Source organism: Jatropha curcas, chromosome 3 (genome assembly GCF_041381405.1).
Source record: "Jatropha curcas cultivar XTBG-Jc1 chromosome 3, XTBG_Jcur_1.0, whole genome shotgun sequence".
In the NCBI taxonomy this organism is placed as follows: Eukaryota; Viridiplantae; Streptophyta; class Magnoliopsida; order Malpighiales; family Euphorbiaceae; genus Jatropha; species Jatropha curcas.
In genome coordinates, this window is record NC_143153.1 from 7826977 (window position 1) to 7899065 (window position 72089).

The 72089-nt window shown below is 34.8% G+C and overlaps 4 protein-coding genes across 4 annotated transcripts in view; 2 read left to right on the top strand and 2 right to left on the bottom strand.

Annotated features, from left to right (window-relative positions):
* The first annotated feature begins 11545 nt into the window (after window positions 1-11545).
* LOC149497462 (pentatricopeptide repeat-containing protein At5g10690-like) lies at window positions 11546-12022 on the top strand. The gene has a single exon (XM_089718914.1). It carries the CDS (start codon window positions 11546-11548, stop codon window positions 12020-12022), a length of 477 nt encoding a protein of 158 aa, XP_089575040.1.
* A 6934-nt stretch (window positions 12023-18956) lies between these two features.
* LOC105648177 (uncharacterized) lies at window positions 18957-19325 on the bottom strand. The gene has a single exon (XM_012234488.2). The coding sequence runs from the start codon at window positions 19323-19325 to the stop codon at window positions 18957-18959; it is 369 nt and encodes a 122-aa protein (XP_012089878.1).
* A 19236-nt stretch (window positions 19326-38561) lies between these two features.
* On the top strand, window positions 38562-47222 carry LOC105648160 (aconitate hydratase, cytoplasmic). Its single transcript, XM_012234462.4, has 20 exons — window positions 38562-39015; window positions 39515-39619; window positions 39835-39995; window positions 40073-40165; window positions 40593-40778; window positions 41010-41171; window positions 41778-41922; window positions 42003-42145; window positions 42239-42295; window positions 42398-42477; window positions 42611-42686; window positions 43763-43948; window positions 44118-44185; window positions 44277-44395; window positions 44616-44737; window positions 45013-45111; window positions 45205-45684; window positions 46135-46233; window positions 46372-46614; window positions 46994-47222. Exons 1-20 carry the CDS (start codon window positions 38712-38714, stop codon window positions 47060-47062), a joined length of 2997 nt encoding a protein of 998 aa, XP_012089852.1. The 5' UTR covers window positions 38562-38711; the 3' UTR covers window positions 47063-47222.
* A 24136-nt stretch (window positions 47223-71358) lies between these two features.
* LOC149497463 (uncharacterized) overlaps window positions 71359-72089 on the bottom strand; it is a 792-nt gene continuing 61 nt past the window's right edge. The window contains exon 1 of the mRNA XM_089719595.1: window positions 71359-72089. This exon is cut by the window's right edge and continues 61 nt beyond it. Within this exon, the coding sequence (XP_089575721.1) occupies window positions 71492-71929 (438 nt within the window). The 5' untranslated portion in view covers window positions 71930-72089 and the 3' untranslated portion in view covers window positions 71359-71491.

The window sequence follows — 72089 nt, forward strand, 5'->3', positions numbered from 1 at the left end:
GATGTTGTGACACTATCAATGTGCTATTGTATTACATTGTAGTTATGCAGTAAGCTCCATTGAGGTTCGGTAGAAACCATGTAGATAAGGCTATGTCGCGACATAGGATAGCAGATCTGCGCCCCATACAGTTTGAAACTCCGGCTACAGGCCGTTGAGTGGATATGATTAAACCGTGCGGTGCAAATCCGGTTAGGGGCACCAAAGCGGACAGTATCTCATTAGGTCATACAGTGGCATAGGCGAATCCGGTTCGGGGCCTATAGCCTACAGTATTCATACAGTTTATCTTATCACTTCGGTTTCACTATAACCTTATGGAGCCATACAGATATTGTAACTAATATTTAATGAATCATACAGTATGATACACAACAAGAAAGATCATTCAGATAAAATGAAAGTAAGATGATATGTGTGATTATCTATGCCTTATGTGTTTACATGGTTGTTACTTGGCTCTTTGTACTCATGTATGCATTTAATTGTTACTTGATATGTTGAGATATCCACTGGGCTTGTATAGCTCAGCGAGTTACCTGTTTAACTCGCAGGTTTTTGAGACTGGTCTAGAGAGCGTCAGCTTACAACTGCAGCAGTTCATCTGTAGAAGACTCAGTCTTCAGGGTAGCTTCTCATTTTGATGTGTATTTTTGTTTCTTCCTTCCATGGCATGTACAGGGCACACAGTTGGGCCCATTCCATTTTGTACACTCGTATCATGTTATATATATATTCAGTACAGTATTAATGTAAACAGCTTTTGTATTATATATATATATTCATTATGATAGCAGCATGCCAGATCATACATACAGTCATCCAGTTTTGTAACATCTCGACTCGGTTCATTCGGGTTAACGGGTGGACCGGGAAGGGGTGTTACAAATTTTGGTATCAGAGCCCTCGGTTTAATTTCCCCGGGCTTGACTGCATAAGTCAGTATATGTACATGCCATGACTACCCTGATGAACTAAGCAGTTGTTATTATTTTAGGAGGATGTCTCAGGAAGGTGAAAGTGAGTCACACGCCTCCAGAGCAGTGGAGGGTGAGGCTCCAGCAGCACCAGGTCAAGCTAGAACAGTGGAGGGTGAGGCTTCAAGAGCACTAGGTCAAGAGGTGCTGTTAAAACAACTTGCAGACACTTTTAGACAAATTGCAGGAGTGATGCCTCAAGCACCCGTAATAGTAGAAAGAGAGAGAAAGCCCCCACTGGAGAAGCTTAGAAAATATGGTGCAAAGGAATTTAAAGCTAGTAAAGATGATAGCCCAGAGCTTGCTGAGTATTGGTTAGATGGGACATCGAGAGTCCTAGAACAATTGCAGTGTACAGCAGAAGACAAGTTGGTTTGTGCCACTTCATTGCTGATAGAGGAGGCATATACATGGTGGACCACTGTCCAACAGAGAGTGACAGCAGATCAACGTACTTGGCAATTCTTCTTGGATGAATTCAAAAAGAAATTCATTACAGAGGCTTACCTAGATGCGAGAAGAAAGGAATTCTTATACCTGCGACAGAACAGAATGCCCGTAGCCGAATATGAAAGAGAATTCACTAGACTTAGCAGGTATGGTAAGCAGATAGTGTCTACAGAGGCCGAGAGGTGTAAGAAATTTCAAGAAGGCCTGAATGATGAGATCCAGATGGGAGTGGTAGCTTCCAGATTCAGAGAATTCTCAGCCTTGGTAGAGGCAGCTCAGGAGATAAAGCGAATTCAGGCTAATCAGCGTACTAGACGCCAGCGGTCTCAGCAAAGAAGAGATCAGACTCCGAGTACACCGAATACCTATCAGCCGGAAAGCAAGAGATTCAGAGGTGCTAGTAGTTCAGCTGGTTCTAGACCTTCTTTTAGCCAAGGCATAACTAGGGGTGTTCATGCACCAGCAGCATCAGTTGTGGCTAGTTCTGCCGGTGGTATTCGAGGTTCAGGCAGAGGAACTGGTAGAGGCACCGGTAGAGGTGCAGAGTCAGCCGGTTATCCGTATCCACCTTGTGAGCATTGTGGTAGACGACATGGTGGAGATTGTTGGTTGGTGACCGGTAAATGTTGGACATGCGGAGCATCAGACCATCAGAAGAAAGACTGTCCGAAGAAGGCAAGAGTTCCTACCCAGTTCATAGCAGGTAGAGGTAGAGGTGAGCCTTCCGGAGTGCAGAGACAGCAATCAGAGACTGTGGACAGACCCGATACTAGGGGTCCAGCCAGGGTTTATGCTATGCGAGCCAGAGAAGAGGAGGAAGCTCCAGATGTTATAGTTGGTGAGTTTTCTTTATTCGAACATGTAGTTTATGCTTTGATTGATCCTGGCTCATCTCATTCATACATTAGTGTACCTAAACCTTGGGTTAAAGGGTTAGCAGTTGCACATGTGAGTCAGGGTATGTGGGTTACTAATCCATTAGGAGATGTAGTAACAATTCACACAGTGGTCAAAGACTGTCCAATTGTTATTCATGGAAAGGCGTTTCCAGGAGATCTTATGGAGTTGCCATTTAGAGAATTTGATGTTATTCTGGGCATGGATTGGCTATCTAGACATAATGCTCTAGTTGATTGTGCAAAGAAAAGGGTGACATTATCTACACCAGCAGGGGAAGAGATTACAGTAGTCGGGAAGCGGCGAGAGTTTTTGAGTAATGTGATATCAGCCATGGCAGCAAAGAGATTAATTCAGAAGGGTTGTGAAGCATACTTGGTATGTGCGTTACAAATAGAGAAAGAAAAGTTGAAAGTGGAAGATATACCAACAGTATGTGATTATCCAGATGTGTTTCCAGATGAGTTACCAGGATTACCACCAAGAAGGGAAGTAGAGTTTACCATCGATGTCTATCCTGGAGCAGCACCAGTATCTATTGCACCTTATAGAATGGCACCAGCAGAGTTAAAAGAGTTAAAGATTCAGCTGCAGGAGTTATTGGATAAAAGCTTTATCAGACCCAGTGTATCACCTTGGGAGCACCGGTATTATTTGTTAAGAAGAAAGATGGATCATTCAGATTGTGCATTGATTACAGACAGCTGAATAAGCTGACGATCAAGAATAAGTATCCATTGCCTCGCATCGATGATTTGTTTGATCAGTTAAAAGGTGCAGGTATATTTTCTAAGATTGACCTCAGATCAGGATACCACCAGTTGCGGATAAAGGAAGAAGATATCTCCAAGACTACATTCAGGACCCGATATGGTCACTTTGAATTTTTAGTAATGCCATTCGGTCTCACAAATGCACCAGCGGTTTTCATGGATCTTATGAACCGCGTGTTTCATTCATACCTGGATCAGTTTGTGGTGGTGTTTATAGATGACATTTTGGTTTATTCCAGAGACAGGGCAGAACATGATAAGCATTTGCGAATTATACTTCAGACATTGAGAGATAAACAGCTGTATGCTAAGCTCAGTAAATGTGAGTTTTGGCTAGAAGAAGTTTCTTTCTTAGGACATGTGGTGTCATCAGAGGGTATCAGAGTGGATCCTAAGAAGATTGAAGCTATTGTTGATTGGAGACCACCCAGGAATGTCACAGAAGTTCGAAGTTTTCTGGGTTTAGCAGGTTATTACAGAAGGTTTGTAAAGGGATTCTCCATCATTGCATCACCTTTAACAAGATTATTGAAGAAAGAGGTTGTATTCCATTGGGATAATAGATGTCAGCAGAGTTTTGACACTTTGAAGAGAACGTTGACTGAAGCACCAGTGTTAACTCAGCCAGTGTCAGGTAAAGACTTTGAGATTTACAGTGATGCCTCTCATACTGGGTTAGGATGTGTGCTCATGCAAGATAGGAAAGTGGTGGCCTATGTATCCAGACAATTGAAGCCACATGAATTGAATTATCCAACCCATGATTTAGAACTAGCAGCCATTGTTCTAGCATTTAAAGTATGGCGGCATTATCTGTATGGTGAAAAGTGTTACATTTACACAGATCATCAGAGTTTAAAGTACTTACCAACACAGAAGGACTTGAATTCAAGACAACGGAAGTGGATGCAAATTCTGGCTAATTATGATTATGTCATTAATTACCATCCGGGCAAAGCTAATGTAGTAGCTGATGCCCTTAGCCGGAAATCCTTGTATGCTTTGAGCTTAATGAGAATCAGCATGGAGTTGCAACAGCAGGGAGTTATTCTAGCACAGATGCAAGTCCAGCCATCTTGGATTCAGGAAGTTGCAGAAGCACAAAGGAAAGATGCACAAATAGCGCTATGGGTTAAACAAGTACAGGAAGATCATGGTGGGAAATTCAGATTGGATAATAGTGGAGTCTTATTCTATGAAGACAGAGTTGTTGTTCCACAGACAGGTGAGATCAGACAAAAGATTTTGTATGAAGCTCATAACGGTCTATATACAATGCATCCAGGTAGTACCAAGATGTATCAAGATTTGAAGACAGGCTATTGGTGGCCGGGCATGAAGAGAGACATCGGAGATGTTGTAACAAGATGTTTAACATGTCAACAAGTAAAAGCAGAACATCAACTGCCATCCGGGTTACTTCATCCAATAACAGTGCCAACATGGAAATGAGATCAGATCACGATGGATTTTGTTACTGGCTTACCTCAGACACAGCGGAAGCATGATGCAGTATGGGTGATTGTGGACAGATTAACCAAGTCAGCTCACTTTCTATCAGTCAAGACGGACTATTCTCTCGACAAGTTAGCAGAAATTTATGTTGGTGAGATAGTTCGACTACATGGAGTTCCATCATCTATTATCTCTGATCGTGATCCAAGGTTTACATCGAAGTTCTGGGGTAAACTTCAAGAAGCATTAGGAACGAAACTGCATTTCAGCACTGCATTTCATCCGCAGACAGATGGTCAGTCAGAAAGAGTAATTCAAATCTTAGAAGACATGATGAGATCATGTGTTATAGAGTTTGAAGGCAGTTGGGACAAATATGTATCTCTCATGGAATTCGCCTATAACAACAGCTATCAATCGAGCATCAAGATGGCACCATATGAAGCATTGTATGGTAGAAGATGCAGGACACCTGTATGTTGGACAGAACTTAGTGAGAAGAAGATTTTGGGTCCATATTTGGTTAGAGACACAGAAGAGAAAGTAGAAATCATCAGAAGACGGCTGAAGGAAGCAAGTGATCGACAGAAATCCTATGCTGATTTAAAAAGAAAGGACATTGACTATTCGGTTGGGGACAAAGTATTTTTTAAGGTTTCACCATGGAAGAAGATCTTAAGGTTTGGACAAAAGGGTAAGCTAAGTCCTAGGTTCATTGGTCCATACGAGATTGTTGAACGCGTAGGACCATTAGCCTATCGCCTAGCATTACCTCCAACCTTAGATCGAATCCATAATGTATTTCATGTATCCATGTTAAGGAGATACAGATCAGATCCCTCACATGTATTATCAGCGGAAGAGATTGATATTCAGCCGGATCTCACTTATGAAGAAGAACCAGTTCAGATCCTAGCCAGAGAAACTAAAGAATTGCGGAACAAGAAAATAGCATTGGTGAAAGTTCTTTGGAGGAATCATAAGACAGAAGAAGCAACTTGGGAATCAGAAGACACCATGCGACAACAATATCCGCATCTGTTCACAACAGGTAAACTTCGGGACGAAGTTTTTATTTAGGAGGGGAGAATTGTAACATCCTAGTGCATTGAGTTGAGTCATTTCATAGAGGAAGGGTGAGTTGGGTTGAACCAAACCCGGTTGGGGTAGCGTGAGATGATAAGTGGACTTATTTGCATGAAAAAGTTTAGGCCTTGTTTGCAGCCAAACATACAGTGTGGGTATTAAGTTGTGTCTTTGTACACTTGAGGTACCAAGTAGATATGTTACACAGCCAAGTCATTTCATCTAGAGACTACCCGTTCTTATCAGCTCACTTTCCCATTTTCATATTCTCTTCTTACTTTCCCTCCCGTTTCCTTGCAAGTTTCATGCACGTTAAGCACTAAGTCACCTCCAAGTAAGTAGAATTCCTTGAAGTGTGATGTTATTTCCTATTTAATTTAGTTGTAGTGGAGATGAGTTATGAGAATTCTTGTGTATAGGAGAAGAAAGTTCCAAAGTTGCAGAAAAGAGAAGCTAAAACAGAGGTCAAGCCTTTTGACGTCAAGGTTTGATATCTCATGATGTCTACTATTTTCTTTGCATGTAAATTGTGTGGTGTGTTGCCAATGAGATGATATGTTGCTTGTTGTTGGGTGGAAGTACTGGAAATGATGTGAAAACAGGGGATGAATATATGAAGCGGAAACAGAGTTTGCTGGAAATGTTACCAGCAACTTCATCTTGATTTTGAACCCATATAATGATGGAATTAGGAATTGTCATAGAAGAGTTATTTGTTCCTTTCTGTGTTAGCTTTACATGGGCTTTTGAATCATTCAATTTGGAGTTAGCTATTGAGAGTTATGGCCAAAAGAATACAGACTGCACAGAATCACGTCGCGCGCTCGCGCATACTGGAAAGCAAGTCGCGCTCGCGATTTCCTATTGCGCGCTCGCGACTTGAGTCAGGTAGCTCTCTGACTCTCAATTACACAACTCGCGCTCGCAAGGATCACATGCGCGGTCGCGACTTTGGCCAGAAGCTCTCTGACTCTCAGTGTGCGCATCTCGCGCTCGCGAATCACACAAGCGCGCTCGCGACTTCATCTCGCGCTTGCGACTTGTGCTGCGCGGTCGCGACTTGAGCCAGAAAACCCTCTGACTCTCAAATGCATTTCTCGCGCTCGCAAGGTTTGAAGACGCGCTCGCGACTTCTCTCTGGGAAGCATCTCGCGCTCGCGACTTGGAATGTCGCGCTCGCGACTGATGCTTTGACACTCTTTTGCCTTTCATTTGCTATGTAATTACATTCCTTTGCTCAACATGCATGCATCCAATCATTGTAAAACAAAACATAACATAAGAACATGAATTAAAACAACATGTAAGCATTTATATGATGTGAAATCAAATAAACATGATGAGTTATGATGTTGTGACACTATCAATGTGCTATTGTATTACATTGTAGTTATGCAGTAAGCTCCATTGAGGTTCGGTAGAAACCATGTAGATAAGGCTATGTCGCGACATAGGATAGCAGATCTGCGCCCCATACAGTTTGAAACTCCGGCTACAGGCCGTTGAGTGGATATGATTAAACCGTGCGGTGCAAATCCGGTTAGGGGCACCAAAGCGGACAGTATCTCATTAGGTCATACAGTGGCATAGGCGAATCCGGTTCGGGGCCTATAGCCTACAGTATTCATACAGTTTATCTTATCACTTCGGTTTCACTATAACCTTATGGAGCCATACAGATATTGTAACTAATATTTAATGAATCATACAGTATGATACACAACAAGAAAGATCATTCAGATAAAATGAAAGTAAGATGATATGTGTGATTATCTATGCCTTATGTGTTTACATGGTTGTTACTTGGCTCTTTGTACTCATGTATGCATTTAATTGTTACTTGATATGTTGAGATATCCACTGGGCTTGTATAGCTCAGCGAGTTACCTGTTTAACTCGCAGGTTTTTGAGACTGGTCTAGAGAGCGTCAGCTTACAACTGCAGCAGTTCATCTGTAGAAGACTCAGTCTTCAGGGTAGCTTCTCATTTTGATGTGTATTTTTGTTTCTTCCTTCCATGGCATGTACAGGGCACACAGTTGGGCCCATTCCATTTTGTACACTCGTATCATGTTATATATATATTCAGTACAGTATTAATGTAAACAGCTTTTGTATTATATATATATATTCATTATGATAGCAGCATGCCAGATCATACATACAGTCATCCAGTTTTGTAACATCTCGACTCGGTTCATTCGGGTTAACGGGTGGACCGGGAAGGGGTGTTACAAATTTTGGTATCAGAGCCCTCGGTTTAATTTCCCCGGGCTTGACTGCATAAGTCAGTATATGTACATGCCATGACTACCCTGATGAACTAAGCAGTTGTTATTATTTTAGGAGGATGTCTCAGGAAGGTGAAAGTGAGTCACACGCCTCCAGAGCAGTGGAGGGTGAGGCTCCAGCAGCACCAGGTCAAGCTAGAACAGTGGAGGGTGAGGCTTCAAGAGCACTAGGTCAAGAGGTGCTGTTAAAACAACTTGCAGACACTTTTAGACAAATTGCAGGAGTGATGCCTCAAGCACCCGTAATAGTAGAATTAAAGAAGTCAATATATGGACTGAAGCAAGCTTCCCGTCAGTGGTATCTTAAGTTCAATAATACTATCACTTTATATGGTTTTATAGAAAACACTGTTGATCGGTGTATTTATATGAAGGTCAGTGGGAGCAAGCTCATTATGTTAGTCTTATATGTTGATGACATTCTTCTTGCTGCGAATGATGTTGGGTTGTTGCATGATGTAAAGGGTTTTCTCTCTAAGAACTTTGAAATGAAAGATATGGGAGAGGCATCTTTTGTGATTGGAATAGAAATATTCCGTGATAGATCACAAGGACTGTTAGGCTTGTCTCAAAGAGCTTAAATTGATAAGGTATTAGAGAGATTCAGAATGGAAAAATGCTCCGCAGGAATAGTTCCAATTCAAAAAGGAGATAGGTTCAACGAAATGCAATATCCTAAAAATGATTTGGAACGTAAAGAGATGAAGTCTATTCCATATGCGTCAGTGGTTGGGAGCTTAATGTATGTTCAGACATGTACTCGACCGGATATTAGTTTCGCCGTAGGAATGTTAGGGCGATATCAAAGTAATCCCGGGATGGACCATTGGAAAGCTGCAAAGAAAGTACTTAGGTATTTACAAGGCACTAAGGATCATATACTTACTGCTAGAAAGTCCAGCCATCTAGAACTGGTGGGATACTCGGATTCAGACTATGCCGGTTGTGTAGATTCAAGAAAGTCTACATTTGGCTACTTGTTTCTTCTAGCCGGAGGAGCAGTATCATGGAAAAGTGGAAAGCAGTCTGTCATTGCTACTTCCACTATGGAGGCTGAATTTGTGGCATGCTTTGAGGCCACTGTTCATGCATTGTGGTTGTGGAACTTTGTCTCAGGTCTAGGCATTGTCGACAGTATAGCTAGACCGTTGAGAATTTACTGTGATAATTCCGTAGCTGTCTTCTTCTCTAAGAATGATAGGTACTCTAAGGGTGCAAAGCACATGGATTTAAAGTACCTATCTGTGAAAGAAGAAGTGCAAAAACACAAAGTGTCAATTGAGCATATCGGTACTGATCTGATGATAGTGAATCCTCTAACTAAAGGCTTACCGCCCAAAATCTTCACTGGCCTTATTGATAGGATGGGCATTATAGATAAGTCCTTGTTAGCATGATGTTTAAACTTGTATATATATATATATATATATATATATATATATATATATATATATATATATATATATATATATATATATATACATATGGTTGTTTTGCTCGTATTATTGTGACACTTAGGAATTCAATTAAAGATGTGTTATGCTTATTTATGTGTTGTCCACATTATAGATGTATACAATAATGGTTTGAGTGAGATAATAATAACAGTTAATTGTAACAATATATTAATTATTGAATAGTTTCTCCATTAAAGTTTTATGAATTGAAGTGGTCTGTGATATATGAAAGGAATCATGTCGTTCAATGACTTGTGACCGCCATAATCCGATCATCTTAATTCAAATTAAGGTAAACATGATAGACTCAAGAAATGCACATGGGCCAAGTGGGAGATTGTTAGATTATTTTAATAATCTATATATGGCCCATGTGATTAAAGGGCTGGTTCTAATTAAGGTGGCCTAAGATGATGGTTATTGGGCTTAATGGATAAGAGCCAGTTAGGGTTTTAATACCCTTCCTCTGCTTTATAAAAGAAAAAGGAATCAACAGATTAAGGTTAACACAGAAACAAGAGAGTGTGACGGCTCCCTCAAACACATACGGAGATAGTTTGTTTGAGAGAGCTCATAAAAGAAACTCTCGCAGCCGTTGATTATTCTCTGACCATTAAGAGAGCACTTACGGACAAAAGGCTAGAGTGAAGAAACATAGATCTGGTGTTACGGTGAGAATCGAATTGTCCCAACGAGGTAACCTATAATATAGATCTGCCGTTATATATCAAGGTACGCTTCCGATTGTTGTATATTCCTGTCAAACAAATTCTATGAACAATAGATCTGGGCTATATTAAAGTTTATTCAACAATTTGTAATTCTAAATATTTTGTCTTATAAGTTAAAATTTTTAATTAATTTTCAACGCTGCAACCAAACGATAGAAAACAAGTTATTTAGAAAATATTATCCTCAAAATATATATTTGAGTCTTTTTTTTATTCTTCTATAATTAATCTTAAAAAAGGGATTAAAAAAAACAACAGAGAAATGGAATTGCAAAATAGATTGGATTGAGTACTTGTATACAATCATAATAAGAAGAAATCTCTCATATTCTGCAGCAAAAACCCCACCAACAGCAAACCAAACTGCATATTTATTTAGCAGAAATGTCTCCCGCATTATGCAGCAAAATATTTAAAGCTAAATTACCTAATTTTAGCACAAATGTTCTGTTTTCTACGCGTATTTTTCATGTCAACAAAAATAGTAAACTAATTAAAATTGCAACTTACTGAAACTTTGTTTTTAAGAAATTCAAGTCAAGAAAACTCAAATTAGTAACAATTAATCTCACTTTTTTTAATTTTTAGAATAAAACTGCATTCCAAATTCAAACCCAAGTGAAAGCCTAATAATAATTTTACAAGAAATAAGTAATATCCAAGAAAAGACCCAAAATAATTGGTTGTCATTTGCAGGGATTTTAAACAAAACCTCCATAAAAGAAGTTAATAATAATAATAATAATAATATTAACAACAACAACAACAAAAGAGGATAAAAATTGGTAATATTAAAGATTTGAGAAACAAACCTTCTTCAACAAAAAGAGGATTACTTCGGTTGGGGCGGAGGATTACATCGATTGGCCTCGCAAACGATTGAACTCTGAACCATAGTAAACAGGTGGAGGATTTCTTTGTTCGGTTTGGGGTTGGTGTTGGGTTGGGGCTAGGGCGGTTAAACAAAGAAAATAATTTTGTTTTTAAGTGTAAGGGGTGGCAAATTCTGGGTTTGGACCCTAACACAACAATGGTTTTTTTTTTCTTTATTTATTTAATTTTTTTTTTTTGCACAGAGAAGGGGAAATTTCTCTAACATGTGGCTTCGCCACTGGCAGTAGAGAACCTGCACACCTTGAAATCCTCCCAATACCTCATTAGAGCTTATTTGCTTTCAATATACCCTACCATGCTGCACAGATTTTTAATAAGATGAAGAGGTCGAATCACATGCCTAACTTGCTTACTTGTAATACTCTTCTTAATGCTTTGGTTAGATATCCTTCTAAGCATTTTGTTTATTTGTACGAAGTTATTTTAGTGAAGTGACTAAGCTAGGTGTTGAGGTTAATACCAATACTTCCAATATTTTGATTTACGGGTATTGCTTGGAGAACAAATTAGGAGAGGCAATTGGTTTTCAGGTAAAATGAAGAAGTTTGGTTGTTTGCCTAATACTTTCAATTACAATACAATTTTGGATGTTTTGTGCACGAAAGGAAAGTTGAATGAGGCTAGGGATTTATTGTTGGATATGAAAAATAAAGGGTTGATATCAAAAAATAGGAACATTTTTAATATTTTGGCTTGTGGATATTGTACGTTGAGGTGGTTAAAGGAAGCAGCTCAATTTATTGAATTAATATCACAAAATAATGCATTGCCGGATGTTTGGACTTATACTAGGTTGATTGTTGGGGTTATGTTAAGAACTGGGATTGATGAAGCGTTTAGGTTAAAAGATGAGATGGAGAATTCGAGGTTGTTGCCTGATGTTATTACTTGTAACACATTGATTAATAGGTGCTTTGAGTGTGGTAGTAGTTCAAAGGCATTTGGATTTATTCAAGAGATGGAGGGGAAATGGAGTGAAGCCAAATGCAGTTACACGCAAAATACTGGTTAAATGGTATGTGAAGAATGGAAAGATGGATGATGTTGGAAAAACCATTAGGAAGATGAAAGGTGGATTTTCATCTAATACTATACAATTTTGGAAGAGATGAGAGATAAATGCTTTAAATCATTTGTTGCAATAATACTTAATTTATAAAAAGTAGTGAAAAAAAACATCATCATTTCACTTAATTAGCCGTTTGAACCTTTTTTTTATTTTTATAAATACCTATTTTTTTCTTTTTACAAATGAACTATACAATTTACACAAGGTTCAAACGGCTAGTTTGAGCCTTTTAGGTGATATTTAATTTTTTTATTTTTGGTAAATAAATTTTATTCATTTTTAATCAATTATTTATTTATTTATTATAATTTACTAAATTATCCAAAAATATAATTATTTTTTTTCTGTTATAAGGGACAATTTGGGAAACTACATAAATGAAAAATATGTATAAATATGATGAGTTGATTTTTTTTTTTTTTTACAACCAATTATATTCTATCTCTCCTCTTCTTAATATTGCTTTATTTTCATACATCCAATTCTAAATTCCATTAATTTCATATTCCATTTATTCATTTTTTTTCCATAATTCCATTTAAAATTATGGTACACAATTCACAAAGCTCCAAGGGAAAGCGAGTTGCTCAAAGCGTGGAAGAAATTGATTCAAACGATCCATTGATTGATTTTTCACCGCAAGAAGCAATATCTCCTAATATTTTAATAGGTAAACCACTAAAATCAAATATTTTCAAGAAGCACTTTGCAAAAATTGTTCAAGATAATGGAGAAATCAATGAGGTTCGATGAATTATTGCAAAAAAGAATATGCATTCAAGCTTGGAGGAGGATATGACACTCTCAATAGGCATTTAAAATCACATCATCCAAGTGAGGTAGGAATGGATGTAACTCAAACTCAATTATCGTCATCAAGGTATGATGATCCTAACACTTCTCTATTTAAATATAATGATGAAACTAATAAAATTGAAATGGCTAAAATGGTTTGTATGGAACGATTATCTTTTTCATTTGGTGAAAAAATTGGATTTAATAACTATTGTAAAAAAGCATTAAATCCTTTAGCAAAAAAGATACCTAGGAATACACTTAAAAGGACTATTTTATCTATTTATTTAAAAGAAAAAGAAATTTTAAAAAATTTATTTGCAAATTTTAATGGTAAAATTGCCATTTGTTGTGATATTTGGTGTGATGCTTGGCAAACTCATTCTTATATGGGTGTTACATCTCATTGGATTGATAATGAATGGAAACTTGAAAAAAGAATTATTGCACTTAGAGTTTTTGATGACTCTCACACCGCGCATAATATTTTTACCATGTTAAATATTATTTTAGAAGAATATGGTTTGACTAAAAAAATTTTTACAATTGGTTTTGATAATGCCAGTGCAAATACGGCATCAATAAATGAATTAAAAACTCTTTGTCAACCTAAATTTGGTGAACAATTTTTTTCACAGTAGATGTGCATGTCATATTTTAAATTTATGTGTTCAAGATGCATTAACAACATTAAATGTATTTTTGCGTCCAATAAAAAATGCTTTAAATCATTTATGGACACATGGATATTTTAGAAAAGAATTTAAAAATTTTTGTCACTCTATGGGAAAAAAATATAAAAAATTTTCAAGAGATATTCCTACAAGGTGGAATTCAACTTATAAAATGTTAAATGAGTCTTATGAATATAAAGATATTCTTTCTTCATTTATGCAATTGCATGCATCACATTTTCAACTTTATCCAACCAATTAGACTATTGTAAAAAAATATTAGATATTTTTCAAATTTTTGAAAATTGTACGAGAATTTTTAGTGATGTTTATTATCCTACCTCCCATTTATTTCCATTTCATTGTTTGGCCATAAGTAGTGCCATAATTGAAAATGAAAATGATGATGATTTACAAGAATGTATATTCATGATGAAATTTAAATGGTTAAAATATTATACTGAAATTCCAGATTTAAATTTAGTTGCATTTTTTCTTTGTCCTAGATTTAAGTTAGTTGCATTACAAGAATTTTTTCGTCTTTATTATGGATCTTTTAATATTGAGGCAGATTATTTTTCTCTTACTAATAATATTTTAAGGTATATTCGTCAATTGTATGATGAATATTCTAAATTAGTATCTCCCCTTCCTCAAGTATCAGCTCCACAAACTACACAATCCGCTAAATTTCATTCTACACAATTTACCTTCATGCAAAATGTTTCAAAAAAACCAAAGGAGGGTCCACATTCATACACAGAAATTGAGACATATATTAGCAAAGATTTTGAGTTTTTAGGTGATGATGCGGATGAAGACCTAACAAAATTTGATATTTTGGGTTGGTGGAAAAAACATGCAAATCGCTTTCCAGTCTTAGCTTCAATTGCAAAAGATATTCTTGTTTGTCCAATTTCTACTGTTGCAGTGGAACAAGCTCTTAGTGCGGGTGGACAAATTTTAGATCCAGCACGGTCAAGATTATCGCCAAATAATGTGGAAATGCAAGAGTGTGTTGACGATTGGACTAGAGCGGCGTTGAGAACTCAAGACCAGCAAAATTCAAGCGATGATGATGATTCTGACTCATTAACGGGGACTAGTGGCACCGATAACTAAAATTAATTGTAATAATTGGGAGGTTATTTTCCAATGTAAGAAGAAAAAAAGAACTACGTGGGCTTTAATTTTCTCTAATTTTCAAGAGGATACGTAGGCAATTAAATTAAAAATTTTCAATTTTAATTTAATTCAAGCCCAAAATAAAAAAAATTATAATTTTCTATATTAGTGAGTTAGTAAATTTTGTAAATTTAATGTAATAATAGTTCTAAGTTAATAGAAGTTTTTGTTTTAACATTTTATAATAATTTATTTAGTTAATAAAATCTAAACATTTTAAAATTATTATTCAATTATGAATTCGGAATCAAAATTAAATTATTTTTTAAAAAATTTGTGTAATACCGGAACCGAATCGGAACCGTAATTCGAACCGTCGGTTCATCGGAGCCGTACTGAACCATGCCGGAACCGGAACCGGAGGTTCAAGGGTCGATTCCAGTTCAAAATTTTAACATCTCGAACTGGCGGTTCAATGAACCGAAACCGGCGGTTCATTGAACCGGCCATGCCTAGAGAAAAGGCATTTAAGAAAAATTAGTAATGTAGGGATTGAGTGGCTGAATTATTTATATGAAGATGAGATTTTTGTTAGGGTTTATGGGAAAGTTTCTAGTGGTTTTGCCATGGTTATAATTCAGTGGGTGAGCAATGAGCTATAGCTTACAGTTGCAGGGAGATAGAGGAAGACTCAAATACTGACTTTAATTGGAGAGGATCTGCAAGTAAAAGAAAAAAAGACAAACAAATTATTAGTTCTTCAAGGTAAAAACTTATAGATTGTTCTGTTGGCAGATTAAAAGGCAAAGCTAACTGTTTGCTCATTTCAAATCCAATATTCCAAAAAAAGAACTACTGAAAAATAAAGATAAGCAAATATTCAAAAAAAATAAAGATAAAATTTTTATTTAAATTTTAATAAAACAAGCATTCTTCCAAGATCTAAACAGAAAGAATTTAAATCAGGCGCAAAACAGATATATCCTACAACAAGTAGCACAATCTTTCCAAGTTCTCAAGTTTAAATCTTTAATTCTTTCATATCTTTCATCAATGTCTAACTTAAGCAAACAAGAAAATACAAATTGCTTCTAATTCCAATAATCAAATTGTGTTACATAATAATCTATAATCTGACGCATAAATGATTTTTCAATCAATTTATACTTAGTTGCTGAGTAAAAGCAATTTCCAGCTCTAATCGACCCAAAAACTAATTAAATCCCTAAAATTATTGTATCAAGTGTGTAACAAAATTAACCAGAAAGAATAACTTTAAGAGTTGCTTGTCTTCTGGTTATCTTGGGTTGCAAACCACCCTCATAGAACTTGAGAAGCTTAGGTTTAGGAGGTCACGCCTTGAATGGTTGTCAAGCAGTCAAGCTTGGATTCCATATCTACCAGCAAGAGCAACGGCTGCAACTGCAAGCACGGCCAAAAAGTGTGTGGCCTGATTTGAACATAATAATGATAATCATTTTGCTACTATTTTTGGAATTTTTTTAGGAATCTCTGTGCTTTTTTTTGGGGTTGAAATCAACCAGACCAAATCGATGCAAAACTAACGGTTGTAATCCTATTACAAAAAAAAAAAAAAAAAAAAAAAAAAAAAAAAAAAAAGAGAGGTGGGCAGGCATCTAGGCCCAAGTGCACAAGCATCAGGCCGAGCAGGCTCTCTACCTGCTTGCCTTCTTGGCTAACAAGCCTAGAAATTATTGCCATAAACCTCCTTTAGCAAGCAGGGGCTAATTTGACAAGTAAAAGTGTCTATTGAAGTGCTCTAGCATCCATGAGGATTGGAATATTAAACTTTTTAATTAAGGGTATTGAGTTCTTTCCACTCTGACCAACGCCCTTTGATTCTCACTTCTATTCCTAAAGAGGAACAACTAGGAACAACTATCACTTATCATTGCACATTAATTATTTTTTTTTACATATATTAATATTTAAACTTTTAAAAAAAATAAGAAGACACTTTCCTTTATAATGGTAAAAAAAGGTTGAACGGTATATTTTAGAAATAAAAAAATTATACCTTCTCAAAGTCTCAAATATACTTTTAAAATCTTCCATTTTTTGCATAATTTTTTTAAATTGAATTTTACAACTTTTTATTAAACTCTTTTCATTTTTTGATATACTGTTAGTCATTATTATCTTTATTTTTTTATTTAAGCTACAAAACTTTAAAAAAATGGAATCCAATGTCAAACAAGCACCACATAAACTAGATTAATTATAATTTTGGTGTTTGAATTATGTAAAATGTTCTATTTTGAGCTTTTACGATCGAATGTTTGAACTACTAAAATTTTTCAAGCAGTGGCTATGGCTTACGTGACATGGAAAAGTACGTTAAGTTGTCAATATGTAATTGGGTATTTTGGATTCCTGAAACCCAAAAACAAAGCTATGAGGGCAGGATCATCCACAGCCGTCGATTCTCGACTGCCACACCCATATTTCACTTTACTTCTTTTCCTCTTGCCATTGAGACGGCACTGCACTTATTTTCTGCGTTTTGATTTAAAGATTTTTCCCCGCCTCCGACTCTCTTCTGCTTATGAAAACACGTTTTCTCTTCCCTTTCTCTCTTCTACTTTTGACCGCCTACAAGTCACGAACACTTTGATTAAAAATTTTTAACGGTTTCAAATATCCAATTGCAGAAATTTTTCATTGAGACACCAAAATAGAACATTTTACATAGTTAAAACACCAAAATTATAATTAACCCAAAAAAAATCAATGTTGGAGGGCTTAATGGAAAAGGTGGGCAAAAGTTTAGGAGCCCGCTTGTGTTATTGAATCCAAAAATTTTGATTCATATAGAGGAATATTAGAGCCACAATAGTCTAGAGCAGAGTGAAAGAGGACTGGAAATAAACATCAAGGTCTGTGTCTTGTAGAAACCCTTCAAAATGTAGTAAGGTCAGGGGCACAAAATATCTGAATTAAACCTCTTTTGACTTCTCTAAACTTGCACATGTACCTGCCCTCTGTTGCTAAAAGAAAGCCTTTTTCATATGTCGTCATTCTAAAAGCACCAGAAATGAAGTTCCACTATTATGTAACAAGTACCTCATAAAATAAAATTATATGTATATGCATAAATGCATGTTTATTCTTTGAATCAAACCACCAGCAAATTTTGTTAGTGAGTTGGCTTTCTCATCCAAATGAAAGATAACTCTGTAAAGCACCTGAGAGATTGTAATTCACAGAATCTCACCTGCATCTGAAGTTCAAAGGTAAAAATCTTGCACGTATGACAAACTTGGCAACCCATGTAGCCTCTATGTAATCATAAAGAACAAGAACACTAAAGAGGTTGTCAGCATAAGTGAATTCCATAAAATTTTATAGAATTGATTTACAAGTGCATATTTTTTATATCTGGTATGAAAATCCATTTCAGAATATTATCTTATTAATTCCATAAAATAGTTATTCTTAAAACAAAACCTATCAATTTGATAAAAATGAACTCGATATTATTATGACTATATTTAGTTGACTTTGCAAATGGTTCCATGCTTAATAATCAGATATCAAACATTAGAATTCATGTACAAATGAAATGAATTCCTTATGCAGTTGATCCAAACACCATGGAAAATGACATTGATTTACAGTCTATTTGCAACAAATTGAAATCTTAAGACAGTTGCTTCAAACAATGTGTAATTTCCAGGACTTACTCACCAATAGCAATAACTCTAACTATACTAAAGGATAAAGCCAAACCATTCTCGATACAAGTCAAGTACTTCAGGCACCAAGAAGTAAGAATAAGTTTAAGAAGGTTAACAAAATTAAAAATGGAGTCATTATATGTTCCCCATCAATGAAGCATTCTTGTTTCCACAGCATAAATGACAACAGATCCATGTATTTACACCCTTATTTACGCCACAGAATATGCAAGACTATTACAATGATGATCAGAACAAGCAGAAATGGAATTTCCATAGAAACGGAGAATGGGAAAGACAAAATTAGTGTCTCTGAGAGTAAGATTTGTTACCCATTAAGAACTCAAACTAGCAATTATGTGATAATCATCTATTAAATCACTAAATCAGCACAGGCACATCGCATGGTTTGTGATCGGCAGGCATCATTAACAAACAAAATCAATCAATTAATCAATAACTCCAGACTAAAATGGAAAATTTATGAAAATTTATTATTGATTTCAGTTCTACCCTAAGATAATTTCCCATATAATAAGTACTCTTAACTACAAATAGAACATAATCAACATCTTAAAAAATCAATCAATGAGCAACAACAATGCTATCATTGTTTAACAAGTTAATAATTGGATCTGGCGAATCAGACTCCGAACTTGAAGGTCTCGAATTCAGAAACATCACCGATTTAGCAGCAACAAGCTTCTTCCGTTGAAGACATCTTGGGCCGAAGATCCTACCGGAAAAGCAAGGGAAGTCGTCCATCGTGTTAGTCTGAGATTGTAAGGTATTAGACGACGGAGAAGACGGCGGTGAGGATCGAAGGAGAGGAATTGATGTGACCGAGTGAGATCTGGCGCTGATTCGGGAGTCCCTGAGTTGCGCTAACGCGCCTGGCTTGAGGAATTTGAGATAGGGCTCGGTTGTAGGAAGAGAGCGAATTCTTCGCTTCATGGTTAGAGAGAATTTAGGGTTTGGAGAAAGAGATTAGGGTTTGGAGGAGGGATAGAGAATGGAGAGATTTGGGGAGTTTTTAATATATGGGGTTAGAGGCGGGAAATGGATTGGGAGGGAAAGGAAGTAAGAGCGCAGAGGATTTAAAAGAGAGTGAGGCGCGGAAGGAGTTTGGTTTTTTTTTTTTTTTTTTTGAGGCTATACATCACGTGACCTTTTTAATTTTTAGGGCTGCATATATGTGATAAACTGTAAATTAATGACTGGAATTCTTTTTACACTCCGTTTGGAAAAAGGATAAAAGAAGAACAGATAATAATGAGAGAAGAAAAATAATTTAGGAAAATAATGGAAATAATTTTTTTTGTTATTTTCTTCTTTTGTGCTTGGATGAAAATAAAATTTCATTATTATAAATTTATTGTTTTATTGATTTTATTTTGTACTATAGACTGTTCAATAATTTTAACTCTTCCTTTATGTTTAGCAATTTCTTTAAAATAATATTATCCCACCTACTCATCGTTGTTATTGATAAATACATCCACTATTTTCTAATGCTCACATACTAATATTTACAATTTCAAATATAAATCTAAATAAAAATTAAGTTAAAAAATAATTTACAAAATATATATATATATATATATATATATATATTTTTTTTTTTTTTTGAAAGGAAAGAATGAGTCTCAGCTCATATTATTCAAATCAGAGGATAAACATCAAATAAGAAAAGAGGACATACTTCTCATTATGCAAGATATAGAACTACCCGCCCTAACAATTGTATGAGCAACTTGGTTCGCTGACTTTCTAATAAAAGCCAAAGAAATAAATTGCAGCTCCCTTAAAAGAGCCATACAATCATTGACTATCAAAGCAAAATAAGACGAAAGGAACTGTGGAGCTCTCAAAGCATGAACGAGTATTTGACAATCCGTTTCTACACAAATAGGAAAATAAGGCAAAGATTTCAACCAACTTAATGCGTCTCTAAAGCACAAAGCTTCCCTTATTTGTGGATCAGAATAGCTAGGTTGAATAAGGAGTTTACCAGCATAAGAGGAACTGGTGCTGTCTCTAATAATCATCCCCATACCAAAGCGACTATTTGAAAGAATTGCCATGTCCACGTTACATTTATACTCCGCTAGTTTAGGAGCCTTCCTGCGCTGTTCATTCTCTAAAATCCCTATTGAGCGCGTAGCATATGCTGAACCATAGTGTCTAGCGAATTTCCACTCATGGAGCACTGTCCTAGCCCTACTCATTATAAACTGAACTTGATGAAATTTTTGATTCCATACCACGTCATTTTGGTGACTCCATAAGCTCCACATCAACATAAACACCTCCTCTCGATGGTCTGGATTCATAAATGTCAACACTGTTAGCCGCCTTTGTTGAAAACAAATAAAAAAAAATTAGCTCAATCCCACTTCGGGGAGATGAGCTTTTGAGGGTGTTTGAATTGGCTATAAAAGGAAGCAAATGTTTAAGTTTCAAAATATACCAAAAATACTTGAATGTGTTTTATATTAGGGATTTAGAGCAAGTCTCTTGGAGTCCCTTGGAGTATAAAATATTTGGGGTGTTTTGATGGTGTCGGGTAGAAAAATATTTTGTAATTGTGGTTGTAACAATTTACCGCATAGTGAATATTTTTCTTGATTGTCGTTTGGCAACGACAATGATTTTTCTCCATTTGGGGAGTTTTCCACGTTAAATTATCGTGTTCTCTTTAATTTTTCAGTCATTATTTTAATTTTCTCATTTGTTCCTGCTTGAAGCCTGTAACGTCCCATTTTTCTATTGAATCGAGTCGTTGCTTAGAGTCGAGTCGGGCTGCTCCAAAACCCGGTTCGAGCCATTAGAGTCTAGAGTGGGCTAGAATGAAATAAGGAGAAGAAGTGGACTTACTTGAAGGAAACAAAAAGATCAAAGTATAAGGATTAGGACTTGCTTGCACTAAAATATAAAGTTGAGGTATTAAGTTGTACCATTTTGACACTTGAGGTACCATTTGGTAATTTTCACATAAAAATCCATGATATTTTGGAGATGTACCCGTGAGTTCCATTCATTTTCATTTCTTCATCCTTATCTTCATCTTCTTCCTCTACTTTCCTCTTCCACTTTCCTTTCTCCATCACTTTTAATGGTAGTGAAGATTTTAATAGGATTCAAGCATTAATTCAACTTCTATTCTATCCAAGTAAGTAAACCTTCTTGAATTTCATACTTGAATCATTTGGTGATATTTTTAGAGTATTCATAAGAATTCTCATGTATAGGAGAGGTGAGCTCAAAGGTAGAAGAAAAAGGAAGCTAAAAGAAGAGCTTAAGCTTTTTGGAGTGAAGGTGTGCTATCTCTTTTAGTTTAATTCATTTCCTTACATGATAATTTGTGTGATGTGTTGAAAATGAGATGATATGTTGCTTAATGTTGAGTGAGAAGACTGAAAATGGTGAAAAAGCATGAGATGAAATGAATAAATGAAGTAGAGATTGAGTTCATGCTGAAACAGGTTTTGCTGGAAAATTTACCAGTAACTTCACCTTGATTTTGACCCTATTTAATGATGGAATTAGGAAGTGTCATAGAAGAGTTATTTGTTCCTCTATGTGTTAGCTTTACATGGGTTTTTGAATCACCCAAATCGGAGTTATATATTGAGAGATATGACCAAAAGAGTACAGACTGCGCAGGCTGGAAAACACGTCGCGCGCTCGCGAATTTCATTTGCGCGCTCGCGAATTGTGTCTGGAAACTCTCTGACTCTCATTTGCACTTCTCGCGCTCGCGACTTTGCATGGCGCGCTCACGAATTGTGTTCTGATGCTCTTTTGGACTTCATTTTCAATGCAATTGTATTCCTTTGCTCAACTTATATGCCTCCAATCATTTTAAAACAAAAAGACAACATTAGAACATGTATCAAAACAACATGCAAGCATGCGAATGATGTGAAATGAGGTAAACACTATGGTGTATGAAGTTATGAATGCTATGCAATTGTATTCCTTTTCTCAACTTGTATGTCTTCAATCATTTTAAAGCAAAAAGACAACATGAACACATGTATAAACACAAAATGCAAGCATGCAAATGGTGTGAAACTAACATGACACAAGTTGCCCGCTTGGCGAGGCTATTAGCATACAGGTAAGCAGTAAATTTTATGAAATGATGAAGCAGTTAATTTCATGACACAAGCATGCAAATTATGACACAGTTACTATGCATTTGTTTTATCTATTGACATACCATTAATATGCTCCATTGAGGTTAGGTAGAAACCATGTAGATAAGGCTATGTCGCGACATAGAATAGCAGATCTGCGCCCCATACAGTTTGGTACTCCGGCTACAGGCCGTTGAGTGGATATGATTATATAGGCCATAGCAGCCAAGCATACAGTTTCATCCAGTTTCATACAGTTTTTCTTATCACTTCGGTTTCACTATAACCTTATGGAGCCATACAGATATCTTGACATAACATTGCATGAATCATACAGTATACTAAACAGCAAGAAAGATTATCAAGGTAAAATGAAAGTATCATGATATGTGTGCTTACATTCCATATGTGAGTACATGTTTATTTCTATATATGTATGTGCTTATATGTTTCTTTATTCATAGTGATATTCACTGAGTTTAATCAAAGTTGCAGAATTCATACAGCATAAAGAACATCAGGTAAGATCATGAAAGTATAATGCTATATATGCTTACAAGTTTATTTATTGAATCTTTAAAGAGCCATACAGTCATGAGATGTTATTAATCATAACTTATATGATGTGACTAAAAGTGCATAAGTCATACAGCATAATGAATAGCAAGTAAGACAATGAACATATACTGTTATGTATTCTTACATGTTTATTGATCTCATCCATACAACACAATGAACAGCAGGTAAGATCATGCTAGTATCATAATGTGTGATTACAGGTTCATGTAAAGGAGTTATGAGATAATTAGAACTAAATTATTGATGTTTATGAATTAGAAGTTTATTCGTTGCTATAAAGAGACATTTATGTTGAAATTTACTGATTCTATGATGATCAATGCTTTATGAAATTTGTATTTTAAGTTAGTTGCCATCGCACTTTATTAAGTATGTGAATTATGAGCACCACTGAGTTTTATACTCAGCGCGTCGATTTTTATCACGCGTAGGTTGAAGATCGTGGTTGCTACTTGAAGACTTGAGGAGTACTTTCAAAGCAGAAGTGACTAATTTGGTCATAGTAGATTGAGAGTTGTATAATTAAGAATTTTGGCAGGTATTAAGATTTATGGCATGTATAATTATTACATTTGTTAGAGCTAATGTGATTGGAAATATAATGGAAGCATGTAATTATTGTGGTGTAAGTATTTGGAGGAAATGATTGAATATGAAATATGTTACTATAGTTGGTATGATTAGGTCATGAAGACTTGATATAGATCATGAATGCACTTAATTGCTGGATATTAAATGTTATTGAGGATTTATACAGTTATGACTATATATATAAAGTGTTGTTGTGTTATGATGATTAGTTGGAGATATTGGAAGTTTGGAGTTTAATTGGGAGTGTTTTATATTCATAGTTAGCATACAAGATGATATCAGCATGACAGGATATAAGTTCAACCAGATTGTAGCGTCTCGGCTCGGTTCATTCGGGTTAACGGGTGGACCGGGAAGGGATGTTACAAAGCCGATCCGAAGGGCGGGAAAATAGCGATTTTCCCAACAATTGGTATCAGAGCCTAGTTGTTAGGTGGAGCTTTTAATGTTAAAATAATTTCTTGCAATTTAAATTATAAGTATGCACCGTGGTTGCGGCTTAGTCTGATCTTCCACATCAGAAATACTGTTGTTAGAAATTATTTTATTTTAAAAGCAAGTGGAGTTTTGAAAGTCTTGAAGCAGGTGGAGCTTTGCTTTGGTGTGCTTGAGTACCGGTGGTGAAGGTCCTGACAATAATTATTGAAGTTATTCAGGTACAAAAGTTCTGATAATATACCGTGCATGTAACTTCTGTCTAGAAGGCCGGATTTTAAGTGGGACCACTTGTGGCCCCTCCGTCCAATTGAGATTTTAAGTGGAATGGTAATATTGTCTAGGAGATCATTGTGATCTTTCCTGTGTATTACAGAATCGGTTTACTTCATTAATTATTGGGTTCACTGTTATAAGTACAAGTAAGCATGTCGGCTATGAGATGTGAGATTGAGAAATTTGACGGGAGAATGAATTTTGCACTGTGGCAAGTGCAAGTCAAAGACGAGTTGATTCAGTCTGGACTGCATAAGGTTTTGAAGGGTAAACCAGTCAGCAGAAAGAATTCAGGAAAAGACAGTAGTAGTGGAGACTCAGAAAAATCCAAGATTAGCGATGAAGAATGGGAGGCGCTGGATATCAAAGTGACAAGTCAAATTCGCATGTGTCTAGCAAAAAATGTTCTTGCTAATGTGCTTGGATTGTCCACGACAAAGGAGTTGTGGAAGAAAATTGAAGAATTGTACCAGGAAAAAAAAATATCCAACAGGTTATATTTGAAGGAGCAATTTCATACGTTGAAAATGGCGGAAGGTACAAAGCTGTCAAATCACCTGAGTGTTCTTAACGGCATCGTCTTTGAATTGGAAACTCTTGGAGTGAAAACCGAAGATGAAGATAAAGCTCTCCGACTCATCCTATCACTTCCTTCGACATATGAGCATATGAAACCTGTTCTGAAATATTTTAGTAAGGAAGTGGTGTATGCGGATATGGTTAGTAAGCTCATTACTGAGGAGAGAAGACTGAATGAAATGAAAAATAAATCATATAAGGATTCAGCTTTATCTGTCGGTACCAGGAAAAAGAATAAAGCTCCGGAAAGAGGAAGGTTGTCTGCTGGGGTTGTGGTCAAACTGGACACGTGAAGAAGGATTGCCCGAACGGTGGAGCTGATTCGGCTAGAAGCTCTAATGTTGTTGCTGCCAATGTGATCTCCTGTGGCGAAGGAGATGATGTGATCTCTCTGCAATTGAGAGATGTGTGTCCTCATGGCATGATTGCTACCCGTTGAGATGCCATGGAAGAGGACAGATTATTGGTAGCTGGTCCACGAAAATGCGCACGACATTGGTTGACAGTTGATGCAAAGTGTGTGGTGGAAAAAAATATGTCGATGGCTAATGAACTCTCGGAAAAGTCAACAGGAGGGTTGCACCATAAACTATTAGCGGGATCCGACATGGCCAATGGAAAATTCTTGGAGTCGGTAAAGTGGTTCCAAGTGGCGATACTCTTTTATGGTGGAGTATGATAATTCTTGACGATAAGAATTATGATTGTCGGTAGCAGACAATGTTGTGTTTTTTTTAATTGTATTTTGTGGAGATTGTTAGCCGCCTTTGTTGAAAACAAATAAAAAAAAATTAGCTCAATCCCACATCGGGGAGATGAGCTTTTGAGGGTGTTTGAATTGGCTATAAAAGGAAGCCAATGTTTAGATTTCTAAATACACCAAAACACACCAAAAATACTTAAATGTGTTTTATATTAGGGATTTAGAGCAAGTCTCTTGGAGTTCCTTGGAGTATAAAATATTTGGGGTGTTTTGAGGGTGTCGGGTAAAAAAATATTTTGTAATTATGGTTGTAACAATTTGCCGCATGGTGAATATTTTTCTTGATTGTCGTTTGGCCACAGCCATGGTTTTTCTCCATTTGGGAAGTTTTCCACGTTAAATTATCGTGTTCTCTTTAATTTCTCAGTCATTATTTTATTTTCTCATTTGTTCCTACTTGAAGCCGATCCGAAGGGCGGGAAAATAGCAATTTTCCCAACAAACACATGATTTAAACAAGAAGATAAAGACAAAATAGGTGTCTAGCCTAATGATGAAAAGAGCCAACAAGATTTAGCAAAATAATAATCATAAAGAACATGATGGGCAGTTTCCACCTTTTTTTTTGCAAATTGGACAAGTATCATCAATCTCCACGCGGCGTTTACATAACCTCACTTTGTATGGGAGTGCTTCTTGAACGATCCTCTATATCAGAATTTTTACCTTCGATGGAACCTGGACTTGCCAAAACTGCTGCCATGGAAAGTCTTGGATTATAAAATCTACATTATCCATCTCAATGGCCACCTTATAGCCTTCCTTCACTATATTCTCTCCCTTTCTATTGAAGGACCAAACCCAATCATCAACAGTCTCCCCAAGATAATGGAATTTGCAGAATAAGTTCAACATCCCGCGTAGAGAAAAGAGAACGAATGAGTTGTGAATTTCATTGATGATTAATTATAAGGTCAGAAACCATTGTAGCCTGTGATTCTTCTATATTTTCTGATTGAATAAAAGGATCCATTTCGTCAAAAAGCCATAGATCATGCCATATATGAATTAAAGAACCTGATCCTACCTGATTTCTACACCCTTGAAGAAGAATGGGGCGGGAAGCACATATACTTCTCCATATTTGGCTGGGGTTAGTATTTACCTTAGCCAGGAAAAAATCACAATCTTTGAAGTATATTGCCTTTAAAATTTTAGTGGCTAAAGAGTCTGGAAACTTCAATATCCTCCATCCTTGCTTTGCTAAAAGGGTTAGATTGAACTGTCTCAAATCTCGATACCCTAGACCTCCATGAACTCTAGGAATGGCCATTCTTCTCCATTGAACCACCTGAAACCCCCATTATTTGTTGCATCATTGCTCAAAAAAACCTGTTCATGAGAGTTTCTATATTTTTACAAATATTAAATGAGAGAAGAAATAAAGACATCAAGAAATTAGGCATGGCTTAAGCTACTGTATGCAAAAGGATGTCTTTACTCGCTTTTGATAAGACTTTAGCCTTCCACCCCAGAATTCTCTTTGCGACCTTCTCAACCACATACTGAAAAATTTGTCGCTTGTATTTACAGATTAATAACAGCATGCCGAGATAATTCCCATGGTTTGACACTTCCTGAATACCTAAACAATGACAAAGCTCTTCCCGTATCTCAGCATTTGTATTTGGAGTAAACAACACTGCCGATTTAGAATAATTAATTTGCTAATGGGAGGCATTATCATACAAAGTCAGGCAATTCTTTAGCTGTGTAGCTTCATCAACGGTAGCTTAAGAAAACAAATAGTGAATTTTCCACAAAGAAGAGGTGAGAAATAAGAATAGCACCTCTAGCAACTTTGGCTCCATAGATACGACCTTGAGCTTGATACTTTGAGAGTAAAGCTAAGAGACCTTCTATGCATATTATGAATAGGTAAAGAGGGAGTGGGTCTCCTTGCCGTAAACTGCAAGAGGGAATCAAAGGGCCAAATTCATCCACGTCCCTTACAAAAAAATAAGCCACAGTAGAAACTATATTCATGATTTTTGACACTCATGCTTCCACGAGACCTATATGAATCATGATTGATCGTAAATAATTCCATTCAATTCAGTCATAGGCCTTACTCATGTCTTGTATTTTTAACTTTTTATAACTAAAATGACACGATCAAAGGCATTCTTACATTGATATTTATTTTTCTCTTATTCTCTTATAAGAAAAGTATAAGAGTTCCTTTTAAAATATAAAATTAAAGATTTATCTTGATCAATTAATGTCTTCAATTTTTAAGTATTTATTGAAATTACAATATCAAAATATTTTTTAAAATTTGATTGCTTGATATACAAAATTTTCATTTCATATTAATTAATTTTTGGATAACCATCATATTGCTTTTGCTAAAAAAATAAAAAATACATTATATCTAATTTATAAATGATAAATTTTTTGGTATTTAAATTTATCAATTTTTAAGGGTTGATAGAGATAAAACTAAGAAAATGCTCAAGAGATCAATTTATTACTCTTAATTTGGAAATCAGATGATCTATCTATGTTCTCCTATAATTATTTATAATACAACTCAAAGTGTAACTGACTACATTTATGGTAAGAATCTAACCTATAACAGCCAAGCAAGAATCTTGATCATTAATGGTCTTTTAATGACTTCGTTGACTGAAATACTTTATTTGAACTTATAAGGACGATGCTCAACTTTTGGTTAACTGCTCGGCTCGGTTACTCCGATTTGTTCAGCCATCTTAATATGCTCGGTACAAATCAATAATCTGTTCATATCAAATGTTCCTCCAAAAGTATACCGAATCATTTATGTTCGGTTATTTTAGTGTTCTTCAAATTATTCCCGAACGCTTTTTATTTTTGCTTTTCCACATAAGCCCTAAATGTCAGTTCATCATCAAGTCACGTCTTGTCTTTAATGGATGTGACCTTTGGCACTATTAATGCTCCTTGGTAACGGCGCGCCTCTTCCTTTCTACAAAACTTTAAAAAATATAAAAGACTTTGAATCGACAAATGAGTGTCAAAAAGCATTTGAAGAATTAAAAGATTTTCTTGCTTCCCCACAACTTCTTAGCCGACCCAGGGCAAGCAAAACCTTGTATTTATATCTTTCTATAGCAAAAGAAACAATAGCTTCGGTCCTAATCAGAGAAGAGGGCACAGAGCAATATCCAATCTATTATGTAAGTAAAGTATTAAGGGGAGATGAGGTAAGGTATTCTCACTTAGAAAAATTAGCATATGTTGTGTTAATCACTTCTATAAAATTAAGACACTACTTTCAAGCACACACAATTTATGTCCGGACTAACTATCCCTTGAAAAAAGTGTTACACAAAGTAGAAACTTCAGGGAGAATGGTAAGGTATATAAAATATTTTCATGAGTCTTTTTTTATTGGACAGGAAAAAAAATTTATTTTTTTACTTTTGGTTCATAATACATAAAAAAAGGGCTTCTATTAGACCTAAATGCATCGGGTCATTAATTTAAAAGGAAATATTTTGTATAATGAGAACAGTGCTATTAAATTCGAACCGAATGTTTACTTGATCAAAGGACTAAGTAGGTGGTTTACTGATTTAACAACAGGTCAAAAGTTAATCAACGGGTGATAAAAATATTAATAATATATATTAATTAAATAATTATAATTTAAAATAAGTATAAATAATTTTCAAATCTAATTACTAGAGGTTCATCTAACATAAAAAAAATTAAAGTTTTAAAATAGCAATACAAATAAGATTATAATTTATATATAATTAAGTGTAAATATTAAACTTCGAGTTTTTTTTTTTTTTGACTGGACAAGTTGAGTTTAATATTCATATCCAAACTAGCATTAATTAAACTTAACTCTTAATATTTCATGCATAGTTTAAATCCACTGGTTAAAATTTATTTCGTATATAGAGTTTGAATCATTCATAGTTTCACTATCATTTCTTTCATCTCCACCTTCATCAACAACTTCAAAAGTTTTCGTGTTTAGATTTGAAAGTTTTGACATTCATTAAAAAATAAGTAAGCATTGATCTCAATTTTTATATTATATACAATATTAATCATAGAAAAAGATTAAGCATGTAAATTGTAAGAGAGATTAACACTCTGCTTAGATAGAAGCATAATTAATGGAAGGGTATAGAGAGGTAAGGAGGAGGAAAGGTAATGAAAGTTATAATAAAATAATGTTGATGTTTGGAAATGGGTGAATTAATGGAAAAATAAAGAGAGATAATGTATATTCTTTGTGTTTGAGAAGAGGGGAAGAGAGAGATAAATAATTATAAGTAGTACAAAAATACTCATTATTATTAGATTAAAATTTTATGTATTGTTATTTTTTCATTTGTTTAGTAATTTATATAATAATTTTATAATTGCACTAACAAAATAATAGATAAAACAAGAGGAAATGAAATTAACCCTCGACTAAATCCAATGTAAGAAAATCGCATACATATTGAGACAAAACTACTTGGACGATACGATAGAGATAGAGGGTCAAGAGAGATGTTTGAGGTTTATATAAAAGAAACGTTAGAGGGTTTTATTTATTTGGTGAGTTAAGTTCAACTATAAGGGGTATAATAGAATTTTAATAAAAAACAAAGGATACAATATGAAACTAAAACATAAATTAATTTTATGTTCCTTATTTATCCTTATAAAATAACTTTGTAAAACATAAACTATGCTCCTTGCTCATATGAAATAACTTTGTAAAAGTTAATTATGGCCCTGCATCTTTATATTTTATTTGCGCGTGGGGCATAGTTATTACTGAAATGTGAAAGAGTAAGGTCATAATAAGTCTCCACAAACTTGAGGGTGTCACAAGGCAAATCGCACAAATTTCAAGGGCAAATGTATGCATTTGGCCAAAAATAAAAAATTCTTTAAAATCTGGCAAAGTCAATGCTAGTACTATTGTGATTGCTCGTTCCAATACTTCGAAAGCCTTGAGAAAAATGGTCTATCTATTAGAAGGAATTTTCAAAGCATTGTAATAAGTGCAGCTGCGATTATGCCATGTTGAGGAATAAATTTTTAGTAATAACTTTTGTCACGCCCGACTCTAATCACCAGAGGAATTGTCCATTTTGGATCAAGTCAAATCCCCATACAAGATTGGTAAGACCTGCACGGTTTTGTCTTATAGGTGAAATGGAAAACTTTCCAGGAGATCACCCATCTTAGGATTTCCATTAAGCGAGCACGCTTAACCCTGGTATTCTTCCAACTCTCTAGCCATTCCACTAAAAGACGCCTCTAATGATTAGTTTTCCTCTTTTTGATATATGATTTGATGCATTCCTGTGTCCCGCATTCCATTATCTTAGCTAGCCTACCATCTTAGAAGCTAGTCAGGAGCTTTGCTCTACCCGCCCTCTTAGGATCGCTTTGCCGGGTTGGGATGTCACAGGCCCACCAGCTTCCACGTGGTTCGTCCTCGAACCATACATCTACTGGAGGGGGTCCGGCTCTGATACCAATTGTCACGCCCGACTCTAATCATTAGAGGAATTGTCCGCTTTGAATTAAGCCAAATCCCCCATACAAGATTGGCAAGACCCACATGGTTTTGTCTCGTAGGTGAAATAGGAAACTTCCCAGGAGGTCACCTATCCTAGGATTTCCGTTAAGCGAGCACACTTAACCTTGGAGTTCTTCCAACTCTCCAGCCATCCCACCAAAAGGCGCCTCTAATGATTAGTTTCCCCATTTTCGATATATGATTCAATTCATTCATGTGTCTTGCATTCCACTACCCTAGTTAGTCTACCATCCTAGAAGCTAGCCAGGAGCTTTGCTCTACCCGCCCTCTTAGGATCACTTTGCGGGGTCGAGATGTCACAACTTTTGAGATATAAAAATCCACATAGGCATCTAATAATGGATGATGTGGCCAATTCAACATTGTTGTGATCTTATGCAATCTGTTTGTATATCCTTAGTTGCAATGATATGACTCAAATATATAATTTAGAATTGAGTAGAAGAGCACTTTGATTTCTTTAAAAAAAAAAAAAAAACAAATGGTGTTGAGTAAGGAGTTAAAACATTATTCTCAATTGTTGCGGGTGTTCAATCCAATTTTTGCTGAAAACCAAAATATCATAAAAAAAACACTAAAATAATTTTTCTAAATTATGGCCTAAATAACTTGTTAATTAGGCCTGAAATATGTGGAGGAAACATTGATAAGGCCGAACACCATAAACAAGGATTCAAAATGGTTAGGGTGTGTGTGAAAGATTGTTTTCTCGATATCTGGAGGGAACATATAACTTGGTGATGCCCATATCGTAAATCCAACTTTGTACTGTTCCTAATTCTTTTAAAAGCTCATCAATTACCAAAATTGAAAATTTATCTTTAACCGTTCTGGAATTTAATTCTAACAATTAACATAGAGCAACCAAGACCCATTTGCCTTAGGAACCAAGATTGTTAGAGATGAGAAAGGTAATTTACTGGGGTGAAAGGTTCATTGTTGTAACATGATTGGACATTGCTTTTCAATTTTATCCTTCTGTATATGTGGGTATCAATATGGTCGCACCACCGATCTTATATTTGGCTCCAACATGATTCGGTGATCACAGGGCCAATTAGGAGGAAAAGTTGTAAGTTCAAAGAAGAGAGAGGAGTATTTGGCTAACAATATCTATATATTAGTATTGGAATCTCCCTTTTCTGAAAGAAATCATTCGCATGTGAAAAAATAGGCTTTTTCCCAAAATGATGTTATGCAAAAAACTATTTTCGAAAACAGTATTTTGTGAAAAATATTTACAAGAATGGTGTTGTGTTGACATTTCAAAGCTTTTATTATAGTCATAGTGTAACAAATGCTCGTTACACTATGACTCTAACAAAAGCAATAAATTTTAATTTGTTTTAATGTTGTTCAACAGCTTTACAGACCAATATTCTCTCTCTTCTTTGCTTGTTGAATGTTATACTTTAAGTGAAACAATGTCACAATGTAGAAGGAATATATTCTTTGGCGAGGTTCCCATGCAAGAAGGAATATATTCTTTGGTGATTCCCACACAAGAAGGAATATATTCTTTGGCAAGATCCCACGCAAAGTTTCAATTGTTACACTTGCATTGTAACAATTCATAGGTGAGATTCTCATGCCACTACTTAAATCTTTGCGCAGTGTCATATGTGCTACAGTTAACAACCAAAAAATTATTGCTATTGTTACAGTTAACACCTACAAATATAAAACATATACTGTGTCATTGTTAGTATAACGATAAGTTTTGTTTACACAATTGACGTAAACGATTTGATGTTATGAAAGAGATATCTATGGGAAAAAAAAAATATTCTTGTGTTAGGCATAAGAAGTGTAAGAGGTGTAAATTATTAAACGAAAGAAATTTCTTTGTAAGTGCAGGAGAATAGTTATTATTCCAATATTCCAATTCGTGAAACTTTGTAAATTGTAAGTGTATATACACGAAAGAAATTACATTGCTTCTCCCATTTATTTACAAGCGACTGCTTCTCCCTTAGCTTCTCTTTCTTACTTTGGTAAGGTTTAAATTTATTTATTTATTTGAATGTATAATGTTAAATATTTGTTAATTGAGCAAATATCTAATTATGTTTAGATATGATTGTTTTTTCTTATTATATTGTGCATTTGTTTTGTTAAACACTCAATATTAAAAGCAAAAGTGAACATTTTATTTGAAGGTAAATACTTATATTTATAAGTCAAATTCATTTTAATTTAATTTTAATTTTGCTTTAAGTTTTTAAAGAATTAATTACCCATCTCAGTGTGCTATTATTTTATAAAAAGAGTGAAAATATAATTTTGATGAATAAATAAAGTACATTATTTTTTGTTTGCTTTGAAGCAGGTTGTATTAATATAAAAAAATTGTGAGAGGAGGTGTGAGAGGAGGCTGTATTTTTTTTAAAGAACTAATTATCCATCATAATCTTGTTAAAAGGACAATTCATAATATTTGAGTTAAATATATATTTTAATATGATATTCAATTCCGTTATTAAAAATAGCCTAATCAATAAATGTTATTTAATTAAGGTTAGCAATAAAAATTAGAATTCTGAATTATTTCACATATATTTTGATTCGTTATATGAAATGTACAAAAAATCATTATAACTTTTTGACTTGTTTATTTTTAAATAAAATAGTAATATGGATTATTATTTTGGAATAAAAGAGTATTTTATATATGATTTTTTGCTAAAACAATTATATACATAATAAATATAAATAATTAATATTGAGCATTAATTTTGTATAATTGGAGAGGATATAAAACTTGTACTGTAGTTGTCGAATACCTGCTGTTCTACTAATAATGTAATAATTGTAAAAATAATTCACACATGAGATTCTCTCATGATTGTCTGCCTCCATTTTTATTCCTTTGCGCCATTTTTTACTCCATGGGCAATTCTAAAAATCTCTTTTAACTTTTTAAATTATTACACTATATAAGTGTAACAATGTGTCATTTCATGAGAATCTTAATCTTACTTTGAATACCTTACTAAAGCATATAATATATTCCTTTTCATATAGTAACTTTGTTTCACTTATAATGTAATATTAACAAGTAGAGAAGAGAAGGACTGGACGGATGGAAAGCTTTTTCACTGGCCCAATATAAGACTTGACAGGGAATTAAGCTCTTCAAGACCTCTTGCATGATATCATATGGAGGAGGACAGAGGAATGGGGTTCAGCACCCAATCTCATCTTTTCTCATAGCCATTCCAAGTAGTATAAAACCAGAATTACTCTCTACATACGAAACCATTAGGTACATTTGAACCTACGAATTGCCCCTACAGCGCTTTGCTAACTCGAAGCGCCTCTTTCGACCATCCCATTACTCCAACCGGACCGGGGTAGGTATGATTGCAAACAGTGGCACACCCAGAATATGGGGCTAGAAATTGCAGAGGTGACCTCTCTTTTTTCCTAAGCCTAAGGCTCCCTGCCGGTTCTTGGAACGACGCGTGCCAGGCTGGGCCTAGGATATTGATCTGTAAAGTTGTTGGACAGCTTTAAACAAATTATAATTTATTGTTTTTATTGCAGTTTTAGTGTAATAATACATTTGTTACACTATGATTTAAATAAAAACCTTTAAAATATCAACTTAACACTATTTTTATAAATATTTTTCACAAAATATCGTTTTCGGAAATAATTTTTTACAATCACCATTTTGGGAAAATGCCTTAACAGTTAACATGACATGAAATTCACTTAATGGTAAAATAAATAGATCAATAAAGTAGAGTCCCTTAATGAGTGAAACACTCCGACATATACCTGGACTAAATGATTTTCTATATAATATTAATATATTTCTTCAAGTTAATATGTGAGTTTTCCTATGAGATTTATTAGTAAATATTAATTAACATTAACATTAATATTAGTATTAATTTTCAAATATATCTAAGATATTTATTTATTTGTTTTTGAAAAGATTTAATTATTCTTTTTTATTCTTTAAGAAGCCTAATTCCGAATAATATGATATGCTACACGATAGGGGTCATATGATCGAGTAAATTTGAATTCGAGACCTCTCACTCTCCACACTAACGAGAAAACCAAGCAAATCACTTTAAGATATTTATTTTTTCATTATTGTTATCTTTTTTTAAAAAAAAAATCATATTAATTAATTGAAATGAATAATCATATTATATTTTGATTATTTCAGATAAGCATATTGCTTAAATTTATTAATTAAGATGGATAATTACATTAATTTTATTTTATAGATAATCTATATTAATTAAATTAATTATAATAGTTTATCATATTAATTTAATAATTTTATATAAATCAAATATTATAATTTTAACCACTTTTTTTTATATGTGAAACTCAACGGAGTGGAATAACATTATAGGCAACACAGTAGAGGTCAGGGGGTAACCATCCCCTTTGAATGATATTCACCAAATTGATAATAATTTTTGTGGTGTAAAAGATTCGAACTCGATACCCCTCACCAATCTGACCAGACCTGATTCGCGATTAATCAAATATTATTTATATTTTTGAATTAAAACATTTTAATTAACCATGATTTCTTAAAATAAGCAAATTAGAATTTCTTTTCCCATTAAAAATTGAATTGGACTTTGCATTAATTTTGAAAAATTTTTCTCACGTAAACAACCTCAAATCCAGAAAAGTTAAGTTCAATTGAATAATATATGCATTGAAAGTAAATAAAAAAATTATTCTAATAAATAGATCCAATAAATTTTACTTAATATTTTATACAAGTAATAAAATAATCATGCAAAGTGCATTTTGATGTTGTGAGAAACTTTGGATTCTGACCATATCCATCATTGATGATGAAATTTTTATCAATTTGGTTTTAATTATTAATAAAAAGAATAATATTACTTTGGTTCCCATAAATAAAAAGAATCTTTTTCTAATAATAAAGAATAACCTAAAAAAAAAAAAAAAGCAAGACATATGCCACCTATATTGGCATATACAATGTTGGAGAGTTGGCTTGGCACGTGTAAAAGCCATACGAAATTAAACAGGAAAAGGTGACCTAAAAAAATGTCAAAACGTACAAAAAATGATCCTTTGAAATGGAACCAAAGCAGAGAAAGAAAAGTTCCTTTGGATTTTGAAACAGCAGAGAACTTCAATTGGCTAACTCCAACCATTCCCTCCAGCTCATTCAAACCCATTCTTTCATTTAAATACGAATGATCCAGCCAAAGAATCTCAACTTTTTGTTGGCCTTGCGGGCCATCCTACAAGATAAATACACCAGATTTTTTTTTAAATATATAAAAATGCGGTCCACCTCACCCAACCAGTTCTACTATGGCGAGCCGGAACCGCTTCTCTCTTGGCCTTGCCGCCTTGGGGATTGGACTTTTATTTTTCTTTTGTTTTTTGTGGTTCAAAGCTTCAATCGCGGCCAAAGGTCGCCTGCCATTGCACTCCGTTAAACGTCATTTTTCGCATTGACGAATGATGACCCTTCGGTGCACCGCTTGGACCAGTTTGTTTGGGTAAAAGGTTGCATGAACCAACTTCAAAGACATCAAAAAGTGCTCTCATCTTATTTATTTGGCCCTAATTGTAAATTAGGGGCCAAATCATAATCCTAAATGTAATTTTGTTGCAAATACTCAATCCCAAATAAACAGTGGCGGAATTGAATGCTAAAGGGACAAAAAATATTTTTCGAAAAATGCTGGGGGACAAAATAAAAAAAAAAATCGTTAATTTTGAGATAAGATAGATTGAATTTACCATTTTAGGTTAACAAAAATTTTTGGCAACCCTGGCTTCTCTTCTCCGCGGTTGCATATACATGCCTTTTGATTTTTTTTTTTTTTAAATTGATTGGGAGATTGGACCACGCTTGAATTTTTTATGTATTGAGAGATTCAAAAAATAATAATGTGGTTACACTATAAGGGTAATTCTTTTCTATATTCACTAAATTGCTGAAAATATTTGCGGTCGAAAGGGCTCGGATTCCAGACCTTCCACTCCTCACATTAGTAAAAAAACTAATCAAATTGCACCTAATTAAATATGTAGCCTTGATTTGATCTCACACAATTTAAGAAAAATAGTTAATATTTTATATTTTTTTATTTTTTCCTATATGCCATAGTATTAATAATTCATCAACTAATAAAAATTTAATTATAATATTGCAATATGACGTTTTATAATATAGATATAATTAACTTTTGACTTTATTGAGCTAGTTTCTAAATTCTAATCTATTCATGGGCTAATGATATAAGTTTGAGTTCGGACTTATTTATTAAATGAAATTGAAAAGTTGACTCAATAAATTTATTAAATGAGTTTGATGGAGCTTTTAACGGACCAGTATTTCACCCCGAACTGAGCTCATTGTCACCACTGCTAGTATGGTTACAATACAATTAAAATGATGATTGGTTATACATGCTTTGTGTTTTTTTTTTTTATAAATTAATTAGTTTTTTATTATTAAAATATTAAAAGTAACATAGTATTTCAAAAATGTTACTGTTACTAAGTGGGCATGAGCAGTGTGAACACACATTTCAACAAAACACTGGTTATACATAGAGTGGGAAATGCTTGAAATATGTAATACGACATCACCCCCATGGTGACGGCCCAGTGGTAAATACTGTTCAATTCATACGTTGGTTATATTCCATGACGTATAAATATTGACTTTATATCTAACAGTCGTTTTTAGTGTGTAAAAGAAAAGTAATCCACCAAATTAATTTAATAAAGTAGGTCCATTTAAATTAAAAAGAAAAACAAGAAAAACATTAAATGATAAATAAAGGTCCATATACTAAGAATAGATAGTGTTGTTTCACACAATTAAAACTTAAAAGGACAATCAGTTTATATATGCTTGAAATTTTTTCAATTAATTAGTCTTTTATTATCACTATTTGGTTGACAAACTAAACTCTACAATTGTCAAATTTACTTCTCCCTACTAGTTTGATGGAACTTGGAAACTTCCAAAATGCACATAATAATACGCTACTGAAAGCTCCACCGAAACTTTCCCCTCCACTGTCCCAGAAAAAGTCATTTTCATTCCGACGAATAATCAGGATTCAGTTATGCCAATGTGGAAGACACCAATTGGCCAAACCTTATTGAAAACAAACACCTTACCGTATTTAATCAACCCCGCCCATATCATAGACTCTTCTCAGTCCAAGTTCTGAACCGGTATTTTTCACTTCTAGAAGAGCGCGGCACGCAGCCCTAGGTCTCTGTTGCTCTCCACACGCCTCTCTCTCTCCCTCTCTCTTAAATCATTTGCAGAAACGGCCATGGAATTTTGTTATTAGCTCAATTATTTCTCTCTTATCTCTCTTCGCAACCTCCTTTCTCTGTTTGTTGACAAATCCTTATCTACAGGTTTTGTGTTTTTTTTATGTAAAATCGTCATGTATTTAACTGGTTCAGCTTCAGCCTCTTCGCTCCTCAGAGCGTCTAGGGCACGACTTTCCTCCTCTCTTTCTTCTTCTACCTCCAGAACGTTCTCTCTATCTTCTCCTGTTCCTCCGCCTTCTTTGGCCAACACTATTCAACATCGGTCTCTCAGCTTCACCGCTGCTGTTCGGTCTTTCCGGTGCTCTGTTCCTCGCTGGAGTCACGGTGTCGATTGGCGGTCTCCGGTTAGTCTCCGGTCTCAGATCAGATCCGCCGCTCCCGTGATCGAACAATTTCAGCGAAAGATCGCTACTATGGGTATAGTGATAGTGAAACCGACATTGATTTCCTATATTTTTGGAGTGTTTGGGTGTTGTTCATTTTATATTTTTCGCATTGATTTATTTGTCTTTTTAATCTGTTAATCCTTGTTTTGGTTCCTGTAAGTCCGTTTTTGGTTGTTTCCAATAATCGCGAGTTGGTGAAAGAAGAATAATTAGAAAAGATGTTTTGCTGTCTGTTTGTGATTGGAAAATGGAAATGGGTCATTTTTTGACTGTGTCGGCCAAATGTTTTAGTTTCCTTTACTGTTAGAATGTGAGATTTGAAAGCCAAAATTTTTATTTCTTTTACGATTTATGGTTGATTTATTTTCAGTCTAATCTGCCTATCTATGTTTCTTAGAATATAAAATACCTTTTTTAACAAGTTCAAATATTCTATTGTACTTAAAAGTTATACTGTTCCTTTTACTTCAGAGTTGGTTTTAGTAGGGTATAATTTTTTATTTTTATTTTTTTCATCTGTTGTATTTCAGCTGCGGAACATCCATTTAAGGGGATCGTCACAGCTCTTCCCAAGCCCGGTGGTGGTGAATTTGGGAAATTCTATAGTCTGCCTGCTCTAAATGATCCAAGGATTGGTAAGTCTATATATCATTTTGCAGTAATTGAAATATATGCTCATTAATATAGGTATGCATTTACGGTAGTGACAGTTACTCAATGGCTAATTTGACCATAATAATTATCAAGACAGCATTTAAACCATCTGTCAATGAGAAATGATTGTTTATTTTGACTGCTGCTCTAACAATTTGCATTTCCTTTTTTTTTTTTTTTTTTTTTCCGTTAACAGATAAACTGCCTTATTCTATCAGAATCCTTCTTGAATCTGCAATTCGTAATTGTGACAACTTCCAAGTTACTAAAGAGGATGTTGAGAAGATTATTGATTGGGAAAATACATCTCCAAAACAAGTTGAAATTCCTTTCAAGCCTGCTCGTGTTCTCTTACAGGTATCTCATAATGCTGGCAATTGTTGTGATGGTGATAAGAATATTATTAAGTTTCAATTTGTCTCTTGTGTTACCAGGATTTTACTGGTGTACCAGCTGTTGTGGACCTAGCTTCTATGCGGGATGCCATGAGTAAGCTTGGTGGTGATTCCAACAAGATCAATCCTTTGGTAAGTTTTGTATTTTAATGCATATCTGTACAGAAGCACTTGGATTTATCATTCAGTTCTCCCTTTGAAACTGGTGGTGCATCTTTTTTTTCTTTGGTTCCTCACACAGTATCATGCAGTTGTTATGGTAACTTATTACGGTGACTTATTACAACCACGCTGATTTTTGTATTAGAATCACACGAATTTATGCATGTTCATGTTTTCATCTGATAAGCTTCTACAAGAATAAGAGGAATGCCAATTCATCTTCAACATTTTGCTTGATCATGGATGCGTACTTTTATCAATACCATTGGAGTCATGATTCCAATACACTTTGCTTCCGGATATGAAACTATTTGATGAATATGATGTTATGCAGCCCTTGTCATTTTTATTTATGATTTTTTTGACCATATTAGGAAATTACTTGGTTTGCATGCAGGTTCCTGTAGATCTGGTCATTGATCACTCGGTTCAAGTTGACGTGGCAAGATCAGAAAATGCTGTGCAAGCAAATATGGAGCTTGAATTTCAGCGCAACAAGGAGAGATTTGCCTTTCTTAAATGGGGTTCATCTGCTTTCCATAATATGCTTGTAGTTCCTCCTGGTTCTGGTATTGTGCACCAGGTATGATTTGGAACAGCAGGTGCTGCATTGTAATGTTTCATGATTTGTGATTTGGCCTATTGTACTTTCTGCTTTCTGTTGCATTCTTTCAGCAACATGTTGACAGTGTTCCATTTCATATTTTCTCTACCTTTAAAGTAAAGGGTTATTTTTAGGGGACAATTACTACTTGTTAGTTTCCTTTATTTTCTTGGATATGGCATGGTATGGAATAATGTGCTCAAATTTCAGGTGAATCTTGAATATCTTGGAAGAGTTGTTTTCAACACTGAGGGCATTCTCTACCCTGATAGTGTGGTGGGAACTGATTCCCATACAACCATGATTGATGGGTTAGGAGTTGCTGGCTGGGGAGTTGGAGGTATTGAAGCAGAAGCTACGATGCTTGGCCAGGTAATTCATGCAAATATGCTATAGAATAATGGAATACAATTATCTTCTGTTCCTTAGTGAGCTTCAAACTGGTTTAACCAAATGGGAACTTCATTTTAATGCATGCTTCTGGTGTATACAAGATGATAGGATTAAGAAGTGAATTGAAATCCTAGGAATTTATGTTGTTTATTGCACATTGTTTCAACTCCTAAGGTATCTGGATGCTCATGCTTCTGTAATAATGTCTATCTGTACTATGTGTTTGCAGTACATTACCAAGTACATTTCTTTTCCTGTAGTGCTTGAGAGCATCCACATTCTTTTTCCATTTACAAATCATTTACAGACTTTAGGACATTGCATACGCTGTTCAGCATGCCATCCATTTAAATTTTTTCATGCATTCTTTTAGTCTTTCCTTGCACTCTTGTTTCATACTTTCTGCTCATGTGCTCTTGAGTTAATCTACTTCTGCATGGAAAAGGAAAACCCTTTCAACTCTACATGTCAGTATCTTTCTGTCGAACACGCTCATTGTGCTGATCTTTTATTACCAGAATAAAATCATTTTAGCTTTGTTCTTTATGTTTGCTTTGCAAAGTTATTAATCATTTCAATTTGCAGCCCATGAGCATGGTGTTGCCTGGTGTTGTTGGGTTCAAGCTATCTGGAAAATTACGCAATGGCGTAACAGCTACTGACTTAGTTTTGACTGTGACACAAATGCTGAGGAAGCATGGTGTTGTTGGCAAATTTGTCGAGTTTTATGGTAAATAGGTTCTCATGGTCCTTAATTGAATTATTTTCCAATCCGTTAGGTCAAGTTTTTCATGCATTGATTCCTTGCAGGGGATGGTATGGGTGAGCTATCATTAGCTGACAGGGCCACCATAGCTAACATGTCTCCTGAGTATGGTGCGACCATGGGATTCTTCCCTGTTGATCATGTTACTTTACAATATCTAAAATTGACTGGAAGGAGTGATGAAACTGTGAGTATCTCACACTTATGATATATGGTTGCTTGCTGCTGGAAGGTTAAAATGCTGGGTGATTTTGGTTGCTTTTAAATTTTGTTTGTTTAGGTGGCAATGATAGAAGCATATCTTCGTGCAAATAAAATGTTTGTTGATTATAATGAGGTAAACTTCTCTTTGTTTTTCCCCTGCTGTTCTTTTTAAGCATTTGATTCAAGCTGCAAAATTGTCTGACTGTGATTGAACTTTTCCCCCATCAATTTTCAGCCTCAACAAGAAAGAGTATATTCGTCATATTTACAATTGAATCTTGCAGATGTTGAGCCCTGTATATCTGGACCAAAGAGGTATGCGCTTTCTACTCGTGTAAAGACATTCGTTATTGCTGGCTAATATCTATGCTAATGCGATGCAGTGTTTACTTCCATCTTGTTTCTAAGTTCTCGCAATATGTACAATTCTAACCATCGTTCTCCACAGACCACATGATCGGGTTCCTTTGAAAGAAATGAAGGCTGATTGGCATTCTTGTCTTAACAACAAAGTTGGATTCAAGGTCAGTTATAATATTAAACTCTTCAATTTTCTTGCATTTTTACAGCTGAATTCTTGACCGTGAACTTCGTTTTTAATTAAAAGTTTGGTGCTTTAATTGTTATAGTCTAAAATTCCTTTTTTCTGGATAAGCTGAATGAAATAGATTCTGCAATTTCATAGCCATTTTTTGTTTATGGAATTTATCTGTTAAATTGAATCAAGCACATTTGTGGTGTGCAAAGATTAGGCATCTGCACTTGAGTTGGCAATTTTAGATTTTGGTGGATCCTCCTCTCTAACTGTATAGAGGATATGATGGTCTTGTGTAGAGTTTAGATATCTGGTTCATTTATGGAGTTTGGAATCTGTTGTTTGCTGCATCGAATTTGTTGTTTTTAAATTAAATTTGGCAGAGTCCTGAGTATGGACCATGTGGCTTGCTTATGGGAAAACTAGCTTGACCTAATTTGATTTGCTGTGATAAAAAATATGGGAAAGTCTTGAATTCAAATAATTGGTGTCATTTTCATCTTTTTCTCAATGGACTGTCAAATTTGAATTTCCATCATCGTTTCCGGGCGCAAGTTTTACTCTGGCTGCACAAAGACGACAATCCTGCCACTGCCGCAATATGATGTTGGCATCATAACAGTTTCTAATGTTAACAAGTGATCGCACTGCCTTTTATTTTCCACCAGTGTCGTCAATATCATCATTGGACCAGCTCCTCCATCAGTCTTTTGACTGCATTTGCCGTAATCTTTGTATTTGCAAAAGCTTATCTGGCTCACCCATGTTCTTTAAGTTCTCTATCAATCAGGCTATGTGACATGGTGCTTAAGTTTGGTGGACTTTTAGTGTCTTGTGTTGCAGTGGTGCAGGTGTATTTTGAAGTTGTATTTACAGTTTTAGACAGGCATGATATATTGCATTGTTTTCAACTGGGATATTGAATCTTTTAAAAGTGTTCCTTAACTATGTGAGATAAACCGTTTTAAGTACAATTTTTATTCTTAATTCCATGCATTGTTTTCATTTGGTTCAGTTTCCAATAGATTATGTACTGCTCCTCCTAAGTTCTTCCTGATGATGCAGGGCTTTGCTGTACCAAATGAGTCACAGGACAAAGTGGCAAAGTTTTCATTCCATGGGCAGCCAGCAGAGCTGAAGCACGGTAGTGTTGTGATTGCAGCAATCACAAGTTGCACAAATACATCAAATCCCAGTGTCATGCTTGGGGCAGGTCTTGTTGCAAAGAAGGCTTGCGAGCTTGGTCTACAGGTAAGAAACATTGAGATTTGTTATCTTTCTGCTTGTTACTTTTGTATGAATTTAAGAATAATTGTACCCCTGCCCATAATGGGTTAAGTAGACTGACAATATCAATGAATGTTAACATTAATGTTCTCTTCAACTGCTTACTCATAGTTGTGTTAATGATCCTTCACAGGTCAAGCCATGGATAAAGACCAGTCTTGCCCCTGGCTCTGGAGTTGTCACTAAATATCTACTCCAGAGGTATTCCTGATGCTTTAGTTTATTTTTTAAGTTGTAATTTTTTTGTGTTTATCTATAGTCATAAACTAAAATATTGTTATGAATGGTTCAGTGGACTGCAAGAATATTTGAATCAACAAGGCTTCCATATTGTTGGATATGGTTGCACAACATGCATTGGGAATTCTGGAGAATTGGATGAAACAGTTGCTTCTGCTATTTCAGACAATGGTAACCATTGGAACCCTATAAGTGATGAGTGTTTTTATGTCAAATGGTGATCCGTAATGGTATAATGGTCATTATACCATTATTCCCCCTCCCCCCCCCCCTCTCTCTCTCTCTCTCTTTCTTTTTACCTGCTCATTTAAACAAATGATGTCACTGTACAGCTCAGGTAGCTTAAGCTTTAGATCTTAGTTCTGCTCATGAATTCTCGTCTTGTTCTTAGACATTATTGCCGCTGCTGTGCTTTCTGGTAACCGGAATTTTGAGGGTCGTGTTCACCCCTTGACAAGAGCAAACTATCTTGCTTCCCCTCCTTTGGTGGTCGCATATGCTCTTGCTGGCACGGTATGTATGCTCTTTAATTTTTCATCCAAGTATCTAATGTTCTCACATGATTTAATGCTTGTTAAGTATATTCTGTTTGAGAACCTATACTGACAATTATTGAAGATCTTTATATCCTAGCCTAAGTTTAAATCATGCGCTAACTTTATGAGGATGATTCTGCCTAATGATTGCCATATGAGGATTTGAATATATTCATTGCATTGGAAAAATGTTTATGTTGTTATAATTGAGCTATTGCATCAACATGTGTTAACATGAAATTAGTGTCCCAGGTTGACATCGACTTTGATAAGGAGCCTATTGGAATTGGGAAAGATGGTAAGAATGTCTATTTCAAGGATATCTGGCCAACTACAGAAGAAATTGCAGAGGTAGGCAATCATAAAGTGTTCTCCCTTAGTCTGGTTTTCTGACCTTTTATTAAATGTATGAAATGAATTGACTTGGGATGGACTACTGTGCAGACTGTTCAATCTAGTGTGTTGCCTGAGATGTTCAAAAGTACTTATGAGGCTATCACAAAGGGCAATCCCATGTGGAATCAGCTGACAGTACCAGCTAAAACTTCATACTCATGGGACCCTAACTCTACCTACATCCATGAGCCCCCATACTTCAAGAATATGACCCTCAATCCTCCTGGTGCACATGGAGTGAAGGATGCCTACTGTTTGCTGAATTTCGGTGATAGCATCACTACAGATCACATTTCTCCAGCAGGAAGCATCCACAAGGACAGTCCTGCTGCTAAGTTCCTCCTTGACCGAGGAGTAGATCGCAAGGACTTCAACTCCTATGGTAGTCGACGTGGGAATGATGAAGTGATGGCTAGGGGAACTTTTGCTAATATTCGCATTGTTAACAAACTTTTGAATGGGGAAGTGGGACCAAAGACAATTCACATTCCCACAGGAGAAAAACTCTATGTGTTTGATGCAGCAATGGTAAGTCTCTTGATATTAGATCCTTTACATTTTCCCCATCCTTACTCCTCCTTTACCAAAATTATAACTCTTGGAGAATAATTAATTTTTGTAGTTTACCTAGTTCCCATTTCCTAGGCTTAATGGTGAAATCATGTGGCAGTCATTTATAAAATCCCCTTATTTTAGTGTATATTATAAGGATTTTTCTTAATTGGTGTGCTAGTTCCATTTCAGTGTCCATTGATGGCACTGCATCATGAATCGTGGCTATATATTGTCAATTGGAAATTAGATTGATCACAAAAACTTGATATGGTATTATGATTTTCAGTCCCCCTGTATTGTAACTAAACAAGTTTATTGGGGTTCATCAATGTGCCTTCATGCTTGAATGCTTGTTTGCAACATGTATTATCTTGGTTGATTACTTTTAATCACTAACTGTGGATGATCACTTTACTATTTCAGAAGTACAAGACTGCTGGACATGACACCATTGTCTTGGCTGGAGCCGAGTATGGAAGTGGAAGCTCCAGAGATTGGGCTGCCAAGGGTCCAATGCTATTGGTGAGTTTTCTAGCTCTATTTGATTAAATCTGCAGCTGTACCTGTTGCTTTCATTTTAATTTTGGGTTTTCTTTGCGTTTCTACTTTTTTCTGATGAGCTACTATTCTTTTTTCTCTCTCTTTTTACCCTTCTTACAGGGAGTTAAAGCGGTGATTGCTAAAAGTTTTGAGAGAATTCACCGCAGTAATTTGGTGGGAATGGGAATTATTCCACTTTGTTTCAAGGCTGGTCAGGATGCAGATACACTAGGGTTGACTGGTCATGAGCGGTACACCATTGACCTTCCAAGCAATATCAGTGACATAAGGCCTGGCCAAGATGTAACCGTCACAACAGATAATGGAAAATCTTTCACCTGCACAGTTCGCTTTGATACTGAGGTATTTATTTTCAAAATCAATAAATCTTGTTGCATTTCATTGACGTATGTGAGCGCATTGTTGATTAGGGGAATGGTTCCTATTGCTGGGAACACCATGTTATAACTACTTGAAGCTACAAAACTCTATCTGGTTTGGACGTCCATAGCCACTAATGTCAATAGTGTCAATGTTAAACTTTAGGACTTATGCGCATCACTAGAGAAAATAATTAGATATACACGGGTAGCATGTCCTTTGGATCAGATAAGATTCTTGCTTTACATAATTGAGCTGGCTATCTTTTGTTTCTATAATAAACATCCATTGATTTGGACCAGTATGAGGTTGCCTTTATCCAGTTCATTATATAGATAAATGACTTAAATTGAAATTGCAGGTGGAATTGGCTTATTTCAACCATGGAGGCATTCTTCCATATGTTATCCGCAACCTGATGAAAGAGTGAAGATCTTTCTTTCAATCGTAAAATGTGAGAAGGGAATAAAGTTTTCAATAATAGGAGAGAAGAAAATCCCTTTTTGATGGGGCAGGCATTTTTTTTAGCACTTGAGAAAGAATTACCACTATGAATTCTTTTTTTTACTCTGATGGATTACACAAGTTTTTAATGGTATATTCCTGTAAAATTATTTTACTTCCTTTATGAAGAATAATTAACCCATCTGTAAAATTTCAATTCAGTTAGATAAAGTGGAAGAAGCTATGCACTAAATGAATATGTTATGTCCTTAAAGTTTGCAACAATTTTTGTCAACAAGTCATCACCAGTATTACATAAGCTTTCGGATGCAAAATTAATTATCTTGCAGTTTTGTTGAGAAAATAATAGTATTAAAATGTTCGCTTTTGGAATAATAAAAAAATATGTTTTGACAAATTACTCTGTTTAAAAATTATATATCCTTTTTGGTATGTTCTGAAATGATAGGCTCATTTATTTTTGTGGAACCTTTTTCTATTTCCTTTCCTAGAAAACTCATAATAATTCGTATAGATAACTAACAATGGTTGAATTTATTAGAAAGTGGAAAAATTTATAAATAGAAAAATATTTAGGACTGTGATTCATTTACTTAGTATGATAATTTTGAAACGAATTTTCTTTCAGTTTTTCTGCTCCAGTGAATTTTTAACTTTAGTATAAGTTAATCATGTACTTCGGCCACCCTAGTTTCAAAATTTTGATACGTTAAAGCATTAAAATAAAACTTGATCTAGAATTTTAAATAAAATAATATATTTATGAATTTAACCTAGAATTTTTAATAAAGTAAAATATTTATGGGTTCTACCGGGTAAACTTCGGTTAGTTTAACCCAATTTTACATAAAATTCACCATTTTGCTAATGAGCAATGCTATATGGCTTATGCCGAGCTTAACACAGCAATAATTAACAAATATTTCTACGTATAGAATGTCTATGTTGCCTTTTAACATTTTTTTTTTTTTTTTTTTTTGTGAGTGATTGAAAATTTGAATTTAAAAATTATTCTATCTCTTCTGTTTTAATAATAGTACAGTGACAAAATCAAAGGTTCCACATAAGCTTTTTTTTTTTTTTTTTTTTTTTTTTTTTTTTTTTTTTTATAGCTTGCTTTAAACAATCTTTTCACCCAACAAAAGATTCTCATCTTCTTCCACAGACGCTATTGGGAAGAAGAATTATTATAGTGACATGAATCCACTACAGAAAAAAGCTGAAGTATATGTAGTTTTTCACGGAATTGAAACTGGGTTTTCGATTCTTGGCCAGAGTGCGTGTCTCGAGCCTTAGGCGTCAGCAATGGCTTGTACAGATCCAATGAAAGCAAGGACGATGGTGCGAAATTTCGTTATATGCTTTAGCACTTGACCTACAAACAGCTAACCCCCCACCATCACTACCTCTCTCCTTCCAATGTGCAAGAAATCCGAAATCTGAATTCAAACACCCTCTTTCTATCAACCACCACTAAAGTCGACCATCTCTCTTCCTTTCTCTGTGCAAGAAAAACCCAAACTCAGACGCTCTCTCTCTATCAACCAACACCACCACTACCACCATCATATTTCTTCTTCCTTCTCTGAAAAAATAAAAAGAAAAAATCCATAACAATTACGACCTCCACCACCATTTCTCTCCCTCCTTGCAAAAAAAAAAAAAAAAAGCCATGCCTTAAACATTTTATCAATTGAAACAAAATTAATAACTTAGTGTGAAATTATAAAATTATGAAGATGATAAAAAAGTTTATTTTTTGGGGTAAGAATGCAAATCATTATAGATTTATATACAAATTTCAAAACCAAAGTCAAATCAAATACTTGTATAGCAAAATCCACATGGAAAAATCAAGAAATTAAAGTGATAAAGGAGAGGATGTTGGATTTAATTTTCTATTGTGGGCTTAATATGTAAAATAAATACATACAGCAGTCTAATTGTAAAGTCAATTTCAAACGTGGTCTTGATTGTGAATAATTGACTATTGAGGTATCAACTGATTATAGATATTAAAGTGTAGAGACCATTATATAATTTCTATTTCGTTAAAGGACCGAAATAGGAATTGTACTAACGCTACAGGTATATAAAGGTCGTGGTCCCCAGAGGAGTTGAATACGATTCAGTTTTACGTTCTTTTCGTACTGCTTCCGCTAAATCGATTCTTCAATTCTCTAGAAGGCTGCAAACCTAACTCTACACATCAAGATCGACGAACAACGATGTCAGGTACGCAACCTTTTTTTTTTCTTATTCAATTTATTTTGTTGAATCTAGTGGTTTGCACGATCTAGGTTATTGTGGAATTATTTGAGATTAATTCATAACAAGTGGTATCAGAGCCTTGTGCATAATTGCTAGATTTTAGATTGATTTTCGTATGTTGTTTTTTTTTTTTTCCCTACTGTTTACGGATTGAGGGTTTTGTTTAATAATAAAAAAAAAGTATAGGTTTGTGAAATTTGATCGAAATTTTGGCTTGAGTATAACGCCATAGACGATTTCAGGTAATTATTGAACAAAGTTTGTGTTTATTTCATGGTTGCCGTCGGTTTAACACCTGAAAACCTCCATTGTTGCCGGCGAATTTGTTTTGAAGTTGCAGTTTGGGGATTTGTGATTTCAACACCGGTTTTTGACTCCCTTGGCTGCCGTTCACCATCCAATGGCGACCAGAGCTTGTCTTCGGTTGGAACTGGTGGTGTTGGCGACGGAAAGGGGCTGGAATGGCAGGTGGAGAGAATCGGCGGCCTGAGTTTCTGGTTTTCTTTGGAGAGAGTCGGCAGCTTGTCTGATCTTTTTTTGGTTTTAAGGTTAGGGATGAAAAATTACGGTTAGGTCCCTGGAAAATTTCGTATTAGGTCCCTAAGTTTCTGTAACTTCAGATTAGGCCCCTAAATTTCTGTAACTTCAGATTAGCCCTAAGTTTCTGTAACTTCAGATTAGGCCCCTAATTTTCTGTAACTTCAGATTAGGCCCCTAAGTTTCTGTAACTTCAGATTAAGCCCCTAATTTTCTGTAACTTCAGATTAGGCCCCTAATTTTCTGTTTTCTTTCGTCTAGACCCATGGACATATATTTAATTAAATTAGACCCCGAACTTTATTTATTCAAATTTATTTAGTCCTATTTTATAATTTAGTCTCTAATTTAGTGACTTAAAGACTAGATTATATATATACATATATATATATATATATATATATATATTTTTGGGCTAAATAATTTTAGATTATTAAATATTTAGACAATCAATTCATTTAATTGCAATTGTTTTATTTTAATTACAATTAAATGATTTAATTTGTCGACTTGAGATTAAATTTTGGAGTGATTAAGTCCCTATTGTGTTTGATATTTGTTAAAATAAATTGATTTGATCAATAAGTCACCAAAGTGACCTCTATTGCTTGAATTGATTTATTTTAGAATATTAGACAGGTGTATTAGAATTCGTTGCGGATAGTTAATCGGCCCAAAGGAAGGTTGCTATCTGGCTGAGTTTTGAATACATGTTTGGCAATAAGTATGTGATAATTGTTTGATTATTTTCCATGACAATGATATATCGGCCCAAAGGAAGATTTATTATTTGTCAGAACTATTTTGATTGCTGCGTTGAGATACTAATTACAAGTTAATGTTTTACATCCAAAGATGAGAATATTAATGTTGTGTCTGTATCTTATTTCCATTTTTGATCTCTACTTATGTGAATTGTTTCATTTGTGGATTGTGAGCTTATACTTATCTATTTGTTTATTTTCTCTGATGTCAGCTAACATGTCATTTAATCTTGATTGTGTCCCTAAACTTGAGGGATCAAATTTTGAGTCTTGGAAATCAGACATTATGATCTTTCTGGGCTGTATGGATTTGGATCTTGCATTCAGGATGGACGAACCTGCTCCTCTTACTGATACGAGCACTAATGTTCAAAGGGTTCAGTATGAGAAGTGGGAGCGTTCTAATCGCTTAGGTTTGATGATCATGCAGAAAGGAGTCCCAGAACATGTTTGAGACTCTGTCTCAGCTGAAAAGGACAATGCTCAAAACTATCTTGCCGAGTTGGAGAGGGCTTATGTCAAGAATGACAAAGCCGAAGTGGGAACACTTTTAGGAAAATTAACCTCCATGAAGTTTGCTGGCAATGGTGGTGTTCGGGAGCATATTCTTAGCATGTCTCAGATTGCAAAGAGACTGAAGGCGCTGGGGATGGCTTTACCAGATGACCTTTTAGTCCATTTGGTTATGAATTCTCTTCCTTCTCAGTATGAACAAATTAGGACTTCCTATAATTGTCAGCCGAATAAATGGACTCTTAACGAGCTCATTTCTCATTGTGTTGATGAGGAGGAAAAGATGAATTCTAACAAAAGAGAGAGTGCTCATTTTGTTTCTTCAGCTGGGAAGGGCAAGAACAAGAAAAGAAAGAGGCCTTCTGCAAAGACTGTTGAAAAGGCTATTGAGAAACCTGCTGCTGCTACTGCTGTAGATCCAGTACAAAAGAAGCCTTATGTGCCAAAATGCTTCTTTTGTGGAAAGACGGATCACTTAAGAAAGGACTATCCTAAATTTGCTATTTGGCTTGCAAAGAAGGGTAAGTACCTTGTTTTAGTCTATTGTGAAGTTAATTTAACTTCAGCTCCTAAAAACACTTATTGGATGGATTCTGGTGCTACCGCTCATATAAGTGTTTCATTGCAGGGCTGCCTCAACTACAGAAAGCCAACTGACGGTGAAAGATACGTCTATGTAGGAAATGGCGATCCGGTTGAAGTAGAGGCAATTGGACATTTTAGATTATGTTTAAGTACTAGTTATTTTTTGGATCTTATAGATACTTTTGTTATTCCCTCTTTTAGAAGGAATTTGATTTCTGTTTACTTTTTGGACAAATCTGGTTTTCATTGTTCTTTTGGAGATAATGTATTTACTTTATCTATGAATTCAAAAGTTTTGGTTACTGGTTGCTTGAATGAATGTGATAATCTATATATGTTAGACATTGATACTAGTTATCATGAATCCCTGCATGTTACTACAAGAGGTACCAAAAGAAAGTTGAATATTGATAACTCAACTGTACTTTGGCATAAACGTTTGGGTCATGTATCCAAATCAAGAATTGAGCGTCTTGTTTCTGATGGTATCTTAGATACACTTGATTACACAGGTTTGGATTCTTGTATTGAGTGTATTAAAGGAAAACAGACTAAACAAAAGAGACTAGGTGCCATTCGGTCATCCAATGTTTTAGAACTGATTCATACAGATATTTGCAGTCCATTCCATATTGCAGCTAGAAATGGCCAAAGATATTTTATATCATTCATTGATGACTATTCTCGTTATGGTTACTTATATCTCATTCATGAAAAATCTGAGTCTTTGGACGTGTTTAAATCTTATAAAGCCGAAGTTGAAAATCAACTAGGAAAGAAGATTAAATCTGTTCGATCTGACCGTGGTGGTGAATATTATGGTAAATATGACGGTTCAGGCGAACAACGTCCAGGACCTTTTGCGCTTTTCCTACAGGAATGTGGAATTGTCCCTCAATATACAATGCCTGGTACTCCCAGCATGAATGGTGTATCTGAGAGACGTAATAGGACTCTTATGGATATGGTAAGGAGTATGATTAGTCATTCTACTTTACTAGAGTCTCTGTGGGGTGAAGCGTTAAAGACAACAGCTTATCTTCTCAATAGGATTCCATCTAAAGCAGTTGCTAAAACACCTTATGAACTTTGGACTGGACGTAAGCCTAGTCTAAAGCATCTTCATGTTTGGGGATGTCTAGCTGAAGCAAGGCCTTACAAGCCGAATGAAACAAAACTGGACTCCAAAACTATCAGCAGCTACTTTGTTGGATATTCTGAGCGGTCTAGGGGTTACAAGTTTTATAATCCTACTTCCAGAACTTTTTTTGAAACGAGAATTGCAACATTTTTTGAGGATGTTGATTTTGGAGGGAGAAATAAAGAAAGAAACATTGTCTTTGAAGAGGAATCAAGTAAGGATGATTCGGTTCTCATTCCTTTTGTTATTTCTGATAGCGTACAGACTCAAGTTGCTCCTGTCGCTATTCAAGATCCAATTCAAGACAATGCTATTCTTCCTCAAGAACAAATTCAACAACCTCAAGAATTAGAGCCTGTTCAAATGCCTTTGAGGAGATCTACTAGGGAGAGAAGAAGTGCTATTCCAGATGATTATATAGTGTTTCTTCAGGAACATGAGGATACTGTAGACATGATAGATGATGATCCAGTTAGTTTCTATCATGCCATGCAGAGTTCTGACTCTCATAAGTGGATTGAGGCAATGAACGAAGAGTATAAGTCTATGCAAGACAATCAAGTTTGGGATCTTGTTCAATTACCTGAAGGAAAGAAACCCATTGGTTGCACATGGATATTTAAAACCAAAAGGGATTCTCAAGGTAATGTGGAAAGATATAAAGCACGTCTTGTAGCAAAAGGCTTTACTCAAACGGAAGGGATTGACTATAAAGAAACCTTCTCTCTAGTTTCTTCGAAGGATTCTTTTAGGACAATCATGGCCTTAGTTGCAAATCTTGATCTTGAGCTTCATCAAATGGATGTTAAGACTGCGTTTCTCAATGGCGACATTGATGAAACAATATATATGGTGCAACCAGAAAATTTTGTAATTGGAGATCCAAAACATCTGGTATGCAAATTAAAGAAATCCATTTATGGACTCAAGCAAGCTTCTCGTCGATGGTACTTTAAGTTCAACCAAGTAATTGTCTCGTTTGGTTTTGAGGCAAATGCTGTTGAAAATTGTGTGTACCATAAGTTCAGTGGGAGTAGGTTTATCTTTTTGGTCTTATATGTGGATGACATACTTCTTGCTACTAATTGTAAAGTCTTGCTGCATGAAACCAAAGTTTTTCTTTCAAAGCATTTTGAGATGAAAGATTTAGGTGAAGCTTCTGTTGTTTTAGGGATTCAGATACATCGAGACCGTTCTCGAGGTATTCTTGGATTATCACAAAAGAGCTATATTGATAAAGTGCTCAAGAGATTTAGTATGCAGAATTCTAGACCATTGGATACCCCTATTGCAAAAGGTGATAAATTTAGTAACCAACAATGTCCAAAGAGTGAACTTGAAATTCAGGAAATGCTAAAGGTTCCTTATGCGTCAGCTGTAGGAAGTCTTATGTATGTTCAAGTTTGTACTCGTCCAGACATTTCTTTTATAGTTGACATGTTAGGCAGATATCTCAGCAATCTAGGAATGGATCATTGGAAAGCAGCTAAAAGAGTAATGAGATATCTTCAGAGGACTAAGGGACATATGCTCACATATAGGAGATCAGATCAGCTAGAGATCATTGGGTATACTGATTCTGATTTCGCTGGATGCCAAGATAGTAGAAAATCCACATCTGGCTACGTTTTTCTATTGGCTGGCGGTGCCATTTCTTGGAAGAGTGTGAAACAAACTCTAGTGGCAACCTCCACCATGGAAACTGAATTTGTAGCATCTTATGAGGCATCCAATCAAGCTATTTGGCTGAGAAACCTTGTCACTGGGCTGCGTGTAGTAGGTGGAATAGAAAGACCACTGAAGTTGTATTGTGACAGCAGGTCAGCTGTTTTATTCTCCAACAACAACAGGAGCTCTTCTCGATCAAAACACATTGAGATTAAGTTCTTAGTTGTGAAGGAGAGGGTACAGAGTGGACAGATATCCTTAGAGCATATTGGAACAAACTCTATGATTGCGGATCCGCTTACAAAGGCAGTGATACCGAAAGTTTTCCATGAGCACACCGCTCATATGGGTATCGTTTTGTTTGAGACTGTCTAGTTTTAGTGGGAGTTTGCTCTTTATGTATACATTATGTTTTTTAATGCTCTATTTTGTTTTGGATATGTTTTATTATGAAATTTTGTTGAGTACTCATTTTGGTTGATGGTTACACTCTGTATTATTATTATTGTTTTGCTTGATCTCACTTTTGTTGGTGACCAGTTGGAAACAGACATGATGATCACATTGCATGTAGTTTTCATGCTACACTTCTATAATGAATCTATGTCATTTAGGGGTATTGGTAATGTAGTTGATGATGAACTTAGTCATGAGATCTATGGCGAATGTTTCTTCAGCTCTTTATCAATATAACTAATGGACGAGATTGTTTTTGGATACCTTGTATGACTGCGTTTGTTGAGCTCATTTTGGTGTATGTATTTTATTTAACATATGTTCGCCCAAGTGGGAGATTGTTGGATTTAATTTTCTATTGTGGGCTTAATATGTAAAAAAAATACGTACAGCAGTCTAATTGTAAAGTCAATTTCAAATGTGGTCTTGATTGTGAATAATTGACTATTGAGGTATCAACTAATTATAGATATTAAAGTGTAGAGACCATTATATAATTTCTATTTCGTTAAAGGACCGAAATAGGAATTGTACTAACGCTACAGGTATATAAAGGTCGTGGTCCCCAGAGGAGTTGAATACGATTCAGTTTTACGTTCCTTTCGTACTGCTTCCGCTAAATCGATTCTTCAATTCTCTGGAAGGCTGCAAACCTAACTCTACACATCAAGATCGACGAACAACGATGTCAGGTACGTAACCTTTTTTTTTTCTTATTCAATCTATTTTGTTGAATCTAGTGGTTTGCACGATCTAGGTTATTGTGGAATTATTTGAGATTAATTCATAACAGAGGATGCAATAGCACTGGCAGTGGAGAGGATGCTGATGCTACATGATTTTTAAAATTTAGCTACTTAATTAACTTTTTATTTTCTTTGTTAAATTTGTTTTTGGATCTAAGAAAGGAAGCCATTGAAATGCGTCTTAGCTTGGATAGAGAGCGGCCGTGCATAAGAAAAAGCAATTTGCCACCTTTCATTTAAATAGCTAATTCCAAATATACCTCTCTTTTAGTACTTATTGCCTTAAGCAAACAGTTTCTAAGATGGCCACTACAAATTTTAAATATTGCCGGTGCATTGGCAGGAATCGGGTCATCTATCACTGCCCTATTATCTATCCTTAAAAAAGATTTCAAAATAATTAAAAATTATATTTTCTCAAGCACCCTTCTCCTCATGCCATGCGTGTAGCATGCAGGCTACACTTTTTTTACATGCAACAAGTAAAAAAATCTGCATTCACGTTATCCAACATAAGAAATCATTATTTATTTTTTCTCCTATAATGTACCATTTCCTGCCCAAATTCAAAAAGGGACGTCGCTGTAATTCAACAAGTCAAGATTCTTATTGATTCTTGTTGTGTCAACCTAGTATGAGCCAAACATCTTTACTATATATATATATATATAACACATTTTGTTGCTCAAAATATAATCAATGACACTATAACATTCATCTACCAAATTCAGGAGACTAATCCTCTTTTCAGTGGAAGCCATCTCGCATCGATAAAAGGTGTCTCCTAATTATCTCTAAATTGAAGCTTTAATAATGGATTCGGTTCTTTCAGCAATGACGAGGGAGAAGGATCGTGATTGGTAAGAAGTTATAATCAAATCATTAAATTTATTGAATCCAGAAAAGTCTATTAGATATTCTCTTTTGATTTTCAATAGGATTATATTTTATATTCATTTTTTAGGAGATGTAAGATATAAATTCTGATTCATGCTTTTGCTACTGATGATCCCAAATTTCTGAATATATAAACAATCGCAATGACCGTCTTTCTTCAAATTTATTCATGTTTTGTTTTATTTTATTCTTTTCTTTGAATTACTTGAATCTTTCTTCAACTCTAGCCAATGCATACTGCATTTGTATATTAAGAAGAATGAGATTTAAAAAAAAAAAAAAAACCCTAAAAGCCAACATATATGCAACAACATGCAATTATAAACCCCAATTGGAAGAGTGAAAATTAAACCCTATTTTGATCAAAATAATTTGATGAATGTTAAAATGAAAAACGTTATAGTCAAAAAAGAGCATTACTGCTTTTAGCTCATAGTTTCGCTCTTTACTTTGAAGAAATGACTCCAATAAGGATTTTGATTGATCATCAAGTTTATACCATCTCACATGATTTATTGTAACTGTACAGTCGCAGAGCCACATATAGTTGAGAGGGTGCACATGCACCCTTCACTTGAAAATTTTTTCTCAGCAACTATTCGTATATGTTTGTAAAGTGAACCCCTTAAATAGTTATATTTATAAACTGTGAACTCCTTAAATTAGTTTGAGTGCCTTTTTAAGTATATAAAAAATGAAATTGATGTTTTTAAGAGACGAGAGTTAGTTGAGAGAGGCATATTATTTATCCATTCGTGTACTCATTTATTAAGTTAGCTTTAGTTTTACTTATTGCCATATAGATTGTAGAGAAAGCATTTTCCGCAAATAAGATTATGAAGAATTGATTGTGTAATCGGATATATATAAGATACTTGATGAATGATTGTTTAATCATTTATATAGAAAGAGAGACATTTAGTAGCATTGACAATAAGTTAATTTTTCGACGGTTTCAAAATATTGAATAACGTAGAGAATAAATGTGATTTTTTTAAAAAAAATCATATAATTATTTTTTTTATCATGAATGGAAGTGGTAGACTTTTATTACATAATTCAACCTATTTTTAAATTTCTTATACTAAAAAAATATATATTATACATAATTGCCCTCCTTGACCCTGGTTTCCTAGCTCTGCTACTGACTGTACATAAGAACTGCATGTTGAATAAAATAATGCTTCTGTTTGTTAAGCAGATTGTTAGCCTTGGGAGATCTTTTCTTTATTTTGTAATTAAAAGGTTGAGTTTCATTTTCTTGGGCTAAGTTATCCAAGGTTAACTAGTGGAATACACAAATATATTATTCTATTCAAAATTCTAAACCAATTTTGAATTTGGGTGTCAATATATCTAAGTTTTAAAATTGGGGTGTGAGAAGCACAAACATCAAAATAGAGTGATTTTACAATAAGTTGTAAAGTTTAGGTTAATTTTATAGTTTAAGCCATCCCAATTGATTTAAAATGGTACATCCTAAAATATAAGTCGCTTAAGATTTTTACAGGGGATTAAGAAATCAATTAATTTACCTAAATTATAATAAAATCAATTGTACTTTATCTAAGTTATCCTTTATCTCAAAATCAAAGTTATTTGTGAAAGTAATTATTGTATTTAATATAAACAAGGGTAATATTAGAAAACATAATCTATGGTGGATTTGGCGATTTCGTAACCAGCGGATCTTTAATCCTAACTATACTCCTGTGCTTCTTTCTCTGGATTTCTTGTCTATGAAGGTTCAAGAGAATCATTTCATTTCAAGACCATACATCTTGTTTCCTGGAAACCTGTTGAGGCTGGTTGGGTCACAGTCAACATTGATGGTTGTTCCAAGAGTGGTACAAGGCTGGCAGCCTGCGGAGGGGTGGTGAGTGATCATCAAGGCAAGTGGCTTATTGGGTTTGGGTCTAAATTGGGCAAATGTTCAGCTGTGGAAGCGGAATGGTGGGGGGAGCTATGCTGGCTTTGAAGCTCGCTTGGGATAGAGGATGGAGAGGGTTCCACGGTGCATGAATGCTTGGAGCTTTTAGACTGAGATTGGGAGGTCAGGGTTCACCACGTTTATGGTGGGGCCAACTCGGTGGCAGATGCAATGCAAACACTGTTTGCCCCTTATAGATACTCTGTGTTTGATACTCCTCCTACTTCTATTAGAGAATATGTGGAAGCTGATTTGGTTGGGGTAGTTTGTATTAGATATCAGTGTAGCGATAAACTCTAAGATTGATTAATAATTTATAACACCAAAAATAATAATGGGAAAGGCAACCAAAATAATACTAACACAAAACACCAAATAAAATTGTATTAATAAGAAGCAAACTTTCACAAAGCTTAAGGAAAGAATTACTTACTTGCTTTTTTTGGACTTGGTTTTTGCTTGGTTCTTACAAATGAGGTGAGGGTGGTATTTATAGGCATTTCCACCTCCTCAATGTATGGCTAAGATTTACTTACAAAAATGTACGGTAGAGATTACACGGAGCATTCTAGAGTAGGTGAGATATTTTATTAAAATATCTTATGGGTGTGAGTATTTTAAAATGTCCTACATATTTACACACCATGTGGGCTTGGGGTTTCCACCTTTGGGCTTGAAGCTTGCCAAGTATTTAACTTATTGTGGTAGCCCATTTTGGTGGTTGTCTTTTCTAAATTAATTGGTGATATTTTAATACTCTCCCTCAATGATTAATTTCTCTTTCTTCATCATTCCCAACTGTTGGCAAAAATCTTCATATTTATTTGCGTTTAAACTCTTTGTAAAGATATCAGTCGGTTGATCCTCCGTCTTGATATTTCATTTTAATCTCTCCTTGTAGAACCTTCTTTTTGATAAAGTGAAAATGAACCTCCACGTGTTTTGTTCTCGCATGAAACATCGGATTCTCAGCCATTTGTACAGCCGAATAATTATAACAATTCAATGGAATCGAATAGTCGATGCAGATCGTTCATAAGTTGTGACAACCAAACACTTTCCTGAGCTACTGTTGCTGCTGCTAGATGCTTAGCTTCTGTTGTGGAAAGTAACACTGTAGGTTGTCTCTTGCTGCACCAAGAGATTACTCCTGAACCAAGACTAAATGCATAGCCTGTTGTCAAGCGCCAAGTGTCACGCCCGACTCTAATCACCAGAGGAATTGTCCGCTTTAGATCAAGCCAAATCGCCCATACAGGATGGCAAGACCCGCACGGTTTTGTCCTGCAGGTAAAATGGGAAACTTCCCAGGAGGTCACCCATCCTGAGATTTTTGTTAAGCGAGCACGCTTAACCCTGGAGTTCTTCCAACTCTCCAGCCACTCCACCAAAAGGCGCCTCTAATGATTAGTTTCCCCCATTTCGATATATGATTCGATTCATTCCTGTGTCCCACATTCCACTACCCTAGCTAGCCTGCCATCCTAGAAGCTAGCCAGGAGCTTCGCTCTACCCGCCCTCTTAGGATCGCTTTGCCGGGTCGGGATGTCACACCGAGTGTCGTGATCTCTTGCATAATCAGCATCGCAATATCCTTCCAACTTGATAATTTTACCTCTCTTGTATAAGATCCCATAATCGATTGTACTTTTAACATATCTCAATATTCTTCGAACTGCTTCCAAGTGAGGTTTCTTAGGCTTCTTTATAAATCGACTGACTACTCCAACTGCAAAGGAAATGTCCGGCCGTGTCATAGTGAGATAGATTAGGCTTCCCACTAGTTGTCTATACATAGTAGGATCTTCGAGATCATTCCCTTCATGAGCACACAACTTGACATTAGCATCCATTGGAGTAGATATCGGCTCACATTCCATCATTCCAAACCTCTTCAGTAGATCTCTTGCATACTTCTGTTGTTCGAGGTACAAACCTTCCTTAGCTTCTTCTATCTCCAATCCAAGGAAATGCTTGAGCTTTCCTACCTCTTTCATCTTGAAACGAGTAGCCAAATTCTCTCGAATGAGTTGAATCTCTTTGATGTTTTCGCTAGTGACTATTAAATCATCAACGTATACTAGCACTATAGCTAGTCTTCCTTCCTGATCTTTCACAAACAAACTGGAGTCTGCTAGTGCCATAACATATCCATTCTTGACAAGGAATTTTGCAATCTTGCCATACTAAGCCCTTGGTGCTTGTTTTAGACCATAGAGAGCTTTCCTTAGCTTGCACACATAGTTAGGATTGTTGCAACTTCTAAACCCAGGTGGTTGCTCCATGTAGTTTTCACGATCAACTTCACCGTGTAAGAATGCATTCTTCACATCCATCTGCCACAAAGGCCATGACTTACTAGCTGCTAAAGCTAGTAATACATGCATAGTAGTGATCTTGGCAACTGGACTAAATGTCTCATCATAGTCTAAGCCATACTATTGAGAAAGTCCACGAGCAACCAGTCTTGCTTTGTATCGCTCAATTGATCCATCCAGGCGAGTTTTGATTTTGTAGACCCATTTGCAAGAGATGGGTTTCACATCTCTTGGTTTTGGGACTAATTCCTATGTTTGATTTTGCTCCAAAGTAGCAATTTCTTTTTCCATCGCAGTAGTCCACTCCATTTTCTTCGATGCTTCTTCATAAGTTGTTGGCTCCTTTATCTTTGCTATAGCAGCATTTGCATATTTTGATTAGGCCTTCTTTCTCAACCCGATTATCGAAGTAGAGGATAATCTGGATCTTATTCTTCTTGACTTGGGTGTTGTTGTTCGTATGCACTATCGTCCATGGGCTCTTCGATTTCTCTTGAACTCTAGGTGGCTCTGCTTGACCTTTCTCTGGGATAAACTCTCCCTCTCTTATCTTCTTTTCTACTTTTTCTTAAATTTCTTTTGAGTTTGGTAGCAGGGTTGCTTGAGATGACCACCAAGATGATGCCTCATCAAAGACCACGTTTCATGAAATATGGTACTTATTAGTTATAGGATCACAACATCTCCAGCCTTTTCTTTGCTCATCATAACCGATGAATATGCAACGAAATGCCTTTTTGTCAAACTTGCTTCGAAGTTCATCCGGAACGAAGACATAACACATTCATCCAAAAACGCGAAAATGACTTACAATTGGTTTAATGTTCCACAGTTTCTGGAATAGGGATGTAAACTCCAGTCTTGCTTGAGGTAGTCTGTTGGTGACGTACATAATTGTCTTCATGCACTCTACCTAAAATCTAGTCGACGCATTCCTCGCATGGAGCAAACTCCTGCAAATCTCCACCAGGTGTCGATTCTTTCTCTCAGCAACTCCATTCTGCTGTGGTGTTCTTGGACATGTGAATTGCCTTCGAATGCCTTGCTCTTGGCAATATTTAATGAATTCATCAGACGTGTACTCTCCACCATTGTCGGTGCGAAGGCATCTAATTTTATTTCCGACTTCTTTTTCAACTTTCTTCTTGAAAGCTTTGAATTTTTTAAAAACTTTCGACTTCTCTACCATGAAATCTACCCAAACATATCTCGAGTAGTCATCGATGAAAGTAATCATGTACCTCATATTACTGTTTGTAGGTTACTTGATCCGTCCAAGAACATCTAAATGTATTAACTCCAATAGTACCTTGGCTCTATGTTTTGGCTTTTCAAAGGGAAGTTGGTGAGCTTTTCCATACTGGCATCCAGCACATACAGTGTCTTCTCGGCATTCCAACTGAGGAAGACCTTTAAGCATGGAGTTCTTCATCATCACCTTAAGCTTGTGATAGCTAAATGTCCCAAATGAGCGTGCCATAAGTCAGCTGTCTCACTCTTCCTTGTTCTGTCAACATAGGCTTCTTGTGCTGACATGACGTAGATTGATTCTACTCACCGTCCTTCCATGACTGGATCTTCGATTAATTTACAATTACTATAAACCTTAACATTATCAGGACCGAACACCACATAATTACCTGCAGTTGCTATTTGTGATACAGGGAGCAAGTTTTTCTTCATCCTTGGCACATGGTAAACCATCTGTAACTCCATTTTCTCCTTACTGGAGGGAGAAAGAATGGTTGTCTTTCCAATGTGAGCTATTGGCAATCTTGTGTTATTTGCTGTAACTACAACACGACCTCCATCATAATCGGAGACATCCGATAATTTCTCCTTGTTTCCTGTCATGTGATTAGAACTTCTATAATCAACTATCCAATCATCATCATAGTCGACTCTATCACTTACAGATATTAATGACAACTCTAGCTCGGGTCCTTTCATCATCATTTCTACTGGCTTCTGTGGCGAATATTCTTCCTCCTGAACAAAGAAATTGTGAATATCCCATTCCTCTTCACTTTGTTGCTCGTTCTGGGTTGATGTTATGTTTCCTTCTACTCGTCTGCTTCGACATTCTCAAGCGAAATGTCCTCTTTTGTTGCACTTATAGCAACGATCACTTTCCCCTAGTCATCTTTCCTTTGTCCTGGCCTTGCTCCCCCTTACTGTGATGGTCTCCACTTTTGCTTTCTCCATCCTTGTTGATTACTCCTTTCTTTTCCACCATCTACTCTCGCAACATTTCGAAATCCCCTCTTTTTAGTAAAGAGAGCTTTCTCATCATCCTTCAAAGCTACTTTAAACATTTGTTCGTCCAAAGTCTCTTTATTGGATAAGATATTCTCTAACTCATCTAAGGTTGGTTGTGTAGCCCAACCACAAGTAGCAGTCACAAGACCCTTAAATTCAGGTCTTAGACCATGAATGATGATCCTCCTCATCCTTGTCTCGTTGATCTCGTTGTCTAGATCTAATTTCGAAATCTCCTCGCATAAAGATTTTACTTTAGAAAAGTATTGACTTACAGTGAGGTTCTGTTGCGAGATTGAGAACAACTCATTTTCGAGCCGTTGCAGTTTTGCTTCGTTCTTCTTGGCGAAAGCAGACTTGAGGATGTCCCACGCTTCCTTTGGTGTTTTAGCTGACTTGATCCATTGCTTTGCTCATCTTCTACTGCAACCGTCAACATATACATCGCCTTCTCGCATTTTGTCTCCCACTCTTTCAGAGCTTTCGCATCCCCAACTGGTGGTGTAGTATTATCTCCTCCGATGATATCGCATAAGTCTTGACTTATATCTCATACTGGTACTCTAGTTCCCGTAATTATTACTATTTAGTTTTTCGATGCTATTAGCAACTCCAGAAAAATCTACCATAAGGTATTGGTGTTCTTGACACTAACCAATGCATGATGGTCCCTGACCAATCACGATCACAATCCTTGCTTGTAAATCTTGTTGTTTCAACAACAGTCCCCGACTGTTAATTCCAGTAGAGTAATGATACCCTACACTTGTAAATGAACACCACAAAATACCACGGCTACAACAACTACCACCACAACCACACTCTGATACCACTTGTTAGATATCAGTGCAGTGATAAATTCCAAAATTGATTAATAATTTACAACACCAAAAATAATAACGGGAAAGGCAACCAAAATAATACTAACACAAAATACCAAATAAATTTGCATTAATAAGAAGCAAACTTTCACAAAGCTTAAGGAAAGAATTACTTACTTGCTTCTTTTGGACTTGGTTTTTGCTTGGTTCTTACAAATGAGGTGAGATGTGGTGTTTATAGGTATTTTCACCTCTTCAATGTACGACTATGATTTACTTACAAAAATATACGGTGGAGATTATATGGAGTATTCTAGAGTAGGTGAGATATTTTATTAAAATATCTTGTGGGTGGGAGTATTCTAGAATGTCCTAGGTATTTACACACCATGTGGGGCATCTATCTTTGGGCTTGGGGTTTCCACCTTTGGGCTTGAAGCTTGCCAAGTATTTAATTTATTGTGGTACTTCACTTTGGTGATTGTCTTTTTTAAATTAATCGGCGATATTTTAATAGTTTGACTCCGTTTCGTCTAGTGTTTTTGGGTTAATTACCCTCAGTTTTATTTTAAAAAAAACAACTTATATTTTGAGAAAAATAATCACCCAAAAATAACTTTTATTTTGGGACAACAATATTTAAGACTATGATTCACATATTCCCAGCACCTTATTGATAATTTTGACATACGTTCAAAAAGTTTCGGTGTTCAATATGGCATGTTGTCCATACTATTTTTTTTTTTTTTTATACGGATACAAACTCTAATATACTATATTATATTGCTGAAGATTGTGTGCTAATACATTCGGTAGGTTCATGTACTTGAGGAATGCAGCTAAGAGATAAATATTAAATGAAACACAATCATGATTTTTAGGTCAATGATCTCATGAATTAAGGAAATTTAATTCCTAAAATTAAGGAAACCTTGTCCCTCATGTATTATTTTAATACTATTTATTCTCAGTCAAATTCTTAGTCATTCCGGTGAAAAACACCTGAGATAGGACCAAAATAGCCATTTCAGCGAAGATGTCTATAACAATCCGAGATGGATATGGTAAAAAAAGATCAAGATTGAGTGTAAACTTGGTTTATGAAGACGTGTCCACTCGTTGGCAAATATTGATTTTCATTATATATAAATGTTCTCATTAGATAAAAAAAAGAATACACAATTTATTAAACCGAGTCTTGTGTTGCTATGTGGGCAACGGAACATCTTGGATTATACAACAGGGAAGTTTCTCTCTCAATAATATTCACTAAATTAGTAATAATCTATGTGGTGAAGATGATTCAAATCTAAGACGTCCTACTTTTTATATCCTTTTACATTTATTATTTATAGGACATGAGAAAACTAATTAAACATTTTATTGTAATTTATTCTAGATTTTTTTATTTAGTAAATAGGAGAGGCATCATTTCATTAATATTTATCAGTGTTAACCAATGGAAGTTGATCGGAGTAGAAATGACTCAATTCCATCAGTTAAGAAATCGAGTGTTTTATCTTAGGTATCTTATATGCTTTTGCATAAAGAAAATTCTCTTTTAAGAGTGTTTTCTTATTAAAAATCTGATGTGACATGAGTAGGATTAAACTCATATCAATGCACTAGGACACCTGTGGTCTACCACCCAAAAAACATATTTATCACTGTTATATTTTAAAATAGTTTGATATAACATTGAATTTAAATATAAAAAATTTTCCAATTATCTTTAAGAAAAAACCAAAAATTTTCATACAAAAATGCGTCATAATTTGTTAATTAAAAGTGTAGAATATTTCTTTATTTAAATTTAAAAATTTGTCTAATATATATTAAGATACTAATGTTGATCCTTACAACATTGTCATGGCAGCAACCGGTTTTCTTAAAGACTAGCAAAATGTGCAGATCGGTAGACGAAATTCCCCATTATTGCCGACTTCAGTTCCGACATGGGCTCCTCCTCTGATTGGGGTTTTAAAGTGTAACTTTGATGCAGTTGTCCATACGACTGAGGGTCGTTCATCTTATACTGCTGGTCTTATCCGGAATGAAGCTGGGAAGTTTTTGGTAGCTTGCACGGGTCATTTTGCAGGTGTGCTGAAGCCACACATCGCAGAGGCCATCGGTCTTAGGGAAGTATTGTCTTGGCTGCTCACGAGATCATTTGGTAGAGTTCTACTAGAAACAGATTGCCTGTGACTGTTTAAGCTATCACTATTGGGTTTGAACCTTACTCAGATTGGGCACCAATGTTAGAAGAGATTAAACAACTGCTTTCTCAAATATCATCTTGTGAATTGATTTGGATTAGGAGACAAGTCAACAAGCTTGCACATGCGCTTACTCGTGTGACATGTTTACATCCTTGTTTCCATCTATGGGACTCGACTCCTCATTGTATTGAAGATCTTATTTGTCATGATTTATTATAATAATATGATCTTTACTATATACAAAAAAAAAAAAAGAAGATATTCCTAAAGGAATTGCTAAATCGAAATGATATTAAGAAATTTGATGAAAACCCGCCTTTACTCTTATATGATGCCAAAAAAATAAAATTGAATATAACAAAAATTAAATATGGCACCTCTCATTCACACACTCGTTTTAAAAGGAACTTGGTTGAAGAAAAAGGAATAAAAATAAAAAAATAGATGAAAATAAAAGATAAAAGAGCTTCTCATTAGTTAATTTTTTTTATTAAATGAAGGTCAAACGCATCAAAATAATTATAATATGATTTGCTTAGGAAAAAAAATATCTCTATGGGTTAGTTGATATACTTATTTTATTAATGAAGATAAACCGTAAAAGTCACTATCGTATGTCCATTCACTGCCTTGCTTTGACTTCTCAATCAACACACTGAAAATTTCATTAGCTGTAATTGAATATTTTACCGATAATGGAGATTGCGAGTAGATATCTTTTTCTATATAAAAATATAGATTAGATAGAAAGTACTTTTCACTCAAAATCACAACGTAAGGCCTCATTTACCCTTCATTTTCATATATATATATATATATATATATATATATATATATATATATATATATAATCTTTATTAATTAATTTATTGGTTGTGACTCAGTTGACAATGTAAGCTGAACATATGGGAAAAACTCTTGGATTCGATCTCTACTAAACACACCTGCATGGAGATCATTTTTAATCAAATGTAAAGATCAAAAGAGTTTAGATCTTTTTTAATTACAAAATATTCAATACAAAAGCTCTTCCTTTATCTGCATTTTTTCTTGATATTTTTCCTTATCTGCATTTTTCTTAATATGTTTTTATAGGTTCAATCAAGTTATAATAGTAATTGTATAGATGTAATGCTTTTCCATTTCTTTTGCTTACAGCATGTTTATTGTTTTCTGTTCATGTAAAGGAAGTGAAATTTGGAACCTCTATCAAATATCTTGTAGAATTTACAATTACCTCAAATAATTTACCTTATAACAATGTTTTAAATAGTCGTTCAAGTAAATTAAGTAGAAATGAAATTATTTTATTTTTTCCTTATAAGTAGGGATGAAACGCGAAATCACGGCTAGTTTCTATATATGGTGAGATAAGAATTTTGATTCTATCTCTTTGTTGGGTAATAGGAATGGAAGGAATGCAATATGTAATTACTAAAAAGACCAAACATAAGAGTATGTTTGATATTTTAAAAAATAAAAAAAATATTCCTGATGTATTTCCAACCTTCACCGAGGAATTCTTATCCCCACTCTATTTCTTTGCAATTTCTATTCTCCCACCTCATTTATGCTAGCCAACAATGAATCATTCAATTCTCAATTCTATTCCATACAGTGACTTGCCTTTTGTTCTAGTGGTTTGGCGAACAAAATTTCAAATTTTACTATCATTCTATAAGTGAAAGCCATATTTATCCATTGTGTGTTAAAGCTAGGGAAAGGTTATTCTCAAGGGAAGGGAGGATAGAGATAGGGCGTGAGAGATTTTATATCATTATGTTTGAAAATTTAATTATTTTGTTTGAATAGATAGAAAGGGAAAGGAAATTATTTTAATCGAGTTTTAAATGAAAATAAAAAATTTGGAAAAAAAAAAAGTCGGCTTCTTCTTCATTGAGATGTAGTCTATTTCAACTCCTAGGAAAAGAATGAAGGGAAATTCTTAATTTTCGTTCCTCCTCTTCTTTTCTTGTTTTTTGTTTTCTTTTGTAATAAAAATGCCAAACAATAAAAGAGGACAATTTCCGCTACATTCCCCTTTCTTGGGAACGATTTGATTTAGTTCAGTTTGAAGAATTTGTATGAATTAAATCAATAATGATAGTTTATAAAAAATTAAATTGAACCAAATCATAAATGATATTATAATCAACCAAATCGATAAATTCCGTTTAGTTCGGTTAATAGTTCAAAAAAGTAACCGTTGTTATAAAAACAAAATAATACAAAATATTTTGGCATTAATAAAATTTTTATAAATAAAAAAATTTACACCTTGTTTGGCAATAGTTTTTAACCTAACTTTGTAGTATTCAGTAACATTCTTTCTTTAATATAGCTTTTAGAGTCTAATAGAGCTTTTTATAGAATGTTAATGTTTAGCTTTTTAGAGTCTAGCGTTTAGCTTTTAGTTAATTTTTTAACAATTATACCCTTCGGTTTTTTCCTCAGAATTTACCTAATTAAACAACTAATGTCTTTTTTTGTTATTTTGAGTTAAATAGTCATTTTTATCGAACACTTCTAATTTTAAAACATTATAAAAATTATTACAGTTAAAAACTAACAACTACTGCAACTACTAAAATAACTGATGTTGTGGACAAGCTCAAAATAAAAGCAATCTTCTTTTTATCGACAGGCTAAAAATTTGAACAAAAGTAGAGATAGGCATGGGCCATTTTCTGAGTTTTAAAACTGAAACCAGGGGCTTGTGGTTCAATTTTGGTTTAAAGTTTTGAACTGTCGGTTCCAAGAATCGCCCGAAACCGACGGTCTTTCCAGCCGATTCTGTTCTAGTATAATTTTTTTTTACTTTTTCGAAAGTTTTCATGAAATCCCCAAATTAACCATCCTAACAGCTATATAATGACCCGTTTTAAGGGAATTTGTAAAAAGCTGATTTTTTTGATAGTAAATTTCATTTATCCTCACACAAAATTATTTCTCTCTACTACTCTCTACTCTTCAATCTCTCTAAACTCTCCCATTTATAATTGTTTCAAATTATTGTCAAATAATTTCTCCAAAGACCAATATCTAATTATTGTCCAAGCCTTTTTTTTTTTTTTTTAAAGTTCAAACATTTTTTTAAAATTTTTTTTCTTAAAGTTTTTTTTTAAAACTATTTCATAAATATTTAAATTTTACATTTTCAACAAAAAATGTTCCTTAATTCTTTATTTTATAACTATGCGATTCGTCGGAAAATCGATTGGAGAACTAGTCGGAATCATCAATTTTAGAGCTGTTAAGAAACCGTAAATAAAACCGTCAGTTTTCGGCGATTCCAGAATCGTGACTAGCTCTACTATAGAGCTAGGCTTATTTATTAAATAAGCTTGATAAGTATGGTTAGATGGCTTTTTTCTAGGTGAACCCTCTCCTACCACAAACCATGCATAATTGTGAAAAATTACTTTTAATTTTAATAGTATTTTGGTTCAATTTAAAAAGTTTAAATGATTAATTACTGGAACAAACAAAAATTCAAAAATAGGCTTAAACTATAAAAATACTCTCAATTATACGACTTGTTGCAAAATCACTCCAAAATAATTTTTGTATATCGGACGCTCTCGCTTGAAAATTTAGATATATTAGTATCCTAGTTTAAAAATTAAATTATAAAAATGACTGAAATGATATTTTAACGTGAGACTCACTATTTTATCTTAGGTTAACTTAACCATTGATGCTAAAAACTCACCGTTTTGGTCATGAACCCAAAGAATCCCTAACTCGAGCAATTTCAATTGCACATAAATCTCAATCACACATGTTCTATCTGTCTATCTACTCCGTTTCTTTAAGAAATGGATTGAAACAAAATCTACAACTCACAAACTCTTGTAAAGCACTAATATTTAAACTAAAAACACCAAAAATTTAGAAAAGCACACAGAAAACATTTTTAAAAATACAAATTTACTAATATTCCATAATATAAATAAATTTGAGCTTTAGCACCATAAATCCTTCGCAGTTTTGCTTGGTAGATTTCTAACTCCTGTATGAAGATTTATTTTTGCACTTAACGGTCTCACTGTAACAAGCAGCATCAACTTTACAAATTAGCTAAAACGGAAGGTAGAAATTTATAGAAGAAAAAGTCGTCCATGTCAAATTGTGAAAAAAAAAACTTTGAATTTCCTACTAGTTTCTACATGTAACTAGACATCTTAATTTAAATCAGTTGTCTACAAGATTTAATTCGTTCAACAAGTCCTCCAATTCTTGCATTGCAATCTTATAATGATCCAGTAATTATGCCCCTTCCTCAACAATCTGAATGACAAGTTTTTAAAGATGACTACACTAGGAAATTGGATTATACAGATCAATATTACTGGAACCGTGAACGGGAGATTGCTCCAATGTGATAAAATGTGACGAGCAGGAATTGCTCCACTTAATTTCTTAAAGAAACGCAGTAGATAGAGAGAGAACAAGCGTGATTTGGATTTCTTGGCGAATCGTTCAAGTTGGGAGTTCTCTAGGTTAGGGAAAAATGAACAAACAGTGAGTTTTTAGCTTCCTTGGGTTAAATTAACTCAAGTTAAAGCAATGGATCTCGTATTAAATATTATTTTAGTCATTTTTATAGTTTAATTTTAAAGTAGGGTGATAATATATCTAAATTTTCAAATGGGAGCCTCAGATACAAAGGTCATTTTAGAGTGATTTTGCAACAAATGATATTGTTGGAGTATTTTATTGTTTAAGCCATTCAAAATACATATAAAGTTGTGGAATTCTATCAAATTCATTTGCTTTTATTTTTTAAAATATATTTAGTACATAATAATTTTTTGTTAGTATTATAGGAAGGGATTCGAACCTGAATCTATTGTCAGATCGCATATACACTTAATAATAGATTATGAGAAACATGAAAGAAAGTTAAGCTAGAATGATTTTATCATTTAATTGTTTAAATTCATGGAATTCTACCAATTTAATTTTTTATTTTTTCATATAAATTTAGATTTATAAATGAATTCCACAAATTTTATAGCCGGCTAAATCTGTAGAGTTCATTTCTTTCAAACAGGGATAATAATAAAATTAACAATCATATGACTTGAAAAAAAAAAAAAAAAAAAAAAAAAAAAAAAAAAAAAAAGAAGAAGCTAAATAAGGATCAATGGATCACAATGCAATTGGAAGTTCTTTGCCACAAATGATCCAATGAAATGAGAAGGAGGAGAAGAAAGAAGAAGGATCATTATAATTGTTAGTGAGAAATACTAATTAATTACACTAATTAATGTTCTGGAATGCTGTCTAAACTCGGCTTCCAATTCTCATTAACCATCCCTGACTTATATCTTCTTCTTCTACTGCTCAACCTAAGTATCTCCAACAGTTGCTCAACAGAACTGTAATTCATTTCCTTCTTTAAATTCAATATTTGCTTCAATTCTTCTTTTGTAACCACTAATCTTATTTTCACACCTTCTCCCAGGCCTCCGCCACCAAAGCAGGTACTTCCATTTATATTATTTACATTCACCGTTTTCTTCTTCTCACACTCATCCTCATCATCATTTACAGCCTCTAACTCCGGTGTCGTTTTCTGCAGCGGCGGCAGTGATGTTGATGTTACCGTCGGTTCAATTGTTGCGCCTCCGATTTGTTTTTGATTTTCATTATCACATGTTTGTTTAGGCAAAATAACTTTTTTCCCGAAGCAATTGCCCATATCGCCGACTTGTTTTCCGAGCTGAAGAACCAAAATGTATTGTGTTGCAGGGAAAGATTTGATGTGGAGAGAAAGCGAAGAGTTATATATAGAGAAAGCAATAGAGGAAAGAGCACATGAAGAAAGCGGTTATTACGGCGGAAGTGTTTGATTGAACGAA

Excerpts from the sequence above, each read along its gene's own strand:
- LOC149497462 (XM_089718914.1), top strand. The coding sequence starts at position 11,546 with ATGAAGAAGTTTGGTTGTTTGCCTAATACTTTCAATTACAATACAATT.
- LOC105648177 (XM_012234488.2), bottom strand. The coding sequence starts at position 19,325 with ATGAAGCGAAGAATTCGCTCTCTTCCTACAACCGAGCCCTATCTCAAA.
- LOC105648160 (XM_012234462.4), top strand. The coding sequence starts at position 38,712 with ATGTATTTAACTGGTTCAGCTTCAGCCTCTTCGCTCCTCAGAGCGTCT. Across the intron at positions 39,620-39,834 it reads TCTAAATGATCCAAGGATTG|ATAAACTGCCTTATTCTATC; the intron begins GTAAGTCTATAT and ends TTCCGTTAACAG. Across the intron at positions 41,172-41,777 it reads AAGCTACGATGCTTGGCCAG|CCCATGAGCATGGTGTTGCC; the intron begins GTAATTCATGCA and ends TTCAATTTGCAG.